The 57172-nt window shown below is 41.7% G+C and overlaps 3 protein-coding genes across 4 annotated transcripts; 2 read left to right on the top strand and 1 right to left on the bottom strand.

The window, feature by feature from the left end:
- Positions 1–323: 323 nt before the first annotated feature.
- LOC310854861 (GPALPP motifs-containing protein 1-like) lies at positions 324–7745 on the top strand. Its single transcript, XM_083759586.1, has 7 exons — positions 324–447; positions 813–927; positions 2763–2867; positions 2960–3209; positions 3325–3501; positions 3607–3705; positions 6375–7745. Exons 1-7 carry the CDS (start codon positions 366–368, stop codon positions 6591–6593), a joined length of 1047 nt encoding a protein of 348 aa, XP_083615712.1. The 5' UTR covers positions 324–365; the 3' UTR covers positions 6594–7745.
- A 2077-nt stretch (positions 7746–9822) lies between these two features.
- On the top strand, positions 9823–21941 carry LOC310854862 (general transcription factor IIF subunit 2-like). Of its 2 annotated transcripts, XM_083759587.1 has the most exons (9): positions 9823–9967; positions 11537–11610; positions 11760–11778; positions 13350–13491; positions 17112–17156; positions 18157–18238; positions 19470–19569; positions 20173–20316; positions 21573–21941. In XM_083759587.1, exons 1-9 carry the CDS (start codon positions 9902–9904, stop codon positions 21693–21695), a joined length of 795 nt encoding a protein of 264 aa, XP_083615713.1. In that variant the 5' UTR covers positions 9823–9901; the 3' UTR covers positions 21696–21941. The 2 variants fall into 2 exon arrangements, with proteins under 2 accessions (XP_083615713.1, XP_083615714.1); XM_083759588.1 differs by lacking the exon at positions 17112–17156.
- A 2411-nt stretch (positions 21942–24352) lies between these two features.
- LOC310877433 (charged multivesicular body protein 2a-like) lies at positions 24353–25021 on the bottom strand (the record flags this gene model as incomplete). Its single annotated transcript, XM_083791282.1, has 1 exon — positions 24353–25021. The coding sequence occupies exon 1, from the start codon at positions 25016–25018 to the stop codon at positions 24353–24355; it is 666 nt and encodes a 221-aa protein (XP_083647408.1). The 5' UTR covers positions 25019–25021.
- Positions 25022–57172: the final 32151 nt, after the last annotated feature.

The raw sequence follows: 57172 nt of genomic DNA, 5'->3' as shown, positions 1-57172 counted from the left end.
TTATCAAGAATTGATCAATGTCACCGCATGGTCCACACACTACAAATTAAAAAAAAAAATATATATATATATATATATATATTTATTTTTTTAAGAGCAAAATTGCCAAAAGGGCAGGGGGTGCTCTATTGCACCCCTAGTGTATATCTGTGCACGCCACTGCATACGTTGCCAACTGCTGTAAAAAACAAGAAGAAGAAGAAGACCAGGCATTCCTATTGGCTGCTTAGAATACTCTAAGATTGGCTTGTTTTACTTCCTGAGGTCAGGGGTCACTCCAGAGCAATCGCTCCGAGATTTGGCACAATTAAATTACAATCTAATTCTAATTCTTCTTTTTTTGTATAATATTAAAACAATCAAAGATGTCACGTGGACCCGGCTTGCCCACGAGCCGGTTAAGAAACGACAGCGATGAAGACTCAGATGACAGTGATGAAGATGGACGTACGGATAGTATTTATATTCATTATGTTATGCTTTAGCTATTGAAAAATAGCAGATCTACAAGCTCATAGCGCGCCACCGAGTGGCCACCGAGTGGCGCGCTACGAGCTTGTAGGTCTGCTATTTTTTTGAAAAATCAAAGAGCGACTGTCTGACATATAGTAGACATTTTTGGAATCTGATCTCAGGTCAGAATGGAAAACTGTCAGGATGTAGAAGACGTTTTTAGAATCTGATCTCAGGTCAGAACGTGGGGGAAGGTTTAGTGTCCATTTGTGATGTGATTTGCTCTGATTATAGCATGATGAGTTTCTTTGATTATAGCATGCTGAGGTGCTTGGGTTTTGTTTGTGTGTGTTTTCCAGTGGTCGGCCCGGCTCTCCCTCCCGGCTATAAACGGGGAGAACCCTCCAGCGACTCTGAAGACAGTGAGCGGGAGGTCGTCTTCAAGAGATCCAAGACAACACACACACAGAGAGAGTAGGTTCACTTTAACACACACACACACACACACACACACACACACACACACACACACACACACACACACACACACACACGCACGTGATTGATTGATTTATTAACAGTTTGCAGAATTACAGTACATTTCAAGTACAACTCAATGCAAACACCATAAAGCATTACACTTGTTTACTGTATAGAGCACCGAAGTCTGACGTCACTTTCAGTAGAGGAACACAGGTTCATGTATTTTTTATTTTGCATTGTAATCCCCATAGGGCGATTTTAGGTCGCTTCATATAAGAACTGTGTTTGAAAAATAAACCGACCACCCCCCTTTCTGTCAGGGGAGTGGCTGTGCATCGTTAATGATGTCCATTCATATTTGATACAGCCAGTTTCTGGAGAAAATGGAATTAATGTCGCCGCAAAAGCCTTGAAACTACATATGAAGGCAATGTCGCTGCTAATATACGTCACGCCCAGCTGTCAACACATTGCGATCCTGAGATGCCTTGTTGACATAAGCTCAGCTGGTGGTGACTCGACTCGTACTAACCACGTTTATAAAAAATAAACGTAATTAACATTCAGTTTCTGTTGTGTGACGGGCAGATGCAGCAACCCCACCTACCCGGAAATGTAGTCTCTGGGTTGTTTGACTCGTTTATAACGCTTATTTTGTTACTCTTTGGGTATATTTGTACATTTCCACCTTCAGTCGATGCTTCATATCCATATGAGTGAAAAGGCCGGGGTGATCGGTTTATTTTTCAAACACAGTTCTTATATGAGGCGATCTAAAAACCCCTATGGAGATTACAATGCAAATAAAAAGTACATGAACCTGGGGACTGACGCCCTCTACTGACAGTGACGTCAGGACTTCGGTGCTCTATTCAGTATTTTAGCTGTGACGTGAGCGCCCCCTCCTGAGATACTTCCGGGTCCTACTTTTGTGTCGCTTTTGTGTCCCCATGGAGTTTTACTGTGACGCTCTGTCAGACTAAATCTGAGACGAAAACAACCACGAAAGTCTCATTTTACCGCTTTCCTCGCAAAAACAAAGCTGCGCTGCTCTCCAAAATCTGGCTGTGACAGGCCGTCTGCCCCACATGGAATACTATCGCCATTTTATTTTATTGTGTCAACAATCCTCATTAATGCAAACTATATTCAACATACTCAAGCCTGCACACATTCTAAATATCCCCCGAAATATTTTACCGAGCAAATGGACTGTTGCCACCTTCAATAATAATGATAATAATAGTCTTTATTGTCTCCACATCATATATTTTTGTTGTCATGGACACTTGTACAAAACATTAATAATTGTACTCGAGTTGGAAGCATTAGGACCCATTTTATCCCTCTATATGGCTTCCTTTCTGAAAAATAACGTCAATTTAAAAAGATTCACGTGTTTAGATATTCTATTTACAATGGGATGCGGACGGGAGCTGGTGCCACTTGGACCCGGACGTAACGTAGCACTAAAAAATGACGTCGGACTTAAATACTGAATAGGGTCCACCATTTTCAATTCATCAAAACATTAAGAGACGTACGAATATACACAACTATATAGTCAAAACAGGAAATCATCGTAGAGGAGGTAAAAAGGGAAAATAAACATATACAGTGTCGGTGAGGGGAAAAGGGGTGGGTGGGGGATTCACTTTAACGTATATCAACAACAAACTCTAAATATCAGTAGTAAAAAGTTGTGCATTGCAGCTTTGACAGATGATGATCATTTGCAGGTTCACTGACAAAGTACTGGACCTGTCTGGAATAAAACAAAGTCTAAATAATAATATTTACCTGATCTGATTATTGTTTTTGTCCAGCATGGAAGAGACGGCAAAGCCAAAAGATGATGATAACGACGACGACGACTTCTTTGGACCAGCTCTACCCCCAGGATTCAAGAAGCAACAGAGTTCACCAGAGAGGTGAGCAAGAGAGACTCAAGATATGTGCAGACAAGAGTTTATACTTTTGTTACATTATATGATTTAACTAAAGCTTCTGTTGTTTACCTCAGGCCACCAGTACTGGGTCCAGCCTTGCCTCCAGGCTTTCGCAGAGCATCAGACGATGATGACGAGGATAGTGACGATAGCTTCCCAGGGCCTGCGCTACCGCCAGGCTACAAAGCTGAGACCTCGAGCAGTGACGGAGAGTCTGATGAGGAAGTCATCGGTCCCATGCCTGCCAAAGGATTGGTTCAGGATTCTGTGGCTTTGGACTTTGAGCGCAGGGCACAAAAGATGAAGGACAGGCTGACAGGAGATGTGAGCGTTGCCATTTTACTTAAAGACGTGGTGAAATGAAAAACGATGTTTGTTTTCTCACACTGTGTGTGCGCGCGCGTGTGTGTGTGTGTGTGTGTGCGTGTGTGTGTAAAAGGATGGTCCTGAGGTCCTCGCTAGAGAAACATGGATGACGGAGCTCCCCCCCGAACTGCAACACATTGGCTTGGGGGCTCGCACCTTCAAGAAGAAGTCTGGCCCAAAGAACAAAGACAAAGACAAAGCCCGCTCAATGTGGACCGAAACTCCTGCAGACAAGGAGCGCAAGATCAGGGTAAGCAGCACTGCAGCTCATCAGTTTCAGAATGCCTTTACTTTTTAATATTACATGAGTTTAGAATTTTACTCCCTGTCTATTGTGATTATTCTTAACAAATAGGAGCGCCTCGAGGGAAAGAAGCCTGAGAAAGAGGCAGACGACACCCCACAAATGTCCCAAAAGGAGTTGCAACTGGCAGCAAAAGTGTCCAAATATAATGTAAGTTGCACTACTAATGTCAATTTGAATGAAACTGATGCTGCGCAGGGGTTGACACCAGGCCTGGGATTTCATCCTTTTAGGGGCAAGGCCACTTGGCCTTCAGTGTGGTCAACTTTTTAAGGGCACAAAGGCTGAGTGCCAGGGCATGAAGGCCATCAATTAAAACAATGATTTTAAGTCCCCGGTCATCATTATTTTAGCTTAAAGGTTAAGGATGATTATTTTAAAAAATTCAAGGCGAACATTGGTTCAGAAAAGTGCTTCTTAAATAAATAATCACAGCTTTAAATAACAAAATATAAGTAGCTACTGTTGTAAAATATTGTAAACATGTCTGTAGCAAGCATGTAGTGGGGTCCCAGTCCAGAGAAGAAAATCATAATGAAATGGCCTAGGACCCTGTCAGGCTGTCACCCTAGGCTAATAAATATACATTTAATTTGGGGGTCCTTGAAATGGAAATGGCTGAGGATCACTGGGTTAAACTGTGAGTTAATTTACAGAAAATACAATGACAGCCTACATAACTTTTGAATGAGGGCGTGGTTTAGAAAAGCCTATATTTTGTGCTAAAGTAATATATTGAATAACATATAAATGTAGGTTTTAACCCATTTTGGGCGGGAACCCCTTTTGGTGTTGCATTATGTAATGCTTTAGCTATTGAAAAATAGCAGATCTACAAGCTCATAGCACGCCACCGAGTGGCGCGCTACGAGCTTGTAGGTCTGCTATTTTTGAAGAATCGTGAAAAGTGACATGAAAGTGTTTGAGAACGACTGAAGCCCATCACAGATCACACACCGTCTGCGACCGCCGCGCGTCAAAACAGCCGCCTCCATTATTTTCAATGAACCTATCGCACACCGGCGGCGTCCGACGCGTGCTGGCACCTCGCCTGGCACGCCGATAGAACCAGTTCTATTTTCCAGGCGGCGCCGCGCGGAAACGCGTCGCGCCGCGTCGAACGGAGCCGGTGTGTGTTGGGCTTCACATAGAAAAACTGCTTTTTCAAGAAAACTGTCAGGATTTAGAAGACATTTGCAGAATCGTTCCCAGGTCAAAGACTCAAAATGGGTTAAGGCTAGACTGGCATATGGCATTGTAGAGAGGTTTATTGACAGATGAGATCATCTCTCCATTGCTGGACTGAGAACTCTGCGCTGGGAACAATGTGTTCAATTATATCCATGGTATATTTCTGTCGCTATCCATATGCGACGCAAAAGTACATTTATGTTTGTTTTGGTGGGCTAGATAGATAGATCATCTCTTCTCCTTTTATGGACATCCACGCTGTTTCGCGTTAGACAAAAATAAATCAGCTGGACCATGTCCGACCAACGTTAATGCATGTGACGTAGGACCGCCACAGTGAGCCACACGGTCGCGAAGGTAGAAAACATTATTTAGTTTTGAGTGATTTGCAGTCTGACCGGATAGCTAGATTAGCGCAGTGTGTGGGCTTAGAACTGTGTGCTTGGCCCAGGCCGTAGCGTAACGGTCTGGGCACCGGACTGGTGATCCAGTCGCGGTGTGCCGCGGGTTCGACTCCCGGACCCGACACGGCCTTTACCGCATGTCATCCCCCCATCTCTCTTCCGTTTCCTGTCAGCCTACTTTCTATCCCTTAAAAAAAATCAATAAAGGCGTAAGCCGCAAAAAAATATCTTAAAAAAAAAAAAAAGAACTGTGTGCTTAGAACTTTAGCTGTTTTCACCCGACGGGCAAGTCGTCTTTGTTCATGATTGCTTAATTGTCCATTTAGTCCAGGGGTGGGCAACTTTGACGATGGAGAGGGCCACTATATTTCCACACCTACTCCCTAGGGCCATATATTGCTGTCGTAGCAAAAATAGCCGATCTACAAGCGTTGCGACGCGTTTTGAGCTCGTAGATCGGCTATTTTTGCTATATTCAAATTGAAATCTTGAATAATTTTTTGCTATATTTGAATTGGAATCCTGAAAATGTTATGTAATTGGAAATGCCTTTAATTATACTTGTGTTGAGCATTGAGCTACTAATTTAGACTGAAGTAATTAAAGTGGGTCATGTTTGCGTGTTGTGGAATTGTAAACAGCTGAAACCAATATTATATCAGTATTCTGACACTACTCATTCTGACACTACTCATTAACCCATTTTGGGGCAGGAGCAGGACCCCCTTTTGGTGTTAGCATTATCTTATGCTTTAGCTATTGAAAAATAGCAGATCTACAAGCTAAGGGCCGATTCATACTCCTATTTTACCGCTGTTTCGGCACTGTAGTGCCGAAATGATTTCGGGGCGTCAGAAATTTTCAGTAGCACCGAAGAGACGACTTTAGGACGGTACCCGCCCCCCCCGAACCTCAATTGACGTCACATTGTAGGCTCTAACAGCAGTGTTTCCCAACCTGTGCTCCGCGACACTTTAGTGTGCCATTTGATATGTCGGTTCGGCTCTGAGTCTGAGTCTACAGAGCCGAACCGACTTTTATTCGGCTCTAAAATAGGAGTATGAATCAGCCCTCATAGGGCTACGAGCTTGTAGGTCTGCTATTTTTGAACGACGGAAAACTGTCAGGATGTAGAAGACATTTTTTAGAATCTGATCTCAGGTCAGAATGGGTTAAGTAGTCGCCAGACATGAGCATTGTTTCCCATTGTTTTCTTCCTGACAGGAGACCAAGCGTGGTGAATCCTTGGTCAGTTTGCACACAAAGAAGCTGAAGAAGAAAGCAGCGGAAACGGCCCACGTTCCAGTGGAGCGGAAGGCATTCGATCGGGAAAGTGACCTGCAGTTTAACCGCTTCGACGAGGCCCAGAAGCAGCGACTTCTGAAGAAGTCTGCAGAACTGAACACACGGTTCTCGCACAGCGAGGACAAGATGTTCCTTTAAGTAAATGTAGACCAGCAGCAAGTCCTCCAAAAAAGGCCTTTGTTTTTGGGGCAGAATTTGATTAATTTTGGGGCAAAATTAGATTTGTGTTGGCTGGATAACTCTCACCCCTTTTCCAACTCAATCCGAATCAAAAGTGAGTAAGTCCGGACATGTCGCCCGGGGTGAGATGTTTCTACTTTCGGGGTGAGTTATCTACTAGTCCCCAAAAAACAGTGTGTGATGGAGAGAGAGCGCAAGAGGGGGAGTGAACACTAGATGGCAGTAGTTTTATTTATATATATCCTATATAATATGTCCTATAGTTTACTGAATTAATCATTAAAATAGCATTTTATAGCTCTGACCCCCAGTCACACTCAACCCCGTTACACAAGTCATTCTCTCCTCCACAACATTAATGAACTGGCCCTTTAGTGACATCACCAAAATGAATTATGTTTTTTATTATTGTAAGAAAACCATCGCTCATCTGCTGAAAAAACTTAAGTAAGGTGCTGGAGTCACAAAAGGATATTAATGAAGAAAAAATCATTAGGTAAGCTTCGCACACTCAAATCTGAACAATCTATTGATTTGCAAGCTTTCGGTCAATACTGACCACCTTCAGGTATGCCTGAGGACGGTCGGTATAGACCAAAAGCTTGTGAATATTGATTGTGCACAGATTTGAGTGTGCGAAGCTTCCCTTTATTTTTGTCATTTATGTATGAAAAAAGAAAATCACACCCGTGTGAACCGAGTGGTGCAACTCCCCTCTCTGTCTCCCCCCCTCCCCCCTTCTCTCTCTCTCATTAGCAGGCAACAGTGCAGCACTGTCCCTCTCTCTCTGTTTCTGGCAAACAGCGCCCCTACTGGTACTCAGATAATACTGGTGCTCATTAACGTACACATAGATAGGTGAACACACGTCACATAGACACAGTCACAGACACGCGGACATTGCTGTTCCTTGGAGTGGTTGCACCACTCAAAAATCAATAATACATTGTTGGAAAAAATATATATATATGATTTCTTAATGTCATGCATGCCATGTGGTCTCCTACAAGGACTATTGAAAGAGGATGGGAAGCGAAGACCGTACGGTGGACTCCATGTTGTTCCCTGGAAGGAAAGAAACATGCCATGCGCTACAAAAAGTGTTGTAACCTGCCGTTTTTTTTCTACTTTCTAATTATTTGTTCGGCTCAAAACATTGTGTTTGTTGTCATGATAAGAGTTGGCTTTGTCCGCGACGTAAACGTCTTTAAATAAATACTTTCCGAAAAGTCTATCAGGAAAATGAACAGGGATTTATTTTCCGGGTCTCTTGAGGGGGCGGGACTGCGACGCTCTATTGGGTGTTGGTTTGATGCGTTACTATGTAATTGAATCACTGTTTGGACACCCCTCCCCAGGCCTAATTGATTGACGGAGAGCTTAAGTAGGCCTGGGTGATTGGGGAGCGGCATGCACCTGGTGGACAAATGGTTTTTACCTGACAGACAGAAAGACAGCACAGAGATCATTCATGCCATAACAAGGAAGAGAAGATGTGACTGTTTGTATCATGTATCATTCTCTGCACTTTGGAAAGTTTATGCAAACCAAAATGACATTGAACCTGTGGACAATCTGTTTCTTATGTCTGCGTACATCCATAATCCCTGGGTGCATCAGTGGGTTTGTTAGGTAGAAATGTTTGGAACCAACAAAATGGCTACAACAGTGGTAGTGCAGCTAGGTTTGAAGTAGGTAGATGCATGTCCTTTCCCATTATTTTAATCCCAGACTAGTTTCCTCCATAGTTTCCTTAACAGAACATGACCTGAAGGTCCAGATGGCACTACTTGCCTGGAATGCCTAGCACAAGAAGAGGATAGTGTGGAAATCAGACATGGGAGAAGTCATTGCAGTATCCCTGTCCTCCTCCTTCCATCTCTTTCATGTCTGACTCAATCTTGGAGCAGATTTGACAACTCAGGTCCAAGGTCTTCAGGGTCTCTTGCTTCAAGGTTATTCCAATAATCTCCTACTGTGGCCGTACCTCATGAAGGTGGACTCTATGAACTGGTTGGTCCACCAACCATTCCATGCTCCAGCATGTTTGGTTATGTTGACTATACATTCGGTCAATGAAATGAGTAGGGTGTTAATGTGGATGATTGACGGGCATAGGGGCGGACCCAAGGTTACCTTTTAACATCACCTGTTCACCTGCAGAGAGAGAGAGGGGGGGTGTGTGGGACGCCATACCTTTTGTTGACCGCTTTATTTCATTTACTTTATTTACTTTGTAGCTGTGGTCATTTTGCTTTACATTTGGATCCAGCGAATTCCTTTTGTTTGTGGCGGAGCGCGTCTGACAACATGGCCCATCCCATCGCCTCTCAGCGACTTTAAGTTTATTTTTCATGTCGCTATCACAATACCTTTGAACATGTGGAGGTAGCTTTTCAGTTAGTGTAGAGGCCATAACATCAGATGGAGAAGGCAGTCAGTCATCTCATATTCAGACTAGATGTATGACATCAGCAACTGCAATCTGATCCAAGGTCTGATCCAAGGTCCTCTGCCTCTGGTCCATCTGAGATTACACTCTATGCACATGCTCAGCCGTCAACTGCAGGGCAAGTTCTGAAGGAACTTCTTTCCCATTCAACATCTTGGAAAAACTTTGACAGTCACTGAACACCAGAAATCCCACTTTCAGCTAATAGTAGCTGTATCAAAATCATCAAAGCATGCAGGAAATAATTACACATGTATTGTGGTTATAAATAATATATATATATATATTTAACCTACAGCAATGAATTGATAATATTCATAGCTATAATGATTTTAAAATGCTACTTTATTCAGCTGACTATGTTTATTAATTTAGGTGGAATTGTATTATTTAATGTGCCTCATGTATCAGTATGAATACATCTTGGAGAAAGTAAACGTTATGCTTTTGATTTAAGTATCTGCATGAAATCGCATAAACCTCATTTTTGTGGGAAATGTTTGGTGGACGATTGCTTGGCTGAAAAGATTAATAATGCACCTGAAAATGAATATGCCACAGTTTAGATACATATGACTTGAATATTGTGCATAAATATATTTTTCATGGGATTTTAGGGTTTTCGGGCATGAAAGGGTTAATGTGCATTAAACATAATGGATTAGAAACCAGTAGGCGGCGGTAATGCCAACCGCCAGTCAAACCCTAATAGAAGAAGAAGAGATAATAGCATTCCATTCAATGTTAGCTCATTATTTTGTGTAGCTTCTCTTTTCTGATTGTTTATTTATCCTCAGATGAACTTTAAAGAATAATGTCGGAGAAAGGAGAAGTGGATTTAACTGGTGCCAAACAGAACACTGGTGTATGGCTCGTAAAGGTAAGGTGTGATTGTTTACACAGACGGATCAAATAAATGTTCATAAAGTTAGTCGTTAGCACAACGTTAGCCAAAGAGCTTATATAGCTGCACTGTTTCGTTTGAACCGTTAGTTCTCGTGTTGTTTATCTGTTCATTGTTAGCCTGGATCAAGACTTATAGATGTATTTTTTTTTAAGTAAAAGTCAGACCCGAGAGACTTTAATTATGCGAATTTCATTAATATGTAAGGCTTGGGAAATAAATAATGGACAGAATGTTCGGTATGGTGCATTACACAGATACATACCTAATGTACATGTATAGCCTACAGTATAATCTTGATCCAAGGCTAGTTCACACCAACACCTAGCCCCTCTCGGGACCCTACATAAAGCTTTTCTGAAATTTTGATGAGTTTGCTATCTGGGTCGTCAAAATGTCAGAAACTTCAGTAGCATTTGGGTTCTGCTTGGAGGGCTAACCAACACCAACCATTGAGCACACGTTAAACCAAACAGAATTAAAGTCCATCTGGTTGTATTAAACGCAAAGTAGCTCATACTAATATGTCTACAGTGGAATTTTATGAAACAAATCCTTTGCAGATGGAAAGAGGGTAATTCAAGCTTTCCATTAGCCCTCCAAGCAGAACCCAAATGCTACTGAAGTTTCTGACATTTTGACGACCCAGATAGCATTGGGTCCTGTTGCACTACTACCATGCCACCTGGTACGCACCCATTTTTAAACATAAACAACATGTTTAGCGGCTCTCCGCGCTCGGTGACGACATATTTCAGTGTGAGGCTTTCTGAATATGTAAAGTATAAGTACCCATACATCCCGCTGCGAATATCTCCTGTGGCGCGGAAGCCGTTAAATATTTTTAATATATGTTTGCCCGATTTGGAAGCTTGGATTCTTCTCTTCCTTCCTTGTTTATTGACACCTCATTGTACCGCCTATCTGGCTAGCTAGTGGCGCTATAGCTATGACACAGCAGATCAGAGGCAGGGACATAGCCGCACAAGCCAACCGCACACCGGGAGGCGGTACAATAAACGGTAAACAAACAAGAAGAAATAAAGCGACCAAATCGGTCAAACAAAGATTAAAAATACTTAACGGCTTCCGCGCCACAGGAGATATTCGCAGCGGGATGTATAGGTACGTAAAGTTCCCGAATTCAGAATAACTCAAGTAAAAAAATGCCGTCACTTGGCGCAGATCCTATTTTAGAGAGAATTTCTACTTCCGCGTACTGGAATTTCCATACGAAAATATAGGTCTGACCAGGGACCCAACATAAAACTCATCAAAAGTTCAGAAAAGCTTTATGTAGGGTCCCGAGAGGGGCTAGCTTTCCATACAGCTGCAATGTTGGTGTTTTTGGATGTATGTGATGTATGTCAATTGTTGGTGTTGCAACTCTACATGATTCAACAAAAATAAAAAAGTAATTGCATTTCAATGTAGCTAAGCATGTGATCCAATTAACCAATGGGCTGGTGTTTTTAAAGTGATTATCATTAGCACAAATCTAAAACCTTAATATAACCAAAATGTCTGTGTTCCATTGATGTGCAGGTTCCAAAATATTTGGCTCAACAATGGGCAAAGGCTCCTGGGAGAGGCGAGGTTGGGAAAATAAGAATTGGCAAGTAAGTGTCAAGTGAAGAAGAACTATGATCGTCTACTGTTGCCGTCTTGAGACTGTGTGTTCTGTTATTGTTAGATTGCAATGTTTTGTTCTTACCCTACTTATTATTACACCTTTTAAATCAATATTTGTGACTGCTGTTTCTTTCAGGAACCAGGGAAAAGCAGAGGTATGTGATTGTCAATTTTGTTTAAATGTGGATACACCCTGTCTCCAATTGAAAGTAGCTTGATTCATATTTATCCGTGTGTATTCTTATTTATCCTCTGTCGCGTGCCACGAGTCACGGAGCTCGAGTCATTGAGTCCGAGATCTTATTCGTGCAATGTTCCAAAACAGAGCTACAGCTATATCGTCTTGACAACTTTAAATGGGCTATTGAATATCTAATACTGTAAGTTTACGTTTTACACCAATCAGCCTCTCAAACCCATGTCTCGTTCCAATGCGTAACTTGCGTCGGGCTGGCTACCCCCCCCCCCCCAAATAACAGACATACAAGCTGTCGACACGCCGTTTCATCATGGTGTGTGTTGACAGCTTGCAGATCTGTTCTTTTGGACACACCATAATCGACGATGCGCGACGGAATATATAGGCTACAACTAAACATGTTTGTAACCAAATAAGCCTGTAGGTACAGTACTGTAACATTACATGGGCAAAATATATGGAACTTGATGTTAATGCAGTGAACATTAATTACGTGTTAAATAACGAGGTCAGCAGCTGCAGCGCACATGATCCATGGAACCCCATGTTTAAAAAATGTTTCCTCACCGTCTATCCCATCCTCGTATCAACATATTAACCCATTCTGACCTGAGATCAGATTAAAAAAAATGTCAGTCGTTATTCGGTTTATCAAAAATAGCAGACCTACAAGCTCGTAGCGCGCCACTCGGTGGCGCGCTATGAGCTTGTAGATCTGCTATTTTTCAATAGCTAAAGCACGACATGATGCTAACACCAAAATGGGTTCCCGTTCAGAATGGGTTAACCCATTTCGACCTGAGGACGATTCTACAAATGCCTTCTAAAGACAGTTTTCTGAAAAACCCTACGTTTCCGTGTCAGTCGTTCTCAAACGACTTCATGTCAAGGACTCCCAAAAATATATGTAATTGGCCGCCGACCCCCATCTGAAAATATGTTGTTTCAGGAAGCCCTCAGAAGCAAAGATTTGAGTTCAAAACATTCGCCGTGAAAGAATATATTCAAACATTTGGGCCACATTTTCACGATTTTTCAAAAATAGCAGACCTAGAAGCTTGTAGATCTGCTATTTTTCAATAGCTAAAGTATAACATAATGCTATAAACACCAAAAGAGGTTCCCGCCCAAAATGCGTTAAACAAATGCAAAGTTAAATAATGTTGGGTAGCTGATGCGGACACAAACATATGCGTTTAGTTTTTGCCGTTTTCATATTTAAATGTTATGATGAAAGGCTCCATCATGTATCAGTTTGTGCGCATCGCCACCGTGGAATGAAATCAACCGAGCTCTGCGGGAAGGGAAAGAAAAGGGATGGGGATTGGATATATTTTTTCGGGCATTTCACTCATTAATGTGTGTCCAAAAATACGGTAATTACTCGGCGAGTCATTGAGCTCCAATCCGAGTCTGGGGGTCGAGTCTAGAGTCCCGTTTGTGGCGACTCGAGTATAAGAGTCTTTAACTCGAAGTCGCCAAGATCTAGTAAAGCAAAGGTCTTTGTATGATGCTCGTCTTTTACAGGTGTCTTTCACTTTGAATGAAGACCTGACACAGATTGAGTGCGCCGGAGGTGCCACTGTGTCTGCACCTCGGGAGCATCCATTCACCATGCAGACGGTGGACAAGGGGCAGACGTTGGCTGTCTTCACGGAGACGTCCTCAGGTGAGAGCCGCCCTTGGGATGCAACACCTGTTTGTGTCACAACAACACTCAGAGGTGTCCTGATATTGGAAAATAATAGACATGGAAGGAAGAGTGTCGAGGCTCATTCATAGTCTGGATTTTCGGTGGTGAGGTGACCACAGAACTACAACATGACGTCACGAACCGCCCCAGCCCTTCTCTCTGTTTTTACTCGCCACCGATCAACGTTATTTCAGCTCCGGTGGTCACCTCACCACCGGAGCGGTGGTCACCTCACCACCGGAGCGGTGGTCACCTCACCACCGGAGCGGTGGTCACCTCACCACCGGAGCGGTGGTCACCTCACCACCGAAAATCCAGACTATGAATGAGCCTTCACTCTCCACTGTGTCCGTTACCATGGCAATATATTATGTTTTGACTTAATAGTTGAAAATATTCAGTTGAAAACGGCTACCAAAAGCTGTGTTGTCTTGGTAACCATTCTTAGTCCAACAAACGGCTTATACCGTACGTTTTATTACTATTGTTCTACTGTAGGTACAGTTTGATTTTGAATTGTGACAAAACTTTGACCAGGACCTACGTTTGAGTGATGTATTGCCATCTAATCCCAAATGAGTATTAACTCGTATGGTATAATATAACGTGAATTAAAGCTACAATCCCTAGGTTGCATGTCTGTTGTCTCTCCTGACAGAGATGCAATTGCATTGATGTCTTAACTGAAATAAAGATGGTGGTGCATCTAGTATCCAAATACAATCAAATGCACTGTCTTCTTCAAATCAGCCGCGTCAGGTTCCTATAACGGCGGTGGGTGCAGCCCGCCGCACAAGGTATGTGACTACGTGACATTTCATTCAGGACAGTCACGACAGTGGGTGCATATTCTGCTAAACAGAATGCCACAGTGGGTGCAGCTGCTCTTCTGCACCCCCGGAGATGACGCCGGTGCTTCAAATAACCTTATTGACACTGTCAACCAGTACTGTCTTGTACTACTACTGTCTTGTTGTACTACTACTACTACCGACATTTCTCAATGGAAAAGTAGGAGACAGACGACTGCTGATGTGTTATATTTTATGAACCTATACCATACAGATAGGTTAACCCATTTAGGCCTGACCTCGAAAAGAAAAGAAAATCTTCTAAATCCTCCAGTTTTCTTGAAATAAATATTTTCACAATTAAAGAAAAATAGCAGATCTACTAGCTCGTAGCGCGCCACTCGGTGGCTATTTTTCAATAGCTAAATTATAACAATGTTTAAACACCAAAAGGGGTTCCCGCCCAAAATGGGTTAATATGTTTAATTCATTAAAATAAGTCTTGGGATTGCAGCTTTAATGGTTAACTGTGTGTTCTACTCATAAAACATCTAAGAGGTAAGTTCTGTGTGCCGACTGCCTGCCAATACAAGGTGGAAGAATCATTCCATTTAATTCTGCTTCTTCATGTGCGTCTGGCTCTAATACACTCCTTTTTACAAATTGCTATTTGTAGCCTAATTCTTCTTAGCTTTGAGTGTGTCGTTGTTGTCTACTATAACCCTGAAACATAATATACCGTGTGTGGTCATGGATAAGACATTAATAATAACACTTAATTTGTATAGCACCTTTCATGACATGAAATGCAGCTCAAAGTGCTTTACAGAACAATAGAGAAGAAAAAGGCAAGGCATAAAACATTATATTACAGTGAGGACATGAATAACAAGGAATTGAAAAGATCAACTAAAAACAAGTGTAAAAGTAGGTCTTGAGCTGTGCTTTAAAAGTGTCTACAGAGGCTGCCTGTCGAAGGTACAGTGTTATTAAACTACAGAGGCTGCCTGTCGAAGGTACAGTGTTATTAAACTACAGAGGCTGCCTGTCGAAGTTACAGTGTTATTAAACTACAGAGGCTGCCTGTCGAAGGTACAGTGTTATTAAACTACAGAGGCTGCCTGTCGAAGGTACAGTGTTATTAAACTACAGAGGCTGCCTGTCGAAGGTACAGTGTTATTAAACTACAGAGGCTGCCTGTCGAAGGTACAGTGTTATTAAACTACAGAGGCTGCCTGTCGAAGTTACAGTGTTATTAAACTACAGAGGCTGCCTGTCGAAGGTACAGTGTTATTAAACTACAGAGGCTGCCTGTCGAAGTTACAGTGTTATTAAACTACAGAGGCTGCCTGTCGAAGGTACAGTGGGAGTTTGTTCCACGCAGTCGGCCCGTAGAAGCAGAAAGCTGCTTCACTTGACATTGTATCGGTTCCAGAGTGACTGCTGCGTTATTTATGGATCCCACCGCAGTTCCAGGAATTCCCCGGTTATTTTGGATCCCACCCCCAGTTCTAGGAATGCCCCGCTGTGATTGGCTGGCTGGCTGGCCGGCTGGAAAAGCCAATTGAAGCGACGTGTGCTGCACATGGCGTCCTGACAGCCAATCAGCGTTGATGTTGTTCGGCGGAACACCGCTTGTGCTGAAACATGTTGAGCAGCAGCGACATACCAAAGCCTACACAGGTTGTACAGTCGACACGCTGTGATTGGCCAGTCGCTGTGATTGACAGCCTAAACCTAACCCTAACCTTAACCTCAGTAAAACTATACCTAAACCTAACCCTAACCTCAGTAAAACTATACCTAAACCTACCCCCTGCCACAACGTGCTGCCCATGGTGGTACTACTCGTATCAATATCCCACGGTTGGCAGGTCTGCTTATTACGTATAACCCATTCTGACCGGAGATCAGATTCATACGAGGTTTCCACTGGACACACACTGGTCTGATGAACCCATTCTGACCTGAGATCAGATTCTAAAAATGTCAGTCGTTCTTCGATTTTTCAAAAATAGCAGACCTACAAGCTCGTAGCGCGCCACTCGGTGGCGCGCTAGGAGCTTGTAGATCTGCTATTTTTCAATAGCTAAAGCATAACATGATGCTAACACCAAAATGGGTTCCCGTTCAGAATGGGATAAATTACTGCTCAGATGTGAATGTGTACCTGATTCCTATTTAATTGCTATTAGCCTACTTTTTGTTATTTTCTCTCTCTCTCTCTCTTGAGGTTTTCAGTTCATTGCCAATATATTGATCACAGACCGTTTTTTGCAAGCTTCCTTTTGAAAAGTTGGGATCTTTTGTGTGTGATTTGGACCTTGTTTGTTAACATAGACCTGTCAATCAACACAAATCTGGCTCAATCTTTGTAGCGTTGCTTTAATGTGTGTGCATGATGGAGGTCTTTGAATGTGTCCTTGGATTATTATGAATTCTTTTTTTTTAATGATGAACGCTGCTTGTGCTGTTCCTGTTTGTATTGACACTCCTTTTGAGTGCCGTGTGCGCTGGTGTGTGTGTGTGTGTGTGTGTTTTAAATGTTGGTTGGTGGAGTGTCTCTGTGCTCAGCTTGTGTGTGAGCGCATGCTTTGCTTGCTCATGTGCACGACCGTGCTCATACGTTTGTGGATGGTATACACGGAGGAGCAGCTCCGTGTATCTTCAATCGACTCATCTGCGATTGACGGATGACTAAACCCTTTGGGTGAGGTTCTTATTGTTCGACCCCCCCCCTCCTTCCGTCTTCCATCTCTCTGCTGTCATTCATTTCACCATCCATCCCTCCCTCCCTTCCTGTAGGCCAATCAGAAGAGGGCTCGGGTTCGGGGGCGGGGGCAGGTCCAGGTGAGTTCCTCCGTCTCAATCCCCAGAGGGTCTCAGAGTTGCACCAATGGGGAAACATACAGGATGTGGTTCCCTTTTGGCTTTGTGCCATAGATCAGAATTATGATCCACTCGGGTCCACTTAGGGAGGCAACGTGTCTGCTAAGTTAGGGCCTCTTTTCTGTGCCTCTCTTCTCTGGATCTCTGAATTTCATGTAGTTTCTGTGGTCTTGTGTAGAGGATTGGGTACCAGACAATTTGAGATCTCCGCCTAGCGATAAGTCTAGGCCAGGGATCTTTTAAATGCAAGGTACTGGAACACCGATGCAAAGTCCTGGTAACAAAGCTATGCCAACTGATTTGGAAATGAATCATGTCACCGCACCAATATGAAGGACTGCCCTAAAGACTGTTTTATGTAATGCAGTGTGAAAAAAATGTTTCCAGTCACCAGTTTTAGCAACAGAAGCTGGGAGATTGTGTTATGTCTCCGTTGAACAAAGTGTTTAGAGACTGAGTTTTGAGTCTAGTAGAGGTTGGAAAGACTGTGGTTTCAGACTCAGAGTGGAGCTCAGCTTGCTGATGTTGGCTTAGATGCAGTGATGTAGAGTCTGTGGGGGCCGGAGGGCCGGGGCCCCCATGAGGATTTTCGGGGAACAGTCAAGACACTGTCCAACACCGCCCTCCCCTGGCTAAACCAGGCATGGGCCCCCATGAGGATTATGAAAACTATTCATTTCTGCTTAGATGCAGGTTTTTGGTAAGCTGCTGCTGTTGTTGTGGTGCAGTGTTGGTTAAAGGAATGTTCACGACGTGTAGATCAATTTATTGAAATTCAAGAAATAAAGAAAAGGTGAAGCATTGATTTGAATTGCACAGGATTCATATAAACGGCAAGGTTTGTGAAAGTATCTTGAGTTGTTACCATCTGTTTTTATAAAGGATATGGATATGGAAAGGAACAGGTAAACATGTGCAGTGTGGATTAAATTGTGTTTTGTTTAAATCTCATCTGCTGTAGATAAAATAGCTCTGGAGGGAGTGGTGGTGCAGAAAGCAGAATGCCGACCAGCTGCCAGTGAAAACTACATGAAGTTGAAGAGGTAAGTACTAAGTCCGCTATGAAAACACGCGTGAGTGCGTGCATGCACACACACCAAACGGAGGAACCTCACATTGTTACTCATTCAGAATTCAGCAGTGAAATCTGTTCTCTGCATTTGACCCATCTCTTGGAGCGGTGAGCCGCAGCCAAGGAGCGGTGAGCTGCAGCCGTGCCGCGCTCGGGAATCATTTGATCAGATTTGGAAAGCCTGATTTATGCTCCATAGTACGACTGTGTGTAGTACGACTGTGTGGCTCAGTCTGTGGGGTATTGTGTGCTGGTAAGCAAAGTATAAATACACTTGTGGCCGAACAGTTTGTGGAGAGGTCTTGATATCGCAAGGTCGCTAGTTCGTATCTCCGGACCGGCACGTTAGAATTACCACCGCTGAAGTGCCCTTGAGCAAGGCATTGAACCCCTACCATGAAATGTTCTATGAGCAGAGCCTGGCTGTAAACAAGTTCTTGTGAGCTTAGTCCAGTTACCCTGGGTAAACATGGTTGCTTTGCTTTTGCTTACAATACCAATACCAGCATGTTGACTGTGGGTCACAATACCAGCATGTTGACTTCAACACCAGCTATGGTATCTTGATTTAGGTTGTGAAACAATAACTCCAACCCAAAATCCATTGTGTCGTTTTAATGCTGAAAGCATTGTGATCTATTCATTTAGTAATATCAATATCCGTTTTGATAGCAAATTATCACCCGGTTAGTTAAACATCGGGTGCCCTTTTATTCTTTCAAAATAGCGACGTGGGGTGCCCATTTTAGAAAGAAAACACCCCAAAGAATATATAAATATATTTTTTTTTTCCTAAGACGTGTACAGACATCTTGGGCACACCATGGGATAATTCTAAAGACGTCTTAGGCACAAATTACCCATTCTGACCTGAGATCAGATTCTAAAAACGTCTTCTACATCCTGACAGTTTTCTGAAAAAGCTGTGTTTCTATGTCAGTGGTTCTTCGATTTAAAGAAATAGCAGACCTACAAGCTCGTACGCTATGAGCTTGTAGATCTGCTATTTTTCAATAGCTAAAGCATAACATAATGCTAACACCTAAAGGGGTGCCCGCCCAAAATGGGTTAAGTCAGGCATATTTTTGAACGTTGATTATGAATAGATTTGTAATGCCTTAATCTATTGCATTTATAAAATACAGGTAGAATACAGTTTTTCAATACTGTGAAGGTAAATGAGTGATTTTGTCATTTGACAGGATACAAATTGAAGAGTCTACCAAACCTATGAGGCTGTCTCAGCAGCTGGACAAAGCTGTCACCAACAACTACAAACCTGTAGCCAACCACGCTTACAATGTAAGAAAGATTGACTCCTATAATTCCGTGTACGCAGTGTTGTTTTTGGCAGCGAATTTCTATTTTAGTTTTAGTCGTAGTCTCTTGAATAGTTTTCATTTAGTTTCAGTCACATTTTAGTCACCTGGAATGTTTTAGTGTTAGTCTAGTTTCAGTCGACTAAATATAAGATTTTAGTCGACTAAATCTACAGTTGATTCAGTCGACTAAAATGTGTTTTGGCGGGCCTTGATGCCGCCGTAATGACTGATTTTACACGTGCTGAAAATGCATGCAACCAAGTGTAAAATGACTTATACTGGATCTCTTGTCTACACATTCCCTTCCTGATATTTTAGTCTAGTTTTTATTTGTTGACGAAGTTTTCAGTATATGCAGTAGATTAGTTTTGATTTAGTTTTCATTTAGTTTTCGTCGGTGGAAAAGGGTAGTCGACGAACATTTTTCGTCTTAGTTTTAGTTGACAAAAATAACACTGCTTGTACATCCCAAACGGTCTTGTTTCACAAGTTACCGCAGGGCAACTTGACATACTTGGTATATAATATCTGTGAGAAAGACATCTTTTAACCCTTGCGGTTTGTTTTTATTTTTGTGCTAAAGCGTGAATATGACAAGAAGAAGAAGGAGGAGGGTAAACGGGCCAGGGCTGACAAGCAACAGGTTTTGGACATGTTGTTCTCTGCCTTCGAGAAGCACCAGTTCTACAACATCAAAGACCTGGTGGACATCACCAAGCAGCCTGTGGTAAGATTCATTCACTCAGCTCTTAGCCCATTTAGACCTGGGAACCATTCTACAAATGTCTTCTAAATCCTGACAGTTTTCTGGAAAAAAACCCTATGTTTCTGTCAGTCGTTTTCATGTCAGGATCCCCAAGATTATATGTAATTGGCCACCGACCTCCATCTGAAAATGTTGTTCCAGGAAGTAATTTCTCTATGGAGAATAACATGGGCTCATTTTAAAATCGTTCATATAAGCGTTGTAGTCCAAAAATAAACAAGCTGTCTCTGCGTTATTGTCAGGGAGGTGTCTCTGTATCGTTTGCAACAGTCAGTCACTCATATATGATACAAACTGTCTCTAGTGAAAATGTAACTAATTCAGTAGCAGTAACATTAGCGTTTTCTCTGTCAGTTGATTCTTCATATCCATATGAGTGAAACGGCCGGGGTGACATGTTTATTTATCAAACACAGTTCTTATACGAGGCGAACAATGCAAATTAAAAGTACACGAACCTGTGGATTTGCGCCCTCTACCGATATTGACGGCAGACTAAGGTGCTCTATAGCTGAATATAGGAGAATATAACGCAGTTTATAGCTAAGGGACACAATAAATCAATGAGCTCTGCATCCACGGGATGCACTACTTTTTATTATAGTTTATTTTGCTAGCTTTAGTTATAATAATCATTTCTTCTTCTATTTTCTACATGAATATACTGTAACCATTATAACCATATAAAATGAAATGGGAGTTAAAGGTATATTCAGTGATTTCACTCAAAAAACCTTAGGTTTCGTTTTTGGCTGTGGGACCCAGCCTTTCGTCCAATCAGGATAGAGAGTCAAAAACGAAACCTAAGGTTTTTTGACCCCCAGGGGTTAACTGGGGACAGGGAGGAACTCCTTATATGGCCAGCACACTCTATAGTAGGGAGGATTATCACAACAAAACAAAAAAATAAGTGATATTTGAATTAAGTGAAATCACTGAATATACCTTTAAATGCTGCAATTTGTAAAAATGGCAAAATATGACTCTTAATGTCGTTGAAGTGGGACTCATAAAATGTCTCTGGGACTCATTCTAAAAGACCATGCCTGCATCCCGGGACTCATTACATTGAAAACCTATTTACATCACCGAAGTTACCATAATGCATGAAGTGCTCCATATAGCGCTATATATATATATATAGGCTATAATGGATTGGATAAAACAATCAGCATTAGTAGACCCTCCTCCTCACTAGCAAATGTGTCTTCTTGCAGAATTACTTGAAGGAAATCCTCCATGACATAGGCATCTACAATGTGAAGGGAACGCACAAAAACACCTGGGAACTGAGGCCAGAGTACAGACATTACCAAGGCGACGAAAAGATGGATGAATAATGGCTTCGTCTTCAACACCTTTTTAGGGATAGCGATTCCATCAAATATGTGTATGTCTTAATGTACAATTTGTTCATATGTTGGTCTTTTTCTTCCAAGTTTTATTAGCGTATGTATATTGTGTTTATGGATAATTCAGATGTTTTAACACAGTATTTGGTAATGCTTTTTTGTTGATACATTTTTATGAGGTTCTGTATGATCAACTTAAAATGTAATTGTTTTCCATGAATATAATGTTTGATTAAAATTGTTTACATACTGAAGACACTAGTTTGGCTTTGTTACTAAAGCATTTAGTAATGCTGGAAACGATTGACTTATACCTAATTAGTTTGTATGAAATTGAAACTGATTATTCTGTTTGAGCTTTCTGACAGATAATACATTTCTTATTTTTATTTGACGCTTGCTTCAAATGTCCAGTATGTTCCAAATAGAGCGTTGCAGTCCCGCCCCCTTTCATGACCACGCCAGGCCCAGGAAATGAATCCCAATGCATTTTTCCTCATAGACATTTCAAAGAGTATTTATTTAAAGACATTTTAAGCGCCGAGTCGTGACAAATCATGACAACAAACACAATATTTTGGACCAAACAAATAATTACAAAGAAGAAAAACAACAGTGTTGTAACCTGCCGTTTTTGTCTACTTTCTAATTCTTTGTTTGGCCCGATTTTTTTTGTTTATTGTCATGATTTGTCACCACAAGAGTTGTCTTTGTCCGCGGCGTAAACGTCTTTAAATAAATACTTTCTGAAAAGTCTATGAGGAAAAAGAACAGGGATTTATTTTCCGGGTCTCGAGGGGGCGGGACTGCGAGGCTCTATAACCCCCCCCCCCCCCCCCTTGAATTGAATGAATACCACTGTATTAGAATATACTACTGCACTGTAGACTACTGTCAACGTGGTGAATCCTTGAGAGGGGGTGAAATGGATTAGCCACAAAATACTAGCAATACAGGTTCGTAGTCTGTATAGATTACTACTTGTGGATTTGTAGTGGTTGTGTGTGTGTGTGTGACGTGTGTATATATATATATATATATATATGTATATATATATATATATATGTATATATATCATTTCCGTCTTCACCTTCGTCTTCATTTTTAACATTCAAAGATAGCCATTAATTTTCAATGGCATTCGATGTTTGTGTTAGGACAATGTTTGTTTTTACACACCCTCAAAGCTGGACATAGGAGGGGCTAAAAAATAACATACTCAAGCCAAATTCCATATGGTAAAGAAACTGAAGTTGTTTTGCAAGAGATCAGGGCACCCGCTTGGCACTTCCCTTGAGATTGGGAGGTCAGGCTCTGAGAGCAGTGTATGTTGCTGTCCTGCAGCGGCCCCTACAGGTCGCCCAGGGTGCTTGTTTAGCAGGGAGCTGTAAAACGCTGTTTTAGATCCACGCATGCTGCCCTGGGCGCAGTCATAGCTGCAGTGTCACATTAAGCGCAGCTTGACACCCACAGCATTGATGATTGCCTACACCTGGTCTACAGGGCACTGCACCACAGCCTGGGTTGGTCCATGCAGAGAAATCTTTGGGCCGATTCATACTCCTATTTTACCGCTGTTTCGGCGCTGTAGTGCCGAAATGATTTCGGCTCGTCAGAAAATTTCAGTAGCACAGAAGAGCCGACTTTAGGACGGTACCCGCCCCCCCGAACGTCACATTGTAGGCTCTACAGAGCCGAACCGACTTTTATTCGGCTCTAAAATAGGAGTATGAATCGGCCCTAAGACACTCTACGTTTTTCGGCAAATCACAGAATACGTACTAGAACTTTTTAACCCAAACAACCAACAAAATATCAACATTTTCAGACACATGTTGACTCAACCCTAGATTGTTTGAATTTGAAATACAGTACATTAGAACATAATTATTAAATGCAATTTGAATGGTGCTGAGTCAGCAGCAGCGCTCGCCCACCATATATGGTATACCATAATAAACAGCGACGTATTGATACTGAGATGTCCGTCGTGCTCACGGTATGTAGATATTTATTTTAACATGTGCATATTCTGCGCATCGAACACGTCGCAATGTTTTGCGTTTGTATTTGTAGATCTTTTTTTTTTGGTGCATGCATGGCAGTGACGTCATGCGAAACCACAACCATAATTGTACTATTATAATCATATTGTAGAATGTCTCTACAAACAATATACCCTGGGCCGGGTGCCCGGGCGGAAACAGGCCGGTGGTTCATGCTGCCAGTAGCATATGCATGTCTCAAAGATTAAGCCATGCATGTCCAAGTACAAACGGCTTGTACGGTGAAACTGCGAAAGGCTAATTAAAAGACTACGTTCTCTTCCAATGGAAATATCCTAAGAAACATGCAGGGTCGTATTATAATCGGGGACTAGACTATCAATGACATTCAATGTTCTTTTTCCACAAATGGGGGGTCGTCTTATAATCGGAGTCAAAAAAATAAAATGCCCCCAAACGTGTTACACTGTGAAATACCGCGCGGTATACAGTATTTTGTTTGATACCCTACTGTAAAATCTCATACCGTTACATGCCTAGTAATGATACTGTAACCTGATCAAAATACTAATACACACCTTTTCACTCCCAAATTAACTTTGATCACAATGTATTTGCTGTCAGCTGTCTGAAGAGGATTCAATAATCTCTCCTGAGTTTGTTCAGTCGCTCCTCCAGGTCAGCGTCGGCGTCTACGAGAGCAGCCTGGGGTTCGGCCTTCTTGTCTCCTTTCTCCAACAGGCTTCTCCCCGTGGCCGGTATGTTCGACAGCTGATCCGTCAGACTGAGACCGAACTCGTCCAACACTTGGGACACGATGGCTTCACTGTTTTCCTCGTCGTCCTCGTCACCCATAGCGTCGTCCATCGCGTCGTTTATCATGTCCTCCCTCATGTCCATGAGTTCACTCTGTTTCTCAAACTCCATCATGATCTTCTGAATCTGCGGCATGTTGAGCTGTCTGTTCATGCTGGCCATGGCTTTGGTGATGCCTTTCATGGCCTGTGTCATGGTGTTGTTGGACTTCAGAGTCTGAATCTTGAGACTGACCGCTTGGACATTTGCTCTCAAGAGGTATAACTTCCTGATGTAACGCCGCGTACGGACCAGGTCCATGGCCATGATCTTGACTGTATCCATTTGTCCCTGTTTAGACATACTCTTAATAGCAGCGATGATTTTCTTCTCCTGCTCCTCCAGCCTCTGTCGTTCTCTGTCCAGGTCTCTCATGGCCTTGGTCAGCGCCCGCTGGTTCTGCTTCAGTATCTTCTCTGGGGTCTTTTTCTTCCCAAACAGGAACTCCATCGTAAGGGAGGAGTCTGTCGGGTGGTGATGTTAGTCAAAAAGGTATGTAATATTTTAAAGATGACTCCTCTTTACTGATTTAAACCCTACTAAAAATTACTATTCAAAGTTCAGAGCCGAAGGGTTGGAAACGACTTCTTTATGGCACCGACTATATATATGATGCTTACAAATGACATTGTGATGTCACTACATGATGACATCACTACAGAGCTATAGGACGGTTTCCGATGGCCCATGCATGTAGGGAATGATGAAAGTTGTTCCTTTTATATTACTCCCGGCTTATTCCCATCGGGGTTGCCACAGCTTAACCCATTCTGACCTGAGATCAGATTCATACGAGGTTTCCACTGGACACACACTGGTCTGATGAACCCATTCTGACCTGAGATCAGATTCTAAAAATGTCAGTCGTTCTTCGAACTCTTCAGCATCCGTCTCCCAGTCTCTCATCGTGCCTTTCCAAACCATCTCAACTTCGCTTCTCTTGCTTTATTTCCCAAGGTTACAAGTGGCAGATTTTCTTTTTTTTACATTTAAATAATATATTTTAGGGCCATGTCATGTGGTCTTTATGATCTACTGGTAGATCTCCATCTACCTTTTGGGCACCCCTGATGTACAGTATAGAAAAATCACACCTGTGTGAAGTGAGGGGCGCTAATATATTACAGTCTAACTCATGTTGATTAGGTGATGGAAAACAAACGGTGCCAACACAAACCTTAAACGGCATTAACAATAAAGAGACAATATGACGTAATGAGGTACATTATGACGTACATTTTCCCTTCATTGTCAATGGCTTTTACAAAACAAACCTTGAACTGAAGACAAACATTAAACCTGTGTATAGGAGGGGCTGGTGCCCCTCAAAAATAGGGGGGGGGGGCACTTGCAGCCGAAGTGCTCTTTGAGAACGGTTTGGAAGGAGTCTAAGGATTTTAATTTTTCCTTTTTTAATGTTGTTTAGCACTTAGCAGAGTGGCAGCCAAGACACAGATAGGGGTAGACACAAATGGTACCATATTATTTATAACAACATGAGTATGACAGATTGAAAACGGTTGAAGTACATCTTTTAATGTCAGGAAAACAGCAACAACTTAAATGCATACACATACAGAAACACATTTCACCACTTGGATTTCAATAACAATATTGTCCCTTTTATTCAATCTGATCTCAAATAATACAATCTGATCTCAAATAATACAATCTGTTTCCCCACAAAAGAAGATCCAGACTGTCAAGGATGCAGCATTTTTATCTTAAGCCTTAAGATAAACATGCTGCATCCTTGACATTCTGGACCTACAGTAGGCCTGACGTCGAAATTTTAAAAATGTCTTCTAAATGCTGACAGTTTTCGGAAAGACCTCATGTTTCTATATCAGTGGTGCTCAATGGGGTGCATACTTATTACTTAGTTTAGACTAGTCATTGGTTAGACATGGGTTAAGGTTAGGTTTAGGTGTGGTGCCCCATGGGAGGTTAGGTTTAGGTTTAGGGTGAGGGTTTGAGATAGGTTGTAGTTGTAGGACTAATGGCTGGTCTAACCAATGACTAGTCTAAACCAAAAACTGTCTAAACTAAGTACTGCACCCGTGCTCAATATTTCATGTCAGGGACGCCGAAGAATTTCTTTATTATGTATATGTTGTTCCAGGAACCCCTCAGAAGCAAAGATTTGAGTTAAAAACGTTCACTCTGAAAGAATATATATTCTATATTCAGTTTTGAGCCGCATTTTCACGATTTTTCAAAAATAGCAGACTGATCTGCTATTTTTCAATAGCTAAATTATAACGATGTTTAAAACACCAAAAGGGGTTCCCGGCTCCCGCCCAAAATGGGTTAAGACTTAAGGACTAACAATGTGTAATATGATTCTGTCCTTATTACTCATTCATTATACCAGATATACCTTTCCTTGTTGGAGAGAGATTTCTGCAGAAGTTGTACCACCAGGTTTCTCAGCTGGGCATCATGATGCTGATTCATCCCCCATCTGTCTGAAAACATGGAACAAAGAAGGAGTTGTTAGGCCTGCATAATTGAAGCACACAAACTACACTATGATGATGATTTTGACAGACGGAACATTAAAAGCGTTCTTTAAAGTTTTATGACTCAGTTCATTCTCAGCAAACTGAATTTGATAGAATACAAATAATTTTGTTGAATAAAATAAGTCACACCCATGTGAAGTGAGGGGCGCTCTTCTCATCGTACATCATTATGACGTAAAATAGACATTTAGCTCAGACACTATGACGTAACATTTTCCATGCATTGTCAATTAAATGGGATTTGGAAAGGAATTAAGAATACCAGGCTTTCCATGACATGAGGTTATACTACCTCTACTGAGACTCAGATAGGGGTGGACAAAAATGGTACCATATTATAATGACATTATGACAGATTGAAAATGGTTGAAGTCATCCTTTAATATCAGGAAAAAGCAACTGCATACACACACAAACGCATTCCACCACTTGGATTTCAACTGCCCTAATTTACCAATTTGATTGAAATATTTATTAACAGTTTGCAGAATTACAGTACATTTCAAGCACAAACTCAATACAAAGACTGTTAACTGTGAGAGGACGACCCGATTAAGCATTACACTTGTTTACAAGAGGGTCCACCTTGTTCAATTCATCAAAACATTTAGAGACCTACAAATAGACACTTCTATATAGTCAAAAAACAGAACAGTATAAATAAATAACAATATTGTCCCTTATTCAATCTGAAAACCCACGGTGAATCGGGCAGCAGAAAGCGCAGGGACATTAATTTTGCATCTCAAATAATAAAATCTGTTTCCCCACAAAGGATAAGGTCCAGACTGTCAAGGATGCAGCATGTTTATCTTAAGGACTAACTAACAATGTGTAATATATGCTTCTGTCCTTAATACTCATTAATTATATATACCTCTCCTTGTTGGAGAGAGATTTCTGCAGAAGTTGTACCACCAGGTTTCTCAGCTGGGCTGATGCTGATTCATCCCCCATCCATCTGTCTGAAAACCTGGAACAAAGAAGGATATGTGTTATGCCTGCATAATTGAAGTAGGCCTACATAACACAACTACACTAGAATTATAGACAGATAGAAAATTACTTTTGTCCCCCCAGCCCCCCCCCCCCCCCCCAGCTCATCCTCAGTGAACTGAATACATGTAGCCCACTTGAAGATTAATAGATGTTATGTTTTTATAAGGTGTACTGTGTAGTGCAGCCAGCAGTGACACCATTATGGCTTGAATACAGATGAAAATCTAAAGACAAGATTCTTTATTTTTATTTTTAATAAATACATTTTTATTTCATTTTTGGATGAAAGGCACAGGTACAGGCATACAAAGAAAATGCACATAAAACATAATTCAAATTATTTGCCAACTACAATCAGTAACAAAAAAAGAGAAAATATAGTAATGATTGTAACAATTAAATACAACATAAAAATCGATCGAACAAATTGTAAATTAAAAAAATATTATAAATATATATACTTTATTTTTGTTATAATGGACCGCTCTTCAACTCACGTTGAATCTGTCTTGAGAGATTATTACTTTTGTCCTAACCTCGTGTTACCAGGCTTTCCCATTCCAATTCCAATAATCACTCAGTGCCATCCGGTCTGACTACAAACCTTTATTTTTGGGCCCCACACACACACACACACACACACACACATGCATGCACACGTATCGTTTCCGTATCCGCTGAGTCTCAATAGACCGGATATGCAAACTGTCAAGGCAAATTTGCTACCTACTATATTCATGCTTTTAATTTAGTCTAGAAGAACCGTTATAATCTAACGGTTAGATCACAACCGCAGGTTTTTGATTGATTGGTTGAAATATTTATGTAACAGTTTGTAGAATTACAGTACGTTTCAAACTCAATACAAAGACTGTGGACGACCCAATTAAGCATTACACTTGTTTACAATTACAAGTGCACCCGTACTTACGTGATTGTATTCATGAAACTGCATGGCCACCACCACCATAATAGAGGGCTTTAATGTTGGAAGGTAGATTTGGATCTTTCCCGTAGGTTCTGTGTCTCTGTGTCTGTCCCCAGGCAGCGTGTAGGAGAGGACAATAGGACATGACCGTGCGACGTCTTCTCAGATTATTTGTCGTAGGCTACAACGGTGCCGCCCGGTGCCCCAAAAATAGCAGATCTCCGAGCTCACATTATTCTCTGCGCAACGTTGTGAGCTGGCCGGCTGGTATTGTTAGATCTGCTATCTTCGGCGTCGGCCGGGGCATAAAGCGCCTGCGTAAAGGGAGGGAGAGGAGAGAGATTAGTGTTAATGTATAAACAACACAGCTCAGTTTGAGTTTATTTTATTGTTTTATCAAGATTGTTTTGTTCCACTTTTGCTTTGGCAATGTAAACGTATGTTTACTCATGCCAATAAAGCTCTTGAATAAAATTGAATTGACTGCAGCCCTTCCAGCCACCTTTAAAAAAAATGATCATAGATAATTTGATAAATTATTAGCGGTTTAAATAATAGATTACAGGGCGGCGGGGGATAGCCTATCTATTGAGTATTGATACATGGTTCATGGTGGTTATGCCTTGACGTGAGTCACTTGACCCAATTAAGTAACAAGTTGTTGACCCAATCAGTATTAAGGTGGCAAGAAGAAAATATCATTTGCCCAAATTGCGACTTTCTTGCAAAAAACAAACACAAACGGATCTTTTCGACACACACTCGCGCGATAGATTCTATTATGGCGCCATCTGGTGGTTTCAATCATGTCAGAGAGAAAAGATTAGATTTATCCAAACCTGCTGTATTCTAAGATATGGGAGAGGTTTTGGATGTGGTTAATTTGAGTTGTCAGCTGTAGGCTGGGAGTAAGGAACTGTGATGGAGACATTGTGCGTTTGTTTGTTTAACTAAAGCCTATTTGTAGGCTAATGTTTTTTTTCTTTGTTTTCATTGACATATATCCTGGTGGTGTTTCTTTGAAGATTTTGTTTTTGTGTTTGTGCTGCCATTTGGGTGTATGAAAACATATATGTGAATATAATTGCTTTGAGAACTATATGTTTAAAGAAAAATCTATATGTTTTTAAAAAATCCATGGAAACTTGGGGGAAAGGACGATCCAGATATAGTAGCTGGCTACGTTATAAACTATCTGAAGACTGCTGAGGACGACACTATGTTGTTTAGTAAGTAATAATTGTTAGGCTAAATATCCTGTAAAGTAGACATCGAAATGAAAACAGACAGTAGGCCTACACTGCTGGCACAGGTTCGTTACATTCTAATGCATAAAACACGGTTAACACGGTTAACCCGTCATACTCTTTGATACACAGATCGAATGACAGAAAGTGCCCACTGCCGCAGTGCCCGCATATACTTTGATGAATTGAAAATGGTGGACCCTATTGGAAACAATTAAGTGTAATGCTTTGGTGTTGTCCACTCACAGTTAACAGTTTTTTGTATCATGGCAGTAGGGGCTCCGTCTTATGAGCTAATTTAGAACTTCCTGTCTGAGAGCTAGCTAATTTAAGACATCCGGTTGCCTTCAGAATAAAATAAGGTTATTTAATTCGTTAATTAAATAATTATTACATTACATTATTAGTATTATTATTACATTACAGTTATTGTAAAGACACACATTATGTTTCTGTGTAAAAATAAGTAATTAAATAACACAGGGCTGCCATATTTCAGAAAATGTCAAGAGTGAGACTCTAGTGTCTTAAAAAAAATTGGCCTTTTTTAATGTCGATTGGGCCCGTTTTAACGTTGATATTTAACCTTAACACTGATGTCTTCACCTCCATGCCAGCTGCTCTCCCTGCACTGACAGCCTCCTCATGCTTAAAGTAGAAATGAAAAAGATATCTATCTATCTATCTATCTATCTATCTATCTATGCCCAAATCCAGCGTACATTACAGGCTGACTTTGATGCAGTTCAAAGATGGTTCTATCTTAACAAGCTGATATTAAATAAAAATAAATCTGTTAGCATGCTCTTTTCCACAATACCAACTTCTTTGCCTCTAGCAATTACATTTGCTGACGGCTCACCAATGGTGTGCGTGTGGGTGTATGCAGTACATGAAAACATTTGCATTGTATAGAATATAACCTTCTGCATAAAGTTTTGAGCAATATACGCAATTATGTATATTAATTTACTTTGTCTTGGAGGGGATGGTAAACTTGTCCAAGTGTCAAATAGGTCAATGCATGTTTATAAAGCTTTTCTTTGGCTCATGGAGGACTTTCTGAACTTTGTTAACAAACTGTTTAGAATATATCATCACACATGCATCATTTATGATTGTCTGGTTCAAGGAGCATGCAATCATAAGGGTTATGTAATGGTCATCAATTCCTCAGCAATCTGTATGGCAGATATAAACCTACGCTAATGACACAGGCTTGGATTTACATTATGGAAATGATAGCCTACAACTGAAATGTAGCCCATATGATGACTTTAAATCATCTGGGATCTGGGCATAAAAGGGGACAGGCGCAGGCAGGCAGGTGCAGGCAGGCAGGCAGGCGCAGGCAGGCAGGTGCAGGCAGGCAGGCAGGCGCGCAGGCAGGCAGACAGACAGTTGAATATAGGTTAATTTTGAGAGGTGGCGCTGCTCCATTACTGACTGTCTGTCCAAAGCACGGAAAGTCATTTCTCCACCGTTTCGGACGTGGGAAGGCTCGCCGGAACCAGGCCCCACACGGTATAGTCATTTCTCAAAGCTGTTTTCCAAAGCATTATCAAAGTACAGTACAGAGCACAGTACAGTAACTGTAACAATACATGTAGGCTATAGTTGCACCGCTCAGTTCACACAGTTGTGATTATTTTCCACCAAAAACGCTGTCTGGGAAAAGCAGAGACAAATGTATTTTTTTATAAATCCTATAACATTAGACTGAACCGGCTGGATTGTTTTTAGATCTGGGTGTACTCTTTTTCGGAAGAGCGCCCTCTACGATATACACTGAAAACACCACATGACTGTCACACTCTGTGCCCTGACTCTGCCATGCCCGTGTTGCCACCCTGATGTTTTCCCCACTTGTATGTGTGCTGTGACTCTTAATTATTGAATATTGCCACCTGTGTGCCCAGGTGCACTAATGCTGCCGTCCCCACTTAATGGACTTCCTGGCCAAAGTAACCCCCTTGTACAAAAAAGGGAGTAAATTAGAACCCGGCAACTACCGCCCTATTTCTATTCTAAGCTCCATCTCGAAAGTGATGGAAAAAATAGTCTATGAACAGGTTGAAAAGTATCTTGCCTCTAATAAATTGCTGTACGAGTTCCAATCTGGTTTCAGAACATCCCACTCCACTGACACATGCCTCCTCTATTTGAGCGATCACATCAAACACGAGGTGGATGCTGGAAAATACTGCGGCATGGTCATGCTGGACCTCCAAAAGGCTTTTGACACCGTGAACCACTCCATACTGGTTAACAAGCTTAAAGCTATTGGTTTTGATAGCACATCAGTGAGCTGGATGCAATCCTACCTGGAGGGGAGAGAACAGATGGTGGAGGTGAACGGAACACTGTCCCCTCCCCTCCCAGTGAGCTGTGGCGTCCCACAAGGAAGCATACTAGGGCCTTTACTGTTCCTAATTTATGTTAACGACATGACTTCAGCTTGTGACTGCAACTTGTTCCTGTTCGCAGATGACTCAGCACTGCTGGTCTCGGACAGGAACAAACTGCAGGTTGAAAAGACCCTCAGCTCTGAACTCGGTAGAATCTGCACCTGGCTCGCTGATAACAAACTATCCTTACACCTGGGAAAAACTGAATCCATCCTCTTCCGATCAAATAGTAAACTCAGCAAGGCAGATGGCTTTTTGGTTAGAGTGGGTGACAATATTATCACACGAAAAGATGAAATTACCTACCTAGGTTCCATCCTGGAGGCCAATCTTTCCGGTGATAAAATGGCCACCAACGTAATCAAAAAAGTCAATCAAAGAACAAGATTCCTTTACAGGATCTCCTCACTGGTCAGCAAAAACACCTTGAAGACCTTAACAGGAGCCCTCGTACAAGGTTTCTTTGACTATGCATCCACCTCTTGGTACCACAGCACCTCAAAGGCCCTTAAAACAAGGCTCCAGACCTCCCAAAACAAACTGGTCAGGCTCCTACTTGGCCTCACCCCCCGAACCCACCTCACCCCTGCCCACTTTGACAGGCTGGGATGGCTTAGGGTCGACGACAGAGTACAGCATCTTGCAATGGGTCTGGTCCACAAGATTCGATACACCACCAAGATACCCATGTACCTGTCTAAATACTTCCTTAATGTAAACGAAGTCCACACCCACAACACCAGAGGGAGTGCAACAAACCATGTACAACCCAGATTCGGCACAAACAAGGGACTAAATTCTTTTCGCTCCTATGCCACCAAAATGTGGAACGCCCTACCAACAGTCATTAAGACATGTGAATCCCTTGACTCCTTCAAAACCGCTCTCAAAGGGCACCTACGGATGGCTGCAATTCGAAACTGGCCTCTGTAAAATCTGAATCCCCCCCCCGCCCCATTTTCCCTCAATGTATATTGTATCTTTCCCTTTTTTGCTTCCCATATGATGAATTCCTGTTCTGTACTTTAGCTACATAGAAATGTCTATTTGTATGTCTCTAAATGTCTGTATGTCTTTAAATGTTTTGATGAATTGAACAATGTGGACCCTGTTGTAAACAAGTGTAATGCTTAATTGGGTCGTCCACTCACAGTTGACAGTCTTTGTATTGAGTTTGTGCTTAAAATGTACTGTAAATTCTACAAACTGTTAATAAATATTTCAATCAATCAATCAAAAACTCTTTTGCTCACTGCTGTAACCTTGTTTGTTGCGTCCGACTCCTGAGCACCTCTCCTTGCCCTAGAGGACATTTATTCCGTTGCCTTTTCCGCCCTGTGAGGTTGTGTTGTTATTTTCTGTTGCCTTCGATTAAGTAAAGTTCCTGTGAAACTCCACTCGGGTCTCTCTCTCTCGTTCTCTCTGCATTAATTGGGTCCAGTACTTTCCTAGTTGGTCATGACAGACAAACGTCATACGCCAATGGTGGTCTGCGCACCTTTGATTGAAATGACGAAGACAGACAGGGTACAGCAGATAAGGATAACTGGGTGTGGCATGTGCATTTTTCCCAATTAAGAAGAAGAAGAACGGTGGTGCATTCGGTAGCGCTGTCGCCTCACAGCTAGAAGATCCAGGGTTCCATTCCTCGCTGGCGATGCTGTGGGTGCCGGGAGGCGTGTTCTCTCCTTTGTGTCATCAGCGCCCATACCCTAGTTGGCGAAAGGGCCTTTCTGTGTTGAGTGTGCACTGTGCATGTTCTCCGTTTGTCCCCTAGGGTAGGTGCCCTAGGGCTTTCTGTTATCACGGACCGGCTGACAGTTCATGAAATGTCCGCTGACCAGCATGGGTGGGTGACGGGCTGTGCATGTAACCTAACCCATGGGAAGACCGTTGACTGGCCTATAAGTAGCCGACCCGCTGCACTGCTATAATATTATATCACAACATAATGATATATCATTGACCTAAAAGGATAGTATGATTAAAAAAGTGTTAGGCATGTCTTTTTCATTCAGAAATTACTTTGGACAAATCGTGGGATAAAAAAAGAAGACAAAGAAATGCCTCGCTCATGTGTGTTTGGCCCCATCTCATTTAGCCCTAGGACACTGGATGAATCAGCAGCTGCTAGATTAGAAACGACAGCAATCAGGGTCCCCGGGAGCTTTTCAGTTTGACAGAGACTTTGCATGCAAGTGATATTTATTAATTTGAATTCATCTTTGACAGGTATATTTATGAGAAGCACTTTGTTGCATGCCATTGCACGTGGAGTGTCGGATCAGTTCAGGTTCATTATAGTTCACTTATAGTTTGAACTAATTACTTGTTACTTGTGCAAGCATAGCGCGCAAGTACTGCGATCAGCTGGGTATGTATGTATGTTACTGGTATGTACAGTATGGCGGGCTGAGGCGGGTTAAATAATGCCCTGCATTTGTATTTGTATTTATTTTATTATTGATTGCAGTATATAAAACAAAAACACAACAAGAGCATGATTAGAATTCTTGGTTATCTACATGATTAGAGGAAAGAATTAAGAGATCATACAAATAAATATAATGAAGTGATCTGGTCAATTAAGTGGGTCCTAAACTTATGTTTGAAATTATTTAATGAAGTAGAATTTGATGAGATTGCTGGGAGGAAAATTGCGCAGGATTGTTGTTGCTGTGCTGCATGGCCTGGGTGATATCTCATCCTTCAATAACAAATCACACCAGTGTGAACCAAGTGGTGCAACTCCCGTCTATTGGTTCTCTGTATCCGGTCATAAAAAACCTTGACCCGCGGGTCATAAAAAAAACTTGACCCGCGGGTCATAAAAAACCTTAAACCGCGGGTCATAAAAAATCTTGACCCGCGGGTCATAAAAAAACCTTGACCCGCGGGTCATAAAAAACCTTGACCCGCGGGTCATAAAAAACCTTGACCCGCGGGTCATAAAAAAAACTTGCCTCGCGGGTCATAAAAAACCTTGACCCGCGGGTCATAAAAAACCTTGACCCGCGGGTCATAAAAAACCTTGACCCGCGGGTCATAAAAAAACTTGACCCGCGGGTCATAAAAAAAACTTGACCCGCGGGTCATAAAAAAAACTTGGCCCGCGGGTCATAAAAAAAACTTGACCCGCGGGTCATAAAAAAAACTTGACCCGCGGGTCATAAAAAACCTTAAACCGCGGGTCATAAAAAAAACTTGACCCGCGGGTCATAAAAAAAACTTGACCCGCGGGTCATAAAAAGAAACTTGACCCGCGGGTCAAAAAAAAACTTGTTACTTGTGCAAGCATAGCGCGCAAGTACTGCGATCAGCTGGGTATGTATGTATGTTACTGGTATGTACAGTATGGCGGGCTGAGGCGGGTTAAATAATGCCCTGCATTTGTATTTGTATTTATTTTATTATTGATTGCAGTATATAAAACAAAAACACAACAAGAGCATGATTAGAATTCTTGGTTATCCACATGATTAGAGGAAAGAATTAAGAGATCATACAAATAAATATAATGAAGTGATCTGGTCAATTAAGTGGGTCCTAAACTTATGTTTGAAATTATTTAATGAAGTAGAATTTGATGAGATTGCTGGGAGGAAAATTGCGCAGGATTGTTGTTGCTGTGCTGCATGGCCTGGGTGATATCTCATCCTTCAATAACAAATCACACCAGTGTGAACCAAGTGGTGCAACTCCCGTCTATTGGTTCTCTGTATCCGGTCATAAAAAACCTTGACCCGCGGGTCATAAAAAAAACTTGACCCGCGGGTCATAAAAAACCTTAAACCGCGGGTCATAAAAAATCTTGACCCGCGGGTCATAAAAAAACCTTGACCCGCGGGTCATAAAAAACCTTGACCCGCGGGTCATAAAAAACCTTGACCCGCGGGTCATAAAAAAAACTTGCCTCGCGGGTCATAAAAAACCTTGACCCGCGGGTCATAAAAAACCTTGACCCGCGGGTCATAAAAAAAACTTGACCCGCGGGTCATAAAAAAAACTTGACCCGCGGGTCATAAAAAAAACTTGACCCGCGGGTCATAAAAAAAACTTGACCCACGGGTCATAAAAAAACCTTGACCCGCGGGTCATAAAAAACCTTGACCCGCGGGTCATAAAAAACCTTGACCCGCGGGTCATAAAAAAAACTTGACACGCGGGTCATAAAAAAAACTTGACCCGCGGGTCATAAAAAAAACTTGACCCGCGGGTCATAAAAAAAACTTGACCCGCGGGTCATAAAAAAACCTTGACCCGCGGGTCATAAAAAACCTTGACCCGCGGGTCATAAAAAAAACTTGACCCGCGGGTCATAAAAAAAACTTGACCCGCGGGTCATAAAAAAAACTTGACCCGCGGGTCATAAAAAAAACTTGACCCGCGGGTCATAAAAAAAACTTGACCCGCGGGTCATAAAAAAACTTGACCCGCGGGTCATAAAAAACCTTGACCCGCGGGTCATAAAAAACCTTGACCCGCGGGTCATAAAAAAAACTTGACCCGCGGGTCATAAAAAAACCTTGACCCGCGGGTCATAAAAAAAACTTGACCCGCGGGTCATAAAAAAAACTTGACCCGCGGGTCATAAAAAGAAACTTGACCCGCGGGTCATAAAAAAACTTGACCCGCGGGTCATAAAAAACCTTGACCCGCGGGTCATAAAAAACCTTGACCCGCAGGTCATAAAAAAAACTTGACCCGCGGGTCATAAAAAAACCTTGACCCGCGGGTCATAAAAAAACCTTGACCCGCGGGTCATAAAAAAACCTTGACCCGCGGGTCCTAAAAAACCTTGACCCGCGGGTCATAAAAAAAACTTGACCCGCGGGTCATAAAAAAACCTTGACCCGCGGGTCATAAAAAACCTTGACCCGCGGGTCTTAAAAAACCTTGACCCGCGGGTCATAAAAAAAACTTGACCCGCGGGTCATAAAAAACCTTGACCCGCGGGTCATAAAAAAAACTTGACCCGCGGGTCATAAAAAAACCTTGACCCGCGGGTCATAAAAAAACCTTGACCCGCGGGTCATAAAAAAAACTTGACCCGCGGGTCATAAAAAAAACTTGACCCGCGGGTCATAAAAAAAACTTGACCCGCGGGTCATAAAAAAAACTTGACCCGCGGGTCCTAAAAAAAACTTGACCCGCGGGTCATAAAAAAAACTTGACCCGCGGGTCATAAAAAAACCTTGACCCGCGGGTCATAAAAAAAACTTGACCCGCGGGTCATAAAAAAAACTTGACCCGCGGGTCATAAAAAAAACTTGACCCGCGGGTCATAAAAAAAACTTGACCCGCGGGTCATAAAAAAAACTTGACCCGCGGGTCATAAAAAAAACTTGACCCGCGGGTCATAAAAAAAACTTGACCCGCGGGTCATAAAAAAAACTTGACCCGCGGGTCATAAAAAACCTTGACCCGCGGGTCATAAAAAACCTTGACCCGCGGGTCATAAAAAAAACTTGACCCGCGGGTCATAAAAAAACCTTGACCCGCGGGTCATAAAAAAAACTTGACCCGCGGGTCATAAAAAAAACTTGACCCGCGGGTCATAAAAAAAACTTGACCCGCGGGTCATAAAAAAAACTTGACCCGCGGGTCATAAAAAAACCTTGACCCGCGGGTCATAAAAAAACCTTGACCCGCGGGTCATAAAAAAACCTTGACCCGCGGGTCCTAAAAAACCTTGACCCGCGGGTCATAAAAAAAACTTGACCCGCGGGTCATAAAAAAACCTTGACCCGCGGGTCATAAAAAACCTTGACCCGCGGGTCTTAAAAAACCTTGACCCGCGGGTCATAAAAAAAACTTGACCCGCGGGTCATAAAAAACCTTGACCCGCGGGTCATAAAAAAAACTTGACCCGCGGGTCATAAAAAAACCTTGACCCGCGGGTCATAAAAAAACCTTGACCCGCGGGTCATAAAAAAAACTTGACCCGCGGGTCATAAAAAAAACTTGACCCGCGGGTCATAAAAAAAACTTGACCCGCGGGTCATAAAAAAAACTTGACCCGCGGGTCCTAAAAAAAACTTGACCCGCGGGTCATAAAAAAAACTTGACCCGCGGGTCATAAAAAAACCTTGACCCGCGGGTCATAAAAAAAACTTGACCCGCGGGTCATAAAAAAAACTTGACCCGCGGGTCATAAAAAAAACTTGACCCGCGGGTCATAAAAAAAACTTGACCCGCGGGTCATAAAAAAAACTTGACCCGCGGGTCATAAAAAAAACTTGACCCGCGGGTCATAAAAAAAACTTGACCCGCGGGTCATAAAAAAAACTTGACCCGCGGGTCATAAAAAACCTTGACCCGCGGGTCATAAAAAACCTTGACCCGCGGGTCATAAAAAAAACTTGACCCGCGGGTCATAAAAAAACCTTGACCCGCGGGTCATAAAAAAAACTTGACCCGCGGGTCATAAAAAAAACTTGACCCGCGGGTCATAAAAAAAACTTGACCCGCGGGTCATAAAAAAAACTTGACCCGCGGGTCATAAAAAACCTTGACCCGCGGGTCATAAAAAACCTTGACCCGCGGGTCATAAAAAAAACTTGACCCGCGGGTCCTAAAAAAAACTTGACCCGCGGGTCATAAAAAAAACTTGACCCGCGGGTCATAAAAAAAACTTGACCCGCGGGTCATAAAAAAAACTTGACCCGCGGGTCATAAAAAAACTTGACCCGCGGGTCATAAAAAACCTTGACCCGCGGGTCATAAAAAACCTTGACCCGCGGGTCATAAAAAAAACTTGACCCGCGGGTCATAAAAAAACCTTGACCCGCGGGTCATAAAAAAACCTTGACCCGCGGGTCATAAAAAACCTTGACCCGCGGGTCTTAAAAAACCTTGACCCGCGGGTCATAAAAAAACCTTGACCCGCGGGTCATAAAAAACCTTGACCCGCGGGTCATAAAAAAACTTGACCCGCGGGTCATAAAAAAAACTTGACCCGCGGGTCATAAAAAAAACTTGACCCGCGGGTCTTAAAAAACCTTGACCCGTGGGTCATAAAAAAAACTTGACCCGCGGGTCATAAAAAACCTTGACCCGCGGGTCATAAAAAAAACTTGACCCGCGGGTCATAAAAAAACCTTGACCCGCGGGTCATAAAAAACCTTGACCCGCGGGTCTTAAAAAACCTTGACCCGCGGGTCATAAAAAAAACTTGACCCGCGGGTCATAAAAAAACCTTGACCCGCGGGTCATAAAAAAAACTTGACCCGCGGGTCATAAAAAAACCTTGACCCGCGGGTCATAAAAAAAAACTTGACCCGCGGGTCATAAAAAAAACTTGACCCGCGGGTCATAAAAAAAACTTGACCCGCGGGTCATAAAAAAAACTTGACCCGCGGGTCATAAAAAAAACTTGACCCGCGGGTCATAAAAAAACTTGACCCGCGGGTCATAAAAAACCTTGACCCGCGGGTCATAAAAAACCTTGACCCGCGGGTCATAAAAAACCTTGACCCGCGGGTCATAAAAAAAACTTGACCCGCGGGTCCTAAAAAAAACTTGACCCGCGGGTCCTAAAAAAAACTTGACCCGCGGGTCATAAAAAAAACTTGACCCGCGGGTCATAAAAAAAACTTGACCCGCGGGTCATAAAAAAACTTGACCCGCGGGTCATAAAAAACCTTGACCCGCGGGTCATAAAAAACCTTGACCCGCGGGTCATAAAAAAAACTTGACCCGCGGGTCATAAAAAAAACTTGACCCGCGGGTCATAAAAAAACTTGACCCGCGGGTCATAAAAAACCTTGACCCGCGGGTCATAAAAAACCTTGACCCGCGGGTCATAAAAAAAACTTGACCCGCGGGTCATAAAAAAAACTTGACCCGCGGGTCTTAAAAAACCTTGACCCGCGGGTCATAAAAAAAACTTGACCCGCGGGTCATAAAAAACCTTGACCCGCGGGTCATAAAAAAAACTTGACCCGCGGGTCATAAAAAAACCTTGACCCGCGGGTCATAAAAAACCTTGACCCGCGGGTCATAAAAAAAACTTGACCCGCGGGTCATAAAAAACCTTGACCCGCGGGTCATAAAAAACCTTGACCCGCGGGTCATAAAAAAACCTTGACGCGCGGGTCATAAAAAAACCTTGACCCGCGGGTCATAAAAAAACCTTGACCCGCGGGTCATAAAAAAAACTTGACCCGCGGGTCATAAAAAACCTTGACCCGCGGGTCATAAAAAAAACTTGACCCGCGGGTCATAAAAAAAACTTGACCCGCGGGTCTTAAAAAACCTTGACCCGCGGGTCATAAAAAAAACTTGACCCGCGGGTCATAAAAAACCTTGACCCGCGGGTCATAAAAAAAACTTGACCCGCGGGTCATAAAAAAACCTTGACCCGCGGGTCATAAAAAACCTTGACCCGCGGGTCATAAAAAAAACTTGACCCGCGGGTCATAAAAAACCTTGACCCGCGGGTCATAAAAAACCTTGACCCGCGGGTCATAAAAAAACCTTGACGCGCGGGTCATAAAAAAACCTTGACCCGCGGGTCATAAAAAAACCTTGACCCGCGGGTCATAAAAAAACCTTGACCCGCGGGTCATAAAAAACCTTGACCCGCGGGTCATAAAAAACCTTGACCCGCGGGTCATAAAAAAACCTTGACCCGCGGGTCATAAAAAAACCCTTTTGGAGACATTTGGAGACATTTGGAGACATTTGGACATTTGGACATTTGGACATTTGGAGACATTTGGAGACATTTGGAGACATTTGGACATTTGGACATTTGGAGACATTTGGACATTTGGAGACATTTGGAGACATTTGGACATTTGGACATTTGGAGACATTTGGACATTTGGACATTTGGAGACATTTGGACATTTGGAGACATTTGGACATTTGGACATTTGGACATTTGGAGACATTTGGACATTTGGAGACATTTGGAGACATTTGGACATTTGGAGACATTTGGAGACATTTGGACATTTGGAGACATTTGGACATTTGGAGACATTTGGACATTTGGACATTTGGAGACATTTGGACATTTGGAGACATTTGGACATTTGGAGACATTTGGACATTTGGACATTTGGAGACATTTGAAAACATTTGGACATTTGGACATTTGGAGACATTTGGACATTTGGAGACATTTGGAGACATTTGGACATTTGGACATTTGGACATTTGGACATTTGGAGACATTTGGACATTTGGAGACATTTGGACATTTGGAGACATTTGGAGACATTTGGAGACATTTGGACATTTGGAGACATTTGGAGACATTTGGACATTTGGACATTTGGAGACATTTGGAGACATTTGGACATTTGGACATTTGGAGACATTTGGACATTTGGAGACATTTGGAGACATTTGGACATTTGGAGACATTTGGACATTTGGACATTTGGAGACATTTGGACATTTGGAGACATTTGGACATTTGGAGACATTTGGAGACATTTGGACATTTGGACATTTGGAGACATTTGGACATTTGGAGACATTTGGACATTTGGACATTTGGAGACATTTGGACATTTGGAGACATTTGGACATTTGGAGACATTTGGAGACATTTGGACATTTGGAGACATTTGGAGACATTTGGAGACATTTGGAGACATTTGGAGACATTTGGAGACATTTGGAGACATTTGGACATTTGGACATTTGGACATTTGGAGACATTTTGACATTTGGAGACATTTGTACATTTGGACATTTGTACATTTGGACATTTGGAGACATTTGGACATTTGGAGACATTTGGACATTTGGAGACATTTGGAGACATTTGGACATTTGGAGACATTTGGACATTTGGAGACATTTGGACATTTGGAGACATTTGGAGACATTTGGACATTTGGAGACATTTGGAGACATTTGGAGACATTTGGACATTTGGAGACATTTTGACATTTGGAGACATTTTGACATATGGAGACATTTGTACATTTGGACATTTGGAGACATTTGGAGACATTTGGACATTTGGAGACATTTGGACATTTGGACATTTGGAGACATTTGGACATTTGGAGACATTTTGACATTTGGACATTTGGAGACATTTGGACATTTGGAGACATTTGGACATTTGGAGACATTTGGAGACATTTGGACATTTGGAGACATTTGGACATTTGGAGAAATTTGGAGACATTTGGACACTTGGAGACATTTGGAGACATTTGGAGACATTTGGACATTTGGAGACATTTTGACATTTGGAGACATTTGGAGACATTTGGACATTTGGAGACATTTGGACATTTGGAGACATTTGGACATTTGGACATTTGGAGACATTTGGACATTTGGAGACATTTGGACATTTGGAGACATTTGGAGACATTTGGACATTTGGAGACATTTGGAGACATTTGGAGACATTTGGAGACATTTGGAGACATTTGGAGACATTTGGAGACATTTGGACATTTGGACATTTGGACATTTGGAGACATTTTGACATTTGGAGACATTTGTACATTTGGACATTTGTACATTTGGACATTTGGAGACATTTGGACATTTGGAGACATTTGGACATTTGGAGACATTTGGAGACATTTGGACATTTGGAGACATTTGGACATTTGGAGACATTTGGACATTTGGAGACATTTGGAGACATTTGGACATTTGGAGACATTTGGAGACATTTGGAGACATTTGGACATTTGGAGACATTTTGACATTTGGAGACATTTTGACATATGGAGACATTTGTACATTTGGACATTTGGAGACATTTGGAGACATTTGGACATTTGGAGACATTTGGACATTTGGACATTTGGAGACATTTGGACATTTGGAGACATTTTGACATTTGGACATTTGGAGACATTTGGACATTTGGAGACATTTGGACATTTGGAGACATTTGGAGACATTTGGACATTTGGAGACATTTGGACATTTGGAGAAATTTGGAGACATTTGGACACTTGGAGACATTTGGAGACATTTGGAGACATTTGGACATTTGGAGACATTTTGACATTTGGAGACATTTGGAGACATTTGGACATTTGGAGACATTTGGACATTTGGAGACATTTGGACATTTGGAGACATTTGGAGATTTGGAGACATTTGGAGATTTTGAGACATTTGGACATTTGGAGACTTGGAGACATTTGGACATTTGGACATTTGAAGACATTTGGACATTTGGAGACATTTGGACATTTGGAGACATTTGGACATTTGGAGACATTTGGACATTTGGAGACATTTGGAGACATTTGGACATTTGGACATTTGGAGACATTTGGACATTTGGGAACATTTGGACATTTGGACATTTGGAGACATTTGGACATTTGGAGACATTTGGACATTTGGAGAAATTTGGAGACATTTGGACATTTGGAGACATTTGGACATTTGGACATTTGGAGACATTTGGACATTTGGACATTTGGACATTTGGAGACATTTGGACATTTGGCCATTTGGAGACATTTGGACATTTGGAGACATTTGGACATTTGGAGACATTTGGACATTTGGAGACATTTGGACATTTGGACATTTGGAGACATTTGTACATTTGGACATTTGGAGACATTTGTACATTTGGAGACATTTCGACATTTGGACATTTGGAGACATTTGGACATTTGGACATTTGGAGACATTTTGACATTTGGAGACATTTGGACATTTGGAGACATTTTGACATTTGGAGACATTTGTACATTTGGACATTTGGAGACATTTGGACATTTGGAGACATTTGGACATTTGGAGACATTTGGACATTTGGACATTTGGAGACATTTGGACATTTGGAGACATTTAAACATTTGGACATTTGGACATTTGGAGACATTTGGACATTTGGAGACATTTGGACATTTGGACATTTAGGGACATTTGGACATTTGGAGACATTTGGACATTTGGACATTTAGGGACATTTGGACATTTGGAGACATTTGGACATTTGGACATTTGGAGACATTTGGACATTTGGAGACATTTGGAGACATTTGGACATTTGGAGACATTTGGACATTTGGAGACATTTGGACATTTGGAGACATTTGGAGACATTTGGACATTTGGAGACATTTGGAGACATTTGGAGACATTTGGACATTTGGAGACATTTGGACATTTGGACATTTGGAGACATTTTGACATTTGGAGACATTTGGACATTTGGACATTTGGAGACATTTGGACATTTGGAGACATTTAAACATTTGGACATTTGGACATTTGGAGACATTTGGACATTTGGAGACATTTGGACATTTGGACATTTAGGGACATTTGGACATTTGGAGACATTTGGACATTTGGACATTTAGGGACATTTGGACATTTGGAGACATTTGGACATTTGGACATTTGGAGACATTTGGACATTTGGAGACATTTGGAGACATTTGGACATTTGGAGACATTTGGACATTTGGAGACATTTGGACATTTGGAGACATTTGGAGACATTTGGACATTTGGAGACATTTGGAGACATTTGGAGACATTTGGACATTTGGAGACATTTGGACATTTGGACATTTGGAGACATTTTGACATTTGGAGACATTTGGACATTTGGAGACATTTTGACATATGGAGACATTTGTACATTTGTACATTTGGAGACATTTGGAGACATTTGGACATTTGGAGACATTTGGACATTTGGAGACATTTGGAGACATTTGGACATTTGGAGACATTTGGACATTTGGACATTTGGAGACATTTGGACATTTGGAGACATTTTGACATTTGGAGACATTTGGACATTTGGAGACATTTGGACATTTGGAGACATTTGGAGACATTTGGACATTTGGAGACATTTGGACATTTGGAGAAATTTGGAGACATTTGGACATTTGGAGACATTTGGACATTTGGGAACATTTGGACATTTGGACATTTGGAGACATTTGGACATTTGGAGAAATTTGGAGACATTTGGACATTTGGAGACATTTGGACATTTGGAGACATTTGGACATTTGGAGACATTTGGAGACATTTGGACATTTGGAGACATTTGGACATTTGGAGAAATTTGGAGACATTTGGACATTTGGAGACATTTGGAGACATTTGGACATTTGGAGACATTTGGACATTTGGAGACATTTGGACATTTGGACATTTGGAGACATTTGGACATTTGGACATTTGGAGACATTTGGACATTTGGAGACATTTGGACATTTGGAGACATTTGGACATTTGGAGACATTTCGACATTTGGACATTTGGAGACATTTGGACATTTGGAGACATTTGGACATTTGGACATTTGGAGACATTTGGACATTTGGGAACATTTGGACATTTGGACATTTGGAGACATTTGGACATTTGGACATTTGGACATTTGGAGACATTTGGACATTTGGAGACATTTAAACATTTGGACATTTGGACATTTGGAGACATTTGGACATTTGGAGACATTTGGACATTTGGAGACATTTGGACATTTGGAGACATTTGGACATTTGGACATTTGGAGACATTTGGACATTTGGGAACATTTGGACATTTGGACATTTGGAGACATTTGGACATTTGGACATTTGGACATTTGGAGACATTTGGACATTTGGAGACATTTGTACATTTGGACATTTGGACATTTGGAGACATTTGGAGACATTTGGACATTTGGAGACATTTGGACATTTGGAGACATTTGGACATTTGGAGACATTTGGACATTTGGAGACATTTGGACATTTGGACATTTGGAGACATTTGGACATTTGGCCATTTGGACATTTGGACATTTGGAGACATTTGGACATTTGGAGACATTTGGACATTTGGAGACATTTGGACATTTGGAGACATTTGGAGACATTTGGACATTTGGAGACATTTGGAGACATTTGGAGACATTTGGACATTTGGAGACATTTGGACATTTGGAGACATTTGGACATTTGGACATTTAGGGACATTTGGACATTTGGAGACATTTGGACATTTGGACATTTAGGGACATTTGGACATTTGGAGACATTTGGACATTTGGACATTTGGAGACATTTGGACATTTGGAGACATTTGGAGACATTTGGACATTTGGAGACATTTGGACATTTGGAGACATTTGGACATTTGGAGACATTTGGAGACATTTGGACATTTGGAGACATTTGGAGACATTTGGAGACATTTGGACATTTGGAGACATTTGGACATTTGGACATTTGGAGACATTTTGACATTTGGAGACATTTGGACATTTGGACATTTGGAGACATTTGGACATTTGGAGACATTTAAACATTTGGACATTTGGACATTTGGAGACATTTGGACATTTGGAGACATTTGGACATTTGGACATTTAGGGACATTTGGACATTTGGAGACATTTGGACATTTGGACATTTAGGGACATTTGGACATTTGGAGACATTTGGACATTTGGACATTTGGAGACATTTGGACATTTGGAGACATTTGGAGACATTTGGACATTTGGAGACATTTGGACATTTGGAGACATTTGGACATTTGGAGACATTTGGAGACATTTGGACATTTGGAGACATTTGGAGACATTTGGAGACATTTGGACATTTGGAGACATTTGGACATTTGGACATTTGGAGACATTTTGACATTTGGAGACATTTGGACATTTGGAGACATTTTGACATATGGAGACATTTGTACATTTGTACATTTGGAGACATTTGGAGACATTTGGACATTTGGAGACATTTGGACATTTGGAGACATTTGGAGACATTTGGACATTTGGAGACATTTGGACATTTGGACATTTGGAGACATTTGGACATTTGGAGACATTTTGACATTTGGAGACATTTGGACATTTGGAGACATTTGGACATTTGGAGACATTTGGAGACATTTGGACATTTGGAGACATTTGGACATTTGGAGAAATTTGGAGACATTTGGACATTTGGAGACATTTGGACATTTGGGAACATTTGGACATTTGGACATTTGGAGACATTTGGACATTTGGAGAAATTTGGAGACATTTGGACATTTGGAGACATTTGGACATTTGGAGACATTTGGACATTTGGAGACATTTGGAGACATTTGGACATTTGGAGACATTTGGACATTTGGAGAAATTTGGAGACATTTGGACATTTGGAGACATTTGGAGACATTTGGACATTTGGAGACATTTGGACATTTGGAGACATTTGGACATTTGGACATTTGGAGACATTTGGACATTTGGACATTTGGAGACATTTGGACATTTGGCCATTTGGAGACATTTGGACATTTGGAGACATTTGGACATTTGGAGACATTTGGACATTTGGAGACATTTCGACATTTGGACATTTGGAGACATTTGGACATTTGGAGACATTTGGACATTTGGACATTTGGAGACATTTGGACATTTGGGAACATTTGGACATTTGGACATTTGGAGACATTTGGACATTTGGACATTTGGACATTTGGAGACATTTGGACATTTGGAGACATTTAAACATTTGGACATTTGGACATTTGGAGACATTTGGACATTTGGAGACATTTGGACATTTGGAGACATTTGGACATTTGGAGACATTTGGACATTTGGACATTTGGAGACATTTGGACATTTGGGAACATTTGGACATTTGGACATTTGGAGACATTTGGACATTTGGACATTTGGACATTTGGAGACATTTGGACATTTGGAGACATTTGTACATTTGGACATTTGGACATTTGGAGACATTTGGAGACATTTGGACATTTGGAGACATTTGGACATTTGGAGACATTTGGACATTTGGAGACATTTGGACATTTGGAGACATTTGGACATTTGGACATTTGGAGACATTTGGACATTTGGCCATTTGGACATTTGGACATTTGGAGACATTTGGACATTTGGAGACATTTGGACATTTGGAGACATTTGGACATTTGGAGACATTTGGAGACATTTGGACATTTGGAGACATTTGGAGACATTTGGAGACATTTGGACATTTGGAGACATTTGGACATTTGGACATTTGGAGACATTTTGACATTTGGAGACATTTGGACATTTGGAGACATTTTGACATATGGAGACATTTGTACATTTGTACATTTGGAGACATTTGGAGACATTTGGACATTTGGAGACATTTGGACATTTGGACATTTGGAGACATTTGGACATTTGGACATTTGGAGACATTTGGACATTTGGAGACATTTGGAGACATTTGGACATTTGGAGACATTTGGACATTTGGAGACATTTGGACATTTGGAGACATTTGGAGACATTTGGACATTTGGAGACATTTGGAGACATTTGGAGACATTTGGACATTTGGAGACATTTGGACATTTGGACATTTGGAGACATTTTGACATTTGGAGACATTTGGACATTTGGAGACATTTTGACATATGGAGACATTTGTACATTTGTACATTTGGAGACATTTGGAGACATTTGGACATTTGGAGACATTTGGACATTTGGAGACATTTGGAGACATTTGGACATTTGGAGACATTTGGACATTTGGACATTTGGAGACATTTGGACATTTGGAGACATTTTGACATTTGGAGACATTTGGACATTTGGAGACATTTGGACATTTGGAGACATTTGGAGACATTTGGACATTTGGAGACATTTGGACATTTGGAGAAATTTGGAGACATTTGGACATTTGGAGACATTTGGACATTTGGGAACATTTGGACATTTGGACATTTGGAGACATTTGGACATTTGGAGAAATTTGGAGACATTTGGACATTTGGAGACATTTGGACATTTGGAGACATTTGGACATTTGGAGACATTTGGAGACATTTGGACATTTGGAGACATTTGGACATTTGGAGAAATTTGGAGACATTTGGACATTTGGAGACATTTGGAGACATTTGGACATTTGGAGACATTTGGACATTTGGAGACATTTGGACATTTGGACATTTGGAGACATTTGGACATTTGGACATTTGGAGACATTTGGACATTTGGCCATTTGGAGACATTTGGACATTTGGAGACATTTGGACATTTGGACATTTGGAGACATTTGGACATTTGGAGACATTTCGACATTTGGACATTTGGAGACATTTGGACATTTGGAGACATTTGGACATTTGGACATTTGGAGACATTTGGACATTTGGGAACATTTGGACATTTGGACATTTGGAGACATTTGGACATTTGGACATTTGGACATTTGGAGACATTTGGACATTTGGAGACATTTAAACATTTGGACATTTGGACATTTGGAGACATTTGGACATTTGGAGACATTTGGACATTTGGAGACATTTGGACATTTGGAGACATTTGGACATTTGGACATTTGGAGACATTTGGACATTTGGCCATTTGGAGACATTTGGACATTTAGGGACATTTGGACATTTGGAGACATTTGGACATTTGGGAACATTTGGACATTTGGACATTTGGAGACATTTGGACATTTGGACATTTGGACATTTGGACATTTGGGCATTTGGAGACATTTGGACATTTGGAGACATTTGGACATTTGGACATTTGGAGACATTTGGACATTTGGACATTTGGAGACATTTGGACATTTGGACATTTGGGCATTTGGAGACATTTGGAGACATTTGGACATTTGGACATTTAGGGACATTTGGACATTTGGAGACATTTGGAGACATTTGGACATTTGGAGACATTTGGACATTTGGAGACATTTGGACATTTGGACATTTGGAGACATTTGGACATTTGGACATTTGGACATTTGGACATTTGGAGACATTTGGGCATTTGGAGACATTTGGACATTTGGAGACATTTGGACATTTGGAGACATTTGGAGACATTTGGACATTTGGAGACATTTGGAGACATTTGGAGACATTTGGACATTTGGAGACATTTGGACATTTGGACATTTGGAGACATTTGGACATTTGGACATTTGGACATTTGGACATTTGGAGACATTTGGACATTTGGACATTTGGGCATTTGGAGACATTTGGACATTTGGAGACATTTGGAGACATTTGGACATTTGGAGACATTTGGAGACATTTGGAGACATTTGGACATTTGGAGACATTTGGACATTTGGACATTTGGAGACATTTTGACATTTGGAGACATTTGGACATTTGGAGACATTTTGACATATGGAGACATTTGTACATTTGTACATTTGGAGACATTTGGAGACATTTGGACATTTGGAGACATTTGGACATTTGGAGACATTTGGAGACATTTGGACATTTGGAGACATTTGGACATTTGGACATTTGGAGACATTTGGACATTTGGAGACATTTTGACATTTGGAGACATTTGGACATTTGGAGACATTTGGACATTTGGAGACATTTGGAGACATTTGGACATTTGGAGACATTTGGACATTTGGAGAAATTTGGAGACATTTGGACATTTGGAGACATTTGGACATTTGGGAACATTTGGACATTTGGACATTTGGAGACATTTGGACATTTGGAGAAATTTGGAGACATTTGGACATTTGGAGACATTTGGACATTTGGAGACATTTGGACATTTGGAGACATTTGGAGACATTTGGACATTTGGAGACATTTGGACATTTGGAGAAATTTGGAGACATTTGGACATTTGGAGACATTTGGAGACATTTGGACATTTGGAGACATTTGGACATTTGGAGACATTTGGACATTTGGACATTTGGAGACATTTGGACATTTGGACATTTGGAGACATTTGGACATTTGGCCATTTGGAGACATTTGGACATTTGGAGACATTTGGACATTTGGACATTTGGAGACATTTGGACATTTGGAGACATTTCGACATTTGGACATTTGGAGACATTTGGACATTTGGAGACATTTGGACATTTGGACATTTGGAGACATTTGGACATTTGGGAACATTTGGACATTTGGACATTTGGAGACATTTGGACATTTGGACATTTGGACATTTGGAGACATTTGGACATTTGGAGACATTTAAACATTTGGACATTTGGACATTTGGAGACATTTGGACATTTGGAGACATTTGGACATTTGGAGACATTTGGACATTTGGAGACATTTGGACATTTGGACATTTGGAGACATTTGGACATTTGGGAACATTTGGACATTTGGACATTTGGAGACATTTGGACATTTGGACATTTGGACATTTGGAGACATTTGGACATTTGGAGACATTTGGACATTTGGACATTTGGACATTTGGAGACATTTGGAGACATTTGGACATTTGGAGACATTTGGACATTTGGAGACATTTGGACATTTGGAGACATTTGGACATTTGGACATTTGGAGACATTTGGACATTTGGCCATTTGGAGACATTTGGACATTTAGGGACATTTGGACATTTGGAGACATTTGGACATTTGGGAACATTTGGACATTTGGACATTTGGAGACATTTGGACATTTGGACATTTGGACATTTGGACATTTGGGCATTTGGAGACATTTGGACATTTGGAGACATTTGGACATTTGGACATTTGGAGACATTTTGACATTTGGAGACATTTGGACATTTGGAGACATTTTGACATATGGAGACATTTGTACATTTGTACATTTGGAGACATTTGGAGACATTTGGACATTTGGAGACATTTGGACATTTGGAGACATTTGGAGACATTTGGACATTTGGAGACATTTGGACATTTGGACATTTGGAGACATTTGGACATTTGGAGACATTTTGACATTTGGAGACATTTGGACATTTGGAGACATTTGGACATTTGGAGACATTTGGAGACATTTGGACATTTGGAGACATTTGGACATTTGGAGAAATTTGGAGACATTTGGACATTTGGAGACATTTGGACATTTGGGAACATTTGGACATTTGGACATTTGGAGACATTTGGACATTTGGAGAAATTTGGAGACATTTGGACATTTGGAGACATTTGGACATTTGGAGACATTTGGACATTTGGAGACATTTGGAGACATTTGGACATTTGGAGACATTTGGACATTTGGAGAAATTTGGAGACATTTGGACATTTGGAGACATTTGGAGACATTTGGACATTTGGAGACATTTGGACATTTGGAGACATTTGGACATTTGGACATTTGGAGACATTTGGACATTTGGACATTTGGAGACATTTGGACATTTGGCCATTTGGAGACATTTGGACATTTGGAGACATTTGGACATTTGGACATTTGGAGACATTTGGACATTTGGAGACATTTCGACATTTGGACATTTGGAGACATTTGGACATTTGGAGACATTTGGACATTTGGACATTTGGAGACATTTGGACATTTGGGAACATTTGGACATTTGGACATTTGGAGACATTTGGACATTTGGACATTTGGAGACATTTGGACATTTGGAGACATTTAAACATTTGGACATTTGGACATTTGGAGACATTTGGACATTTGGAGACATTTGGACATTTGGAGACATTTGGACATTTGGAGACATTTGGACATTTGGACATTTGGAGACATTTGGACATTTGGGAACATTTGGACATTTGGACATTTGGAGACATTTGGACATTTGGACATTTGGACATTTGGAGACATTTGGACATTTGGAGACATTTGGACATTTGGAGACATTTGGACATTTGGAGACATTTGGAGACATTTGGACATTTGGAGACATTTGGAGACATTTGGACATTTGGAGACATTTGGACATTTGGACATTTGGAGACATTTGGACATTTGGACATTTGGGCATTTGGAGACATTTGGAGACATTTGGACATTTGGACATTTAGGGACATTTGGACATTTGGAGACATTTGGAGACATTTGGACATTTGGAGACATTTGGACATTTGGAGACATTTGGACATTTGGACATTTGGAGACATTTGGACATTTGGACATTTGGAGACATTTGGACATTTGGAGACATTTTTAGACATTTGGACATTTGGAGACATTTGGATATTTGGAGACATTTGGAGACATTTGGACATTTGGACATTTGGCCATTTGGAGACATTTGGACATTTGGAGACATTTGGACATTTGGAGACATTTGGACATTTGGACATTTGGAGACATTTGGACATTTGGACATTTGGAGACATTTGGACATTTGGAGACATTTCGACATTTGGACATTTGGAGACATTTGGACATTTGGAGACATTTGGACATTTGGACATTTGGAGACATTTGGACATTTGGGAACATTTGGACATTTGGACATTTGGAGACATTTGGACATTTGGAGACATTTGGACATTTGGAGACATTTAAACATTTGGACATTTGGACATTTGGAGACATTTGGACATTTGGAGACATTTGGACATTTGGACATTTAGGGACATTTGGACATTTGGACATTTGGAGACATTTGGACATTTGGGAACATTTGGACATTTGGACATTTGGAGACATTTGGACATTTGGACATTTGGACATTTGGACATTTGGAGACATTTGGGCATTTGGAGACATTTGGACATTTGGAGACATTTGGACATTTGGAGACATTTGGAGACATTTGGACATTTGGAGACATTTGGAGACATTTGGAGACATTTGGACATTTGGAGACATTTGGACATTTGGACATTTGGAGACATTTGGACATTTGGACATTTGGACATTTGGAGACATTTGGACATTTGGACATTTGGGCATTTGGAGACATTTGGACATTTGGAGACATTTGGAGACATTTGGACATTTGGACATTTAGGGACATTTGGACATTTGGAGACATTTGGAGACATTTGGACATTTGGAGACATTTGGACATTTGGAGACATTTGGACATTTGGATATTTGGAGACATTTGGACATTTGGACATTTGGAGACATTTGGACATTTGGAGACATTTTTAGACATTTGGACATTTGGAGACATTTGGATATTTGGAGACATTTGGAGACATTTGGACATTTGGAGACATTTGGACATTTGGAGACATTTGGAGACATTTGGACATTTGGAGACATTTGGACATTTGGAGACATTTGGAGACATTTGGACATTTGGAGACATTTCGACATTTGGACATTTGGAGACATTTGGAGACATTTGGACATTTGGAGACATTTGGACATTTGTACATTTGGAGACATTTGGACATTTGGAGACATTTGGACATTTGGAGACATTTGGACATTTGGAGACATTTGGACATTTGGACATTTGGAGACATTTGGACATTTGGACATTTGGAGACATTTGGACATTTGGAGACATTTGGACATTTGGACATTTGGAGACATTTGGAGACATTTGGACATTTGGACATTTGGAGACATTTGGACATTTGGGAACATTTGGACATTTGGACATTTGGAGACATTTGGAGACATTTGGACATTTGGAGAAATTTGGAGAAATTTGGACATTTGGAGACATTTGGAGACATTTGGACATTTGGAGACATTTGGACATTTGGAGACATTTGGACATTTGGAGACATTTGGACATTTGGACATTTGGAGACATTTGGACATTTGGACATTTGGACATTTGGAGACATTTGGACATTTGGACATTTGGAGACATTTTGACATTTGGTAGAAGTCTGCTTTCGTAGAAGGTCTGCTGCTGGGAATTTTACACCTCTCCCGCTTAGCGGAGAGTGGCGTGTGGTAGAGGACATCTCCCCGAACGCGTGGGTATGTCCAGATAGTTGCCTCGCGGAGCCGTCTTTTGTCCAGTGTCCATTCTGGGTCCGGAAACCGTACTTTTTTGAGCATTGACCCCAGTAGAAGGTCTGCTGCTGGGAATTTTACACCTCTCCCGCTTAGCGGAGAGTGGGATGTGGTAGAGGACATCTCCCCGAACGCGTGGGTATGTCCAGATAGTTGCCTCGCGGAGCCGTCTTTTGTCCAGTGTCCATTCTGGGTCCGGAAACGGTACTTTTTTCAGCATTGACCCCAGTAGAAGGTCTGCTGCTGTGAATTTTACACCTCTCCCGCTTAGTGGAGAGTGGGGTGTAGTACAGGACATCTCCCCGAACGCGTGGGTATGTCCAGATAGTTGCCTCGCGGAGCCGTCTTTTGTCCAGTGTCCATTCTGGGTCCGGAAACGGTACTTTTGTGAGCATTGACCCCAGTAGAAGGTCTGCTGCTGGGAATTTTACACCTCTCCCGCTTAGCGGAGAGTGGGGTGTGGTAGAGGACATCTCCCCGAACGCGTGGGTATGTCCAGATAGTTGCCTCGCGGAGCCGTCTTTTGTCCAGTGTCCATTCTGGGTCCGGAAACCGTACTTTTTTGAGCATTGACCCCAGTAGAAGGTCTGCTGCTGTGAATTTTACACCTCTCCCGCTTAGCGGAGAGTGGTGTGTGGTAGAGGACATCTCCCCGAACGCGTGGGTATGTCCAGATAGTTGCCTCGCGGAGCCGTCTTTTGTCCAGTGTCCATTCTGGGTCCGGAAACGGTACTTTTGTGAGCATTGACCCCAGTAGAAGGTCTGCTGCTGGGAATTTTACACCTCTCCCGCTTAGCGGAGAGTGGGGTGTGGTAGAGGACATCTCCCCGAACGCGTGGGTATGTCCAGATAGTTGCCTCGCGGAGCCGTCTTTTGTCCAGTGTCCATTCTGGGTCCGGAAACGGTACTTTTTTCAGCATTGACCCCAGTAGAAGGTCTGCTGCTGTGAATTTTACACCTCTCCCGCTTAGCGGAGAGTGGGGTGTGGTAGAGGACATCTCCCCGAACGCGTGGGTATGTCCAGATAGTTGCCTCGCGGAGGCCTCTTTGTCCAGTGTCCATTCTGTGTCCGGAAACTGTACTTTTTTGAGCATTGACCACAGTAGAAGGTCTGCTGCTGTGAATTTTACACCTCTCCCTCTTAGCGGAGAGTGGGGTGTGGTACAGGACATCTCCCCAAACGCGTGGGTATGTCCAGATAGTTGCCTCGCGGAGCCGTCTTTTGTCCAGTGTCCATTCTGGGTCCGGAAACGGTACTTTTTTCAGCATTGACCCCAGTAGAAGGTCTGCTGCTGTGAATTTAACACCTCTCCCGCTTAGCGGAGAGTGGGGTGTGGTACAGGACATCTCCCTGAACGCGTGGGTATGTCCAGATAGTTGCCTCGCGGAGCCGTCATTTGTCCAGTGTCCATTCTGGGTCCGGAAACCGTACTTTTTTGAGCATTGACCCCAGTAGAAGGTCTGCTGCTGTGAATTTTACACCTCTCCCGCTTAGTGGAGAGTGGGGTGTAGTACAGGACATCTCCCCGAACGCGTGGGTATGTCCAGATAGTTGCCTCGCGGAGCCGTCTTTTGTCCAGTGTCCATTCTGGGTCCGGAAACGGTACTTTTGTGAGCATTGACCCCAGTAGAAGGTCTGCTGCTGGGAATTTTACACCTCTCCCGCTTAGCGGAGAGTGGGGTGTGGTAGAGGACATCTCCCCGAACGCGTGGGTATGTCCAGATAGTTGCCTCGCGGAGCCGTCTTTTGTCCAGTGTCCATTCTGGGTCCGGAAACCGTACTTTTTTGAGCATTGACCCCAGTAGAAGGT

This window comes from Protomyctophum parallelum (genome assembly GCF_964188405.1).
Source record: "Protomyctophum parallelum genome assembly, chromosome: 2".
Taxonomy (NCBI): domain Eukaryota; kingdom Metazoa; phylum Chordata; class Actinopteri; order Myctophiformes; family Myctophidae; genus Protomyctophum; species Protomyctophum parallelum.
The sequence above is the reverse complement of the archived record's forward strand: the minus strand, read 5'-3'. Positions and strand labels throughout refer to the sequence as shown.

Coding starts and splice junctions, on each gene's coding strand:
- LOC310854861 (XM_083759586.1), top strand. CDS start 366: ATGTCACGTGGACCCGGCTTGCCCACGAGCCGGTTAAGAAACGACAGC. Junction 928..2,762: donor ACAACACACACACAGAGAGA/GTAGGTTCACTT, acceptor GTTTTTGTCCAG/CATGGAAGAGACGGCAAAGC. Junction 3,502..3,606: donor ACAAGGAGCGCAAGATCAGG/GTAAGCAGCACT, acceptor CTTAACAAATAG/GAGCGCCTCGAGGGAAAGAA.
- LOC310854862 (XM_083759587.1), top strand. CDS start 9,902: ATGTCGGAGAAAGGAGAAGTGGATTTAACTGGTGCCAAACAGAACACT. Junction 13,492..17,111: donor CTTCACGGAGACGTCCTCAG/GTGAGAGCCGCC, acceptor CCCTTCCTGTAG/GCCAATCAGAAGAGGGCTCG. Junction 20,317..21,572: donor ACATCACCAAGCAGCCTGTG/GTAAGATTCATT, acceptor GTCTTCTTGCAG/AATTACTTGAAGGAAATCCT.